General features: G+C 44.2%; 1 protein-coding gene across 1 annotated transcript; it reads right to left on the reverse strand.

Annotated features, from left to right (window-relative positions):
• Positions 1-20,131: 20,131 nt before the first annotated feature.
• LOC144127493 (uncharacterized) lies at positions 20,132-51,490 on the reverse strand. Its single transcript, XM_077660485.1, has 10 exons — positions 51,246-51,490; positions 43,537-43,600; positions 42,018-42,103; positions 39,431-39,523; positions 38,308-38,367; positions 34,345-34,428; positions 30,460-30,700; positions 25,040-25,217; positions 22,506-22,628; positions 20,132-22,237 (listed from the first exon to the last, which is right to left on the reverse strand). Exons 1-8 carry the CDS (start codon positions 51,318-51,320, stop codon positions 25,084-25,086), a joined length of 837 nt encoding a protein of 278 aa, XP_077516611.1. The 5' UTR covers positions 51,321-51,490; the 3' UTR covers positions 20,132-22,237; positions 22,506-22,628; positions 25,040-25,083.
• Between the last annotated feature and the right edge of the window lie 20,599 nt (positions 51,491-72,089).

Genomic DNA, 72,089 nt, shown 5'->3' on the forward strand with positions numbered 1-72,089 from the left:
TAGTCCCTTTCATCTTCGGGAGTGCAGTGGTAAGTGCGTTGGGCCTACGCAACTTTCTGACCGCTAAGCGCAAAAAGGCAGCTTGTTCGAGCTTAGAGCACCACTGACTTTGCGTAAGAGGATTTAAAAGTTCGCATCTGATTTACTGCCAACTGAAATTCAGGACAACGGAAGTCCCACTAATGGCTCACTGATGCCCATTACAAGCATAACAATATAGAGCGATTAAATTTGGTGCATATAAAAGCTAAGTTTCTCTACGTGGGCGAAAGCAGTGAAATCTTATCAGCATCTCTGCACAAGGTGCCTGAATCAATAAAACTGTTTATTTTCTGTCTGAAAATTCAGCAAATTTTCAGTCCAAAGTTGCAGGGAACCAACAAAGAAAGCCAGTACGAAAGTTAACACAAGCAAATGTTTCTCTGCCCCGCCCCCAAAACAAAACCAAACACCTAAAAGAAGCGAGAAAAACAAATTCTTGTTTCCCAACCGACTTTCAGGGTCCAGTTAAGCCCACCGCGGAGATCGCGAATATCGGTCCACGAATTATACCGCTAAGCTTTGCTGCAGCTTGATATTTATCGAGGGTTCTCAGAGCCGCCAGCTAGGGGCATTGAAAAGGTTTTTCAGGGTTCAGCTTCCCAACTTCAGGGTTCTCCAGTATAGCATAAACAGTATATGCTCTGTCTGAGCAGAGCTTCATAATTTTTTTTTTTTACCTCCCAAGTGGAATGGAATCTTTAGTCTCTTCGTTTAAGACTTCGGCCAGCGTGATCGCTTAACGGACCAAAGCCTCCTAACAATCACTAACTACTTCAACACATCCAGAGCAGTGAGAATTCAGCATGTGATTAGCATTAGTCACTTGTACAGCTTCAATTTTGGCGAGTAAGCTGTTAGAGCGTAACAGAGACACTGAAAGCGTTTGCTTAAAAAAAAAGAAAAGGATTTCTTGCACCCTTGCTAAACTGCGTTTAGAAGTTGCAGGGGCCGCATTTTATTAAAATTCTTTTCAGTATCTCTTTTTTCTGCGGTCCCTGCCACGGAGGCCGCATTTCGATGCAGGCGAAAAAAAAAAAAACACCCGCGTGCTGTGTAATATAAGTCCACGTTAAGGAACCGCAAGTCGTCTATATTAATCCGGAGCCCGTTTTTGATAGACCATGTATCACTTCGGGACGTTAAACTGCCAAATTTACAATTTACAATTTTTTAGTATGTTAGCTATTTGTAATCCACACTTTTCATACTAGAGCCGAGAGCTGGCAACGACTGCTTTAGGCATAAGGGCTGGCGTCACAGGCGCTAGTTTCCAACTGGTAGGATGGAGTTGGGGCTTAGCCGTATGGCACGAGCCACAACATACGATGGTTTCATTTAATTTCATTTTATTTCCTTAAAGACCTCTCATGATGGTATTACAGAAGGGGTGGAATACGCAAAAACGATGAGAAGTAACAATGCCTCGTGTGTTTTAAATATATAGAGTACATACAAAGAAAGACAACAGTCACCGTAACCAAGTAGCACAGTGGATAGACAGGAGGTTATTTAGATTTTAAGAGAACGATGATGAGCAGCGGATCTCCACTATATGCCGAGGTGATGACGCAAGCTGATGAAAGAGGGTGTGAGGCCCCAGGAGAGAGTTAAGTGACACTTCGTCTTCGTGCGAGCTATAAGTTCTTCAGTTGCGTTATTGCTCGCGTCTGAGAGTTACCAGGGACCGTATTTCGGATCAAATGATTTAGTTCCGATCTCATACTGTCTTGACGTCAGTCGTGGCGTCAGTCGTGACGACAGCAACATGGGAAAAGGAATCGAACAACCAACAACAGACATGTCCGGTGCGGTCGCGGCGCCCATCTCTATCCACCCAACACCCGCCGCATCAAGTCCGGCCACGCGAACCACATGATACTCCGCCAGTTCTGAGCACAGGCGACGCACTGTTTCTTTCCCGGGACAGAGTCAGCGCGTAAAAGGCTGGTGAGGCGTGCGGAACGAGTCGTTTTGTTCCGCTATTCATTGGCTTCGAGGTCGGTTCATCGTTGTGGCATAGGTGTGGGACGCGTTTAAGCAAGTATAATTGGCATCATGGGCTATTTCTGCCGCGACCAGCGTGACGTTTTCTCCCACGGCCTACGACACCGGGGCAGCGACTAAAATGAGAGGACCAAATTAATTTAGAACGAAATGAATCGTTACATATACCACGGCCTATGGGAGTACCCTTGGTTCCCAATATACACATTTGCCATCATGGGTGATGTCAAAGGTGTAGCTTACAGGTAGAACGGAGCTTGTTTGTCCGCAGTTGTCTGGAAGAACATCCACACGCTATTTTCTGCATGATACTGTTTTCAGTCTTCGTCTTTCATTCCATTTGCAAGCAGCTTTTGCAGCGTAGGCTGCCGTAAGCGACCTCCCCTATGAATAGAACGGCTTTGTTGTTAATGTTGTTGTTTTCGTCGTCGTCATCGGCGCCGTTGTTGTTGTTGTTGTTGTTGTTGTTGTTGTTGTTGTTGTTGTTGTTGTTGTTGTTGTTGTTGTTGTTGTTGTTGTTGTTGTTGTTGTTGTTGTTGTTGTTGTTGTTGTTGTTGTTGTTGTTGTTGTCGTCGTCGTCGTCGTCGCCGTCGTCGTCGTCGTCGTCGTCGTCGTCGTCGTCGTCGTTGTTGTTGTTGTTGTTGTTGTTGTTGTTGTTGTCGTCACTCTCATGCAATTCCAGATGCCCACATAGGGGGATTGGCCTTGGCTTATGGCTTATTCTCTCTGGTAAAAATTTAAACGTGTACTTTTATACGTGGTGATATTTTTGCAGGCGGCCTGTACAGAAAGGCGGACATTGAGTACGTGATGGAGCTCAATAATTAGACGATTAACTAAAATGATCTAATCAGCTTTCTATTTGGGCTTTTGGGAAACCGGATTATACTGCGGAATTGAAGGCCTTGATCATCGAAGGTGTGCAGAGTTTTCAAATTTCCTGAATTGGCAGTGCGGTTCGAAATATCGAGCGCAAAAAATACGCAACTGAAAGCTCGTTGATGATCATGATGAATTTTTATGGCGCAAAGGCATCTGCGGCCATAGAGCGCCATGGCACAAGGTATTTTTTTCTACTCAAGGTGGTGTAAAAGACCCCTTCCCCAAGCATTTCACCCTAAATAAGCTGAGAACCAGACCAGTAGAAAGCTTGTACCCATTGTATCACCGGTGGGTACTCGGCGGCACAGGGGATCGAACCTCGCACCTCCCGCATGCGAGGCGGATGCTCAGACCACTAGGCCACCGTGGCCGCCGCTCGTTAAGTTGGCATTGTCTCATTCCGTATTAATAAATAGTTCTTGTTCATAAAACACACACCCTCTTTCAGTATTTTATGATGTAGAGGAAGTGAAGTCGATTTCTGTGCCATCGTTTTTCAGGACACAACAACAGCGGTGACACCGTGCGCAGTGACGCCGTTTGATAAATATAATATGCTGGATTACCAACTTGATAGGCTTTAACGTGCGTATTTTCGACGGTTAATATTTCGAAGCAAATTGACATACAGCGTTAGTAATATTTAAACCTTGGCTCGCCCCCGATTTCGGTGACCTTAGATTTCGCAATATAACCTGTAATAAAAAATAAACAAGCTTTATTAGTAAATTATAGGTACTTAAACGTCTAATATAGAGTTCTGTCAACACGTTTGACCCCCTTGATATAGAATCGGCCTGTGCAGGCTGCTTTGACGTATCCCTCGCGCCGTAGCGCCCTTGACGGGATCTTCGCAGAAGAAGACCCCGCCGAATAGCCGCATAATTTCTGGCTGCGTTTGCATTTACCCAAATGACCATTGTGACATGCACGCGTTGTCGGTGCGTCATAAAAAATGAAGGCCAAAGAGAAGGAATGAAAAGATTAGGAAAAAACAAATACAAAAGAAACGATCTCCAACAGATTACGAGAACATTACGAGTTTCGCTTATTTCGGCAGAGCTTAGAGATTGTCAATCTAGTCACGAAAGAAAACTGAATATATTCATATCACTGATCTTCTCCTGGGCTTTTCTTTTTGGTCCATCCTTTCTTCTATTAAGGAGGAAGGGTATGTTTGCCAACAGGAACGACCAATCAGATAAAGCGGGACGTGTTGTGGACATTCCAGAGACCTTGACTTTACAGCTTGTCCTTGGGACGGCGTCAACAACCGGGCATAAAAGAGGCGTCGCCAGTGACTACAATGCGCAGCCTGCAGTCCGGCGCCTGCGTCGTAAATAAGCCGTATACTGCCGGCAGCGCATTCCTCACTGCACCGCTATTAGGTGGTCTCTGCTCAAGTGCTGCGGTTGGAACCGCAGTGAGAAAGGGCAGAGAGGAAGGAGCGGTGAAGCCTCTTCTTTCCCTTCTGCCTTTACTTTACATCGTCTGCTCAACTTGGTGTCTTCGAGCCCCCTCTTTGTGAATTACGGCACCGCACTTACCCTTCACGTCTCGCTGACGTCATTTGCTCCCTTCTGACGTCACTGTATGGCGGCATTTCAGTCCGACGTCACTGCTGTGCTGCATCTGAGCCGCCGCCCTTTGAGAAACGAGACTGTTGTCCTGCCTACACTTGAATGCGCTGTACTTCGTGCTGTACTCGGTATGCGTGTTCTTTAGTGGAGTGTTGTGTACACCATTTCAGACGTCAGCCAGCATTTCATACGTCATTATTTGTTTTACTTAAAGAGCCTCTAGACAGGAGCGTTGCAGGAAGGGCAAGTAATAAAACAACAAGCAATAGACGCTAGCCTGAGGCACTTGAAAGCTCTTCTTCATTAACCGAACGGAAGCGAGAGGAATTGATGACGGGAACGGTATGCGTGGGCAGGTTATACACGTGTTCTTCATTACGCGAGAAAAAGCGCTTTTTCTCGGATTTATGGGCACGAGGGGGATACACTACGTTATGATTGCTACATTGCAAAGCGCGATAAATAGATTTCGTCTTTTGGTTACGTAGTGCGTAGATTTGACAAAGCTCAGTTTTGTAACAGTTAAAGTATGCCGGTTTAGGACGGGAAGCCGAGAGAAGAATACTGACCTAAGTTTTTACTGCCGATATGCTAGTGCCTTGGCAGTAAGCAGATGAACGCAATTTAGTACAAAATGGAAATGTATTCAACAGCCTTAGATAGGCTAGATTATTAAAGGTTAAAGACAGGCGTCGCTGTGTTGTACCAGTACCCAAGGATAATAGAGACTATCTGCCTACTTGCAGCTGGCATGCTCTGCTTTATCTCAGTCATCTTATATGGGTCGAACTTTGTAGATGGCTTCACCTGCAGCAGTCACTTGCAAGCATGTCGCAAACATCACTCAAAAGAAAGAGACAGCGCAGAAAAGTTATATATCGCAGAGAAAATTTAATATCGCTACTCTATCAGTTCCAGCAGTTTGTCTTGGAGGTATTTATTGTATTAAGTGTGTGTTTTACCTTCCTCCTGGTGGTTTCTGATTATCGGAGTAGGTGCTATACGGCGCAGAGTACACACTCTAGGCAGCGTTCGGAGATTAGTGCTGTGAGCAAATATCCTGCTTGGAGAACAAGAAATTCTTGCAGAAACAATAGACGCTCATGGGAAATGCTATTTAACGCGCGGTTACTGTATTGGCAGGGAGAAGATGGAGGTAGAAAATTAGGAGGAGCCGTCGCATGGCAGTGATAAAGCATTACCACGAAAGCTAAAGGTAGATAAGGAAACAAGTCCCACACGCCCCATACCACCAAACACTGCATTCGCCTGTGAGTACAATGGCATAGCGACCTATACCTTAGGGATGGGTGGATGTCCTTCGCCAACAGCTTAAGTTCTAATATAACCATGCAAATACAGAACACGTACTGCATATTTGTACATATCGCACAGCTCTCGAACACCGGGTAATGGAAGAATAGAAGCAAAACGTTATAATATTGTGAAAAGTTCTAAAAAACGAAAAAATTCCATGGAACACCTTATTATAATATTTGCTTAAATGAGGATAGCATCAGAAGCTGTTGGTGTCTTTACCGGAAGTGACGCCACTGACCTCTAGCCAATAAAAATGCTCCGGCCTGGTGACGTCCCTTTCCTCTATCCAATCAAAGAATTTAGCTTACAACGACACATTCTATTCCCAGTGAAGCTTCTAATGCTGTCGCAAAAAAAAAAAAAACGATTGAACAAGACGAGCGCTTAAATAATGAGCTTGTGTTGTGATTTATTTTCCCTTCATGCCTGCTTTCCATCACATTATAGAGGTTCGCACGGACTTTTCTCCTGCCAAAACCAATATGCTGGCGGCTAAGCCACAGTGTTACTATTCTTTGATTGGTGAATGTAAAACGCAGACACAAAAAAGAAAACTTCCAAAGGCAGCTTCCAGACACCTTCCTTCTAGAAAAAAAAAGGGGGAGGTTGGACGAAAATAAAATGCAATAAGAGAGAAAAGAAGTGAAAAAAAAAAGACACAATAGGCAAAACACGTTTTAAGCAGTAGAAGCCCGCCAAAAAAAAAAAACACAATGACGTCAATAAGGAGACAGGCGCACACAAAAATAAAATTAAATAAATGCATAGCACGCAATAGAAACAGCAGATAAAAGTATGTATGTGTCAAAAAAGTACTAATTCCATAGCAGACGTAAAAAAAAAAAACATCCTCTAAACCTGCAAGGTTTCCTCTTTTGAGCACACGTGCTGAAAGATGAATAACGCGCTCCTATCTCCGGCAAATATTTTTCCAGACAGTCCGCGCGGGCAAATTTAATAGAGTCGCAATGAAATCCTCTGGCTGGGGCTCATGTTCTAGCTCTACTCGTACGTCCTATTGCCAGGAGATTACTTTCTCAACGAAAGCTAACACTGAGATTCGAATGCTTCGACACGTGTGTGCAAGTATTTCTTCTCGTTTAAGCACAATTTTATGGTAAGGGAAACAGGAAAAAAAATTAAATTCGCTCCTGCCATTTCCAAAGCACTTAGGCATGAGATCAGCGTTTAATTATTTCTATTGTTGAGAAATGAACAGGAACCGAACTGGCGAGGGAATTCTTTAGAAGCGGAGTACGAAGAGTTGTCGACGCTTCAAGTAAACCGAGCCAAGGATGGAGCTAGACAATTTTTCTTCCATATCTCTTCGCACTAAGAGATGGTGAATTTCTTCGTCAGTACACCCCAAAATACCAATGGGACACATGCTATGCTTCAAAATAGAGCGAAGATAACATCTGACTAAAACTACGGATTCAGTCTGCATGAACACATTAGAAGTGGTATAGTCTTTTCATTCATTATATACTATGATTTGCAAGGCAATATAAATACTGTGTGGTTCTTAATACCTGCTGTATTTAACAGGTTATGGCTTGGTATTCTGAAAAAAACAAGTTCACTTTCTCTGTATAGATGGACTTTGAAGAGCACACTAATGATAAAATTATTACATATTTATTTCTTAGAATAGATCTAAAGAGCGGTCGAACTAAAGACGTGATACCACCTGACGGGGCCTCGGCCCCTGCATAAAAATTTTACGCAAAAGATGAACGTAAAAAACTCGGCATGCGGCAGCTGCGGTTGAGAACGCAGACAATTATATGCAGAAATAAGGGGAACACAATAATAATGACCAGTACAGAGACTGTGCGCGCGACTGCTATATGCACGTAGGTCGTATTAAACGACCAGAAAACAGCAAGCGAGCAGCAAGCGCATAGAAAAAATATTTCGTTACACATAGGACAATACGCATCGCTAAAATAAACCATGCAGAGGGCTTGGCATACGTAAAAAGAAATAAAGAATATAACGTACGTAGTAGCATGTTATTTTCCTTTTCTCTATTATTTAGAGTAACTAACTTTCGGGCTAACAAATAACGTCCCCAGATTAGGAGGATGATAATGTTCTGCATTCCAAGATGAAATTAAGCGGTGAAGCTGACTGATAGTTCGTCATAAAGCGGACTAAAATTACATAAAGCGAAGAGCATTTTTGAAGTCGTTTTTGAAAACTGCAAAGACTTGTTTACATTGGACGTTTACGCCTGGTCTATTTATTATGTTCACTTTTTGAAAAACAGAGGTTCTGACATACATAGTTGGTTCCTGCAGTTGGTGAATCCATAGCATTAAATTGAAATAATGTCCCTTGTGGACCTTAGCGTGCCTATTGGAGGTGGTGTACATAAGTTGCTGATGCCTCTATGGCAGTTTTCATGCATGGCTAACATTCTATTTTGTAATAGCAACAGCCTACTATAAGTTAATTTTGTTATAGTTCTCCATACATGAACGCCGTGCATTGTCTGGATCATAATAATAGTATAAGTTCAAGTTTAGCCAGGTCGGCACTCAGTGATGTCTTTTAAATATGCTGCCAGCCACTCGAGACAGATCAGTGCTAAGCTTTTCAACAAGTCATGTCCATGAGAGATCCTCAGTGAACCAAATTCTCGGAAATTTTTGTTCACTTATTTCGCTCATCAAGATGACTTCAAAATATATTCTTACGGCGTAGGAATCAGTTTGATCGGTTATGCAAAAAAATTTCTTATTAAGTTTTGCCAGTATTTTATCCTGAACAATTAATTCGTATTCATGCAAATAGATTCAGAAAGTGGTGTGCAGTGCCGTGTTGTTTCTCCGTATCCATGTCGACCATCCTGTGAGTTTTATAAATAGTCGGAAATCGTCTTGTCTCCTATTTTAAGTTTGAAGTTCAGTCTGGAGTTGCTTGTACACTAGCGTGAGCTGCATTTGTAGACGACGCGGTCAAAACATGATGCAAACATCGATAAAGCTTGCTCTCATACTCGAAGCAACTAACCCCTTCGGCAAAGGCGTACACACACCGTATGTACCCGATTCTAACACGCACTTTTTTTCCACGAAAACAATGTATCGAAATAGCATGCTGGTTGCATTCCTACGCAAAACGAAAACCACGCTAAAAGCAGCGTAGCCTTTATTACCACCGTTTGTACGGTTGGCATTTTGGCGACGTTAAGTCAAAGTACATTTTCTTTTAGCGAAAGGACTACATAAAGTTGTGGTGTCGAATCGCGGAGCCAGTGCTCAGTTCCAGCCAGGATGCGTGGAACTCCGTGTGCAAAATTAATCGTACTTTCTTAAGCAAATAATTTTTGCCAATAAAAATTTAAACAGCGTTATTTCCCAACTCGCCCGTGGAGGCGGTCGTTTTCCGAGACGGGTGGTAGGTAGGACAAAAGAAAACTTCCAGTTAGTTATTTACTTCCAGTAACATCCGGAGCATGGGTCGCACCGGGGTCACAAAATAGAGTGCCTGTAAATATGCATTTACAGGAGAAATATGCATTTCTAGGAACCAAACAGAAACTACAGGACCGTTGGCAGTTTTTGTTTGCCATTTACAGGGCTAGTCAGCCGGTCAGCATGCAAATGTGGAAGGCGGGGAAGGTGCATTGTGCTATCGCAGTCGATCTCCATTTCCCTCCAGCTGTGCCGCCCTTGCGATTGCGTTGTTACCCGCCTGTTTCGTTGAGGTGCGCTCGCTCGCTGCGATTGCAGCAATAAGCCTTTCAATGAACGACGAGAAGTAAGGTGAATGCATGCATGAACGTGGCCACAAACTTCTGCCCAAATTCGCCTCTTTCCATTTTCAAAGCGGGAGCGTGTTAGGAGCTGGTAATTACGGTATGTGTGCGCATCTTGTTTTGCGTCGGCTTCGGTTTACGCAAGGATATGATGCACCGCGAATAGCTGGAGCTTATACGAAACCCTGCGACGAGTCGCGTAGAGATATTTTGAGCCAGGCTTGTGAAATGAATGAAGAACGAGCTCTTCGCGTTTCACATAAGAAACAGTGTGGCTCTGGAACGTAGTTATGTTGCTTGCTTTCTGCTTCTGGATGTCTCAGCACACTAAAAGGCCTAAATACGTTTTGTTTGGTTTAAAGGGGTTTAACGTCTCAAAGCGACTGAGGCTATGAGGGACGCCGCAGTGGAGGGCTTCGGGTACTTTCGACCACCTGGGCTTCTTTAACGTGCACTGACATCGCACAGTACACGGGCCTCTAGAATTTCGCCTCCACCGAAATGCGACCACCGCGGCTGGGATCCAACCCGCGTCTTTCGGGCCAGCAGCCGTGCACCATGACCACAGTGCCACAGGGGCGGCTTAAAACGCCTAAATAATGGGAATTTTTATAGGGCAATTGCTTCTGACGGAAATGACTCCTAAGAAGCATAAATGAAACCCTGAAAACACGGCAGAGTCACATTTGGAGGCAACAGGACCCAACAGAACTCTCGTAGTTATTCATCTTTTAGGGTGGAAATTTTAAGGGCGCAATCAGGCGTGTTGCTTAATGAAATGTGTAATCTTGAACATTATTTCTTCACAAAACTTGGTGCCTGAAGAGCATAAATTTAGCTTCGCGCTATAAAATGTCGTGTTTCTGCTGTTTTTTGATAACTCCAACAATAATTGCATTCATGATTCTTCAAATACTACCTAGATAAATAACATTTCCTCATTACCAAGAGAGCCAGGGGAGCTGAGTAGCGCCCATGCTAATAAATTAATTTTCAGCCTCAGTGGTGATTAAAAAGAGATTTAATGAGACAGGCTTGTTGAGATAGTTAACCTCGAGCTCAGATTATTCAGAAGGATACAGTTCATCATTAAGTGCTGTCGACGGTAAGTTTACCGCGGCCGGTGAGGAACGACCTGATTCTATCAACTCAGTGAGATATCTGCGAATATGTTCCCGTCAAGCTATAGCAAGGCCGTCTCTAGTGGCAGTCAGAAGAGGTGCGCAATGTTGTAATGCTTCACAGAAAAGCCCTACCAATAGGCGCCTGGGAAGAAAGTCGATTAGGCGCATCCGTCTGCCCCCTATTCAACCACCACAAATGCAAGCTTAAACTGTCACTATTTAGAGAAGTTTGATGAAGTTCAGACAAAGAAATAAGTCTCCACAGCTCTTTCCACAAAGTAGAATTGGTGTAGCCCTTTCTATTTTTATGCTTTTCTAGAGAAACCGCGTTCTGAAGATCTTTATCAGAAAACTTCATTCAAACTTTACTTCATGACTATTAACCTTGGTCAATCACCGTGGAGGTTGCGGGGGATACGAGAAGCATGCAGGCAGGAAATTAAGGAAATGTCTGAAACTTGTTGCGGACAAATGAAAATACAGGTCAAACGATAAAATAGAAAGCTGTTTATACTGCACAACGACATATACAGATGCCGTAATAAAGAAATAAAAGCATGCCTCAGAAAATTTCAAAACAGCCGAGGGTAGCTGGAATCCAACTCGTAAGAAATTTATTAGGCCATGAAAAATTGCGCAACCGCTTGGCCCTTTTTCCTTGGGTACCAGTACGCGACTGTTTCGAACCAGCCACGTCCTTTGCCAGAAGAGCACCTAGTACTACAGGGCCGACGCTATTTTACCCTAGAGAATTTGTTTTATAAGTATATGACTGTAAAAAGATAGACCGATGGGAATTTTATTTCCATGACTGCGCCCACTGACAGTAGAACGTCGAGAACGGTACAAACCGCTGGCAGGCCACTGTAAAACCAACCATGTAAAACTAAGAACTTTAAAGAGGTAACTTATGACTGACAACGCTCCACCTTGGACGCTGTTCAGCTGGTGACGTGTCTGCACCTGTTAAACTATGTTTAAGTTATTAGAGACGTAAGACAAAGTGGATCGATTTCATGCTGCTTTTCGCTTTGCTACTGTGGTGAAGGTTGCTAAGTATAAAACCGCAGCAATGTAGAATCCTCGTTATTATTAGATTATTAGAAACATTAATTGCTATCACTTTGTCATGAGCTTTACATCGCGTATTTCCACCCATTGCTACTTCAATAACCGTTTTTTAAAAATGAAAACTCAAGACTGAAATTCTGAACCCCTGCAAAGTATCCGTTCGATCTATTCGCATCTATTTTAGAGCACTCAGACTCCGTCACTCGTTACAAAGGCAGTCTATAAATGAGCTCCTCAAGTGTCTGGTCCTCAGTCCAAAAAGAAATTGCGCTTGAAAACTTTTTCTCTAGGCCTTGCCAACAAGCTACTGTGTTTTTTTTGCTCTTCCATGGCTGCTTGACTTCCCGGGAGATCGAGCGGCCGTGGCTCTTCGATTAACAGCCAGCCAAGCTAGCTTTTCGTACCATTTTTAAGGGAATCCCCCCAGGTGCAGTAGATTTGTAATAAGGGAATAATTACTTATTAGCATGCACACAAGCGCAGCCATGCGGCGGCACAGGAAATCTATAAGAAAAACTACACTGTACAGCTTTCCTTTGCCGCCGTATATTGGCGCTTGAGTGGATGCTAATGAGTAATTACTCTCTTGTGAAAAGCAAGCGCTCCTAGAGGCATTCCATTGCCATTAGCATTTCTGGTTGCTCTTCGCGTCGACACTCTTTGGCAGCACAGAAAGAGCATTTCCTTCATTACAATAGCAGCTCTGCCAGCCTTAAAAGAAGGCTGTAAGAAACATTCGTCTTGCAGTTTGCCTATCGCTCGCAGATAAATAAAACACCACAGACTATTTTTTGGTTCCTTAGTTTTTCAGCGCTCATTAAACCGGGTGTTGCCGCTAAGAATGTTGGAAACGCTAATGTTCACCTTTCGCTAATAAATCTCTGTCGTCCCGTGACACTTTGCTGTGCCGGGGAGGAGCTTCGTTAAGTAGGTGAATTTTGCGAGCTGTGCTGCTATGTATTTTTACCGGAGTAAAGTGGCAATTACGAGAGTTCAAGAGAGACATGAAAATAGGCTGAGTATCCAGGAAGAACCAGGCGCGGCAACATCAGCTAGTCTTTTTCTTTCATATAAATACAACAGCGCAGACCTTTTGCTTAGTTTTTCAATAACGTAATACTTTTTGGAGCATTTTTGCAAACTCATCTCGTTAATTATTTTTAACGCGTCCCTACGGTGGATAAGTGAAGGAGCCTGGCAGAAGTGACGGCAGGCGTAAAAAAATACACAAATCATCGTAAACGACAGCGTTAACATGGCATATAGGAGTCTTGAGTTTTTGACTTATGGGGCGATGATTTAATGGTGAGCCCGTAACTGGCTGCTTCATGTGCGTAGACACAAGTCTGCATGTGCTTACTTGCCTTCTATTTTATTTCAGTCTTTTAATTGCTTCGCATCTTCTGCAATTGGCAGTTGTGATACAAGTGTAATTTTATAGGCTTGGCATTAAACAACCATTCTTGCACGCTCATGAACTCAAGTCTATCTCATGAGCTCACACATTCACTGGCGCTCGCAATTAGCGAGTTTTTAAGTTGTTCAGTTGAATACAAATCTTTCATGCAGAGTTAATCAAAAAACATTTAGTTTTTGATTTTAGCAGTCATTATCTACGCATAAAGCAAGGCTTCCGCACAAATTGTTTCGGATAGAAAAAATTGTCATTTTACAGTACACAACTTTCCGCCGGCACTTTAGGCTCTCTCAGAAAGCCCGCAAGGCTTTTTGAATTCTGTGGTGCGCTCTATTTGCAACGCGGCGCGCCATTATTCTACAAATACTCCCAAGCATGCTGTAACATTCCTCAATTTTTCTTTAAAGTTTCGAGATTGTGCCGACTTGTGCTCAGTGAATGAGAAAAAAAATGCTTTACATAAAGAAGTTTTCTTATATTTCTACTATTCGACTCGTTTAAGCGCTTAGTGGCGCTGAAGTTCTTTCTCAGAAATAATGAAACGAGTTCCAAAGCACTGCATTTTTTATGCCTTGTGTTATTTGGACGCAATCTACTCACACATAAAACTGTGCACTGAAATCAGGCACGTGAGGGCACTTGTTTTCTTTTTATCCTGCCAGCATTTCTGAAAATAAGCTCCTAGCATCTCTTGTTACGAACGCACCAAAAGAAATCAATGTATTTCGTAGAAGTCACTCTTTGACGTACGGCGCAATTATATCAAGGGTACCTTTCGTCGAAACAGCTTGCTGCAGCTGAAAACAAAAACGGACGCATAATTTTCGGGACGCACAATTTTGTTTCTTCTGGATTGGAACTGATTTTCGCAACTGTTATAAATTCTTCGAGATTCCTTCAGTTGCTGGGCTCAAACATCATTTTTCTGAGACGCCCGTTTCGCATCGTTAAAAATCTCTGGCCATCACAATGTTATACACATACTTTCTAAGACACGCAGCCTATGCTTTCTGTGCCTCGAAGTTATGGCCAGAATTATTCCTGTATCGACTAAAAACGAAACCCATGCTCTAATGCATCACTTGTATGTATGGACACATCGTCTACTGCATGCAACGAAAAGGCATTGGCGTGCAGTCGAAGCAAATCTCTCTGCAAAACAACCGCTGACTTGCCGCGTTTCTTTTTCCGAGTGAATTGAGACTTAGGCTGCATTTGGTCGCTTAAGATATATCGGCTGTTCCGCTGTACGCAACTTTGACAATTAGTGATAGACCACATGTAAAAAAAATGAAGAAACAGAAAGAGAAGTCTCCATTTCAACCTCGAATTTACTTTTTGTTTGCGCAGATGCTCGAACGCAGCCAGAACTGGGTAGTCCCTTGCAGGGCTATATTAACGCTCTGGCAAAGAGGCTTTAAAAATTAAGTGGTGCGTGTAGCAACAAGACCAAAAATGTGGAACTGCTTAAAGCATAAACTATAATTCAGCTACCACTGAAAAGGCCTAAATGTAGAAATAGCTATTGTCGAACACTATTCATTCACCTAATATCCGCTTCTGGAATGAAATTCCCACTTTCTCCAAAAACATCTTTGTTATGGGTTAAAAGTTGCAATTTTTATCATAAATGTTTTCGAAGTGCAGGTGTGTGGCCAGCACACAGAACACTAATGTCAGAGTTAAAGTGTAAAATCATGCATGTCATCTTTCTACCCCTTTGTTTCCCTGGACATGCTACCGCTCTAACATTCCAGGTTAGAACACCATGTCCAAATAAAATGTGCAGTCGGGTCGAGTTTCGTTTAGGGTTTTTTCAAGCTTTTCTCATAAGAAAAGTCTATTCAACAACAACAACAAAAAAATACAGAATACCTACAATACCTTTTCAACTACAATACCTTTTCAGTACAGCTTCTCATTTTGGCTAAGGGCTCATCAAGTGTGTGTCTTTGATAATAGTGGTGGTAAGTGCAGAGAATTACCAGAGATGTAGGAGCGCCCGCAAGGTCACCATGGCAACATGGTGGCTCTGGACTTCGATACTGACATTGTGAGAAACAGGGCTCCAGGTTTCACGTTGGCGAGAGAGCGCAATACATGCCTGTTATTTATCATCGACAAGAAAGTTATTTTGTAAGATCTGCTGTAAACAACCCAAGGGACTCGCTTAATGTTTATGCGGCAAGAGAAGAATGGAGAACTTTGAAAGGCTGTGAAAAAAAAAAAAGGCTTCAAGTACTCAAATAATTTGGAGTTTAACGACTCGCAGTGACACATGAGCTATGACGAACGCCGTAGGGGAGAGCCCCGGAATAATTTAGACTACTGTAGTGTAGTTCCATTCAGTATACACACCAAGTTTTTGTTTGGGTGTTTTCTTTTTTCAAATGATGCGTCATGCATTAGCTAGTCCTAGTATGGAATACCCCTTCTATTCGCCTACTACCGCTGGATAATAAATAATATAATTTCTTTTTAAAGCCGCTTCGGTGTCGTTGTCATCAACCGAACGATGCTTGCAAAATTCACTTGATGTTAAGGTCACGCGAGAAACGAGAAAAACTATTGTAATCACTCATACGTAGTTTTAATACGCTACGACACTTAAGCTAGCCTGCTTCAAGAGTTGCAATGAGAACAAATGGCGTGTAAGATGCTATATTGTCTTTTTTTTCTTGCCTTAAGTGAACTTAACAAGTACACGTCACAGTCATCGTTTGGCTGATAATTCCGAAACCGAGAAATCTGAGACAAGAAATCCAATTATAGATTTTTTAGTGGTCAAAGACGAACAGCTCGCAGTGATCCATGTATTTTAAAGTTTAACGCATCATTTCAAACAAGTAAAAACGCAACTAATATTCGGTGTCTGTAGTTCTTTAACGTGCTCTGGCATGGCGCATTTTAGATGTTTTTGCATTTCGCTTCCATTAAAATGCGGCCGTAGTGGTTGCGATTCGTATCCGCGACCTTGGTATGAGCAGACGAACGCCAGAGACACTGAACCTCTGCGGAGGCTAAGTTCTCAGATAGGCTCCGTCAATTCGGATGGGCATCAATTAAACCTGTTCATCGCAACCCGCGATCACCTGATCATTTCTTTGGTTGCATAATGTACGACGTGTTTGATCACTGGCATAGCTGGGTCACGCTGGGACAGTGCCGCTAATCTATAATGGCCGATTTTCTAACTCTGAGCGCATCTCGCCTTGACCATATATTTGAACTAAGTAATTTTTGTATTAATTCTGCAGTGAATTCTGCGCATATGGCTTTTGCTGGCGTGGTGCACCGGACTTCATCAGAGCCATAATTGGGCAACTGGCACCGAAAAATATTTTTTTGTAATTTTTCCGCGCCTAGAAATTACCGATCTTATACACGCAGTAAAGAATTGTCTTTTTGTTTTGTGCAAATATCGCTGTAGAATGCACTCTTTTGCACAAAGTGATGTCTGTTTTGTTTCTAAATGGGCATCGATGAAAAATCATTGATGTTCTTAAAATATTCATACCGCAATCTTCTGTCGTTAATAAAAAATGCTTCCATTCCTGAATGAAGGGAAGATGAACGCCCTGTAAGCGCAGAAGATTTACTGCGATGATTAAATTGGCTGAGAGGAGACGGGCTGAAGTAAAATGTGACTGGGTCAGATGCATCTTTTTCATAATGGTTAACTGACGCTTGTGCGTGCAAAACAAAATATCAGCATTCCTAGAACCCTCGTCAAAGCTATACTTGAAACTGATGCAGGCGAATAACAAGCCCCACAAGTTTCGAATACATCACTAATTTCTATTAATTGCTGAAATATAGTCACGAATAAATGCCGTGAAGGAGTACTGCTACTAATAACAAGCAAGGAGGCATTAGCAAAAATCAACCAAGACAACTGAGTGCTCTTTTCAGATCCCAAAACAACCTATCGCTATCCTCAGATAAGTCCCTGCCTGTATTGCTACGTCCAGTCATAACTTCTAGCACTTCGGAGAGACCACAACAAAAATTATTGGTTCCTAAGTCAAGTAGGAGGTCATGCATAACGCGATCGTCTCTGCGCAGCCACCTCCCGAGCCGGGTCGACTACATGGTTGGATGAAAATAAAATACACCAGAAAAATAATTCGTGCGCAAAAAAAAAATCCTGCTCTAGAGCTTGTCTATACGCGCGAATAGAGATTTACCGCAACCTTGGTCTTATGAAGATTTGCACTGTCATTATTTTTGTGTATCCCCGCCAGCGGCTGATATTTGTCATTACGATATACGATCTTATCGACATCAATTATGATGCATGCCAAGTTTGATACTGACAATCATATTTGCCTCACCGCAAGGCTATGCAGAGGATAAATTAGCCTTCTTGCTTACAACGCCATTGCATGACTGCGCCCTGCCAGAAATGATCTGCCTAGCTCTCTATCGTCTCAATAAATCACGACACAGTGCTGTAGCAGAATCTTTCTTGATTAATGCGTTATGGCCAAGGGACGATCTATAAGCAAAACAACAATAAAGGAAGAAAAAATTAGGCGCAGTTTTGGACTCCCGCCGACACCGACTGCGATTGTTGCCCTCTGCGCCCTTTCGGCCGCTGGCAGTGGCCGTGAGACATTAGCGTAGAGCATCCAGGCGCTGGGCGCCTTTCATGAAGGAGGCATCGTTTCGTCATCGCATTATGAGCTGCAGTGTCCCTGGACGACTTCTGATCACGGCGCTGGTAAAATCAATCAGAGCACGTACGCACCCGGTTGTGTTATCCATCTCTCTTTTCTAGCGGAAGACGTGAGCCTGGGCACTCGCCATGGCGTCCGTCCCCAGTAATGTACGCAGTCGTACTCCGTTCTCTTTTGTCACCGTGACATTCCTCTAGTCGTAATGTCTCGCCCTCGCTCTGAGCCCATCGCTAGCACTCTTGCGACACTTGTTCTGCAGGTCTCGACGCAAGTGAACTTTTGTGATGTTGCAATCTTCTTTTCGGTTCAGGATGGCAGACTGTTGGACGGGTTAGAGAATGTTCTCGATTGAAAAAGTGCAAAGACGACAACAAACGAGACACCAGGTGCACCTTCGGCGAATTGGTGCAAGTTCTCTGAAGCTATACGCGGTGATCTAACGCTGTCTTTTTGTGATGCTCGCTCCATTGTGCGAACGAACGGAACTACTCTTTTACACTTGTTTTAATACTTGGTAGGTATAAATTTGAAAAACCCGTGAACACATCATGTAATTATGTGTAATTACATGATAGCACTATAAGTTGCTGATGCATTTACAGGAAGTGACGTCTATAGCGGTCTGGGGATGTCACTGTGACGTCAGACCTCCTGGAGTACTCAACTATTGTCATGACACATGACGTCGCTTTTTTTTTCTGTGGGGTATCTATTGCTGTCGCATTGAAGCCGGCCCTCGCCCTGGTATACGTGTTCTTTCATGGGTACACTTCTTTCTCGCGCAGTTAAAATCTAGCACCGCATTGAACCAGTTAGCCCGAGAAGTTTTAATACTACTGTTTGGGGTCATTGGCGCCCAAGCATCTTTTTATGGCCAGAGAAGAGGACATCAATCCAAGGGGGTACCTCCTAGGCGCTAAATTACCTGCAGATGTAAGTTTTTCGGGACACAAATAGTATTGAGCCCCAGCCTTATGACGCATCTCGAACCTTCCACGTCTGGCTTGTTAAACGCAGAGATATGAAAATTCGTTCTCACCTCTCAAATGGTCATCTTCGGAGCAAAGAATACAAAACCGTAACAAGGTATTACGCGAGTGGCATTGAATATATAAAGTAGGCATTTTCGAGGATATAATGCATCTCCGCGAAGTACTAAACAGGAACACTGACTGCACTGTGAACTGTCGCTCCCTATCATATCGTCACAGACTAGGAATACGAAGAAGTCGACATACGCTCGGGCTGAACGTTGGGCTAAGTCCGCAATTATTAAATCAAATGTTTTTTTTTTGCTTTATTCAACACACCTTGGTCAAGCCCTCTCCGTAGGTATGTGCCATATTTGAAGAGGACAACCATAAGAGCAGCAATAATAAGTGACAACATTGCCATCGGTCACCACGTCTGATGCTTCGGCTTGCCTCCATGTGACATTTGGCGGAGGCGTTGAAGGTCACAATCATCATGGCCCTAGAGCTTCGGAAACTGTTACACTGGAGTCTAGGGTACCAAGCCCTTTGTTCGCGCCTCCGGGCACTGCCTCAGCCTGTGATATCCTACCCGATCTGACGACACGCTGGCTCCGGCCCCACGGATATAAGACCACCACCACCTGACCTAAGTCTCCACTGACCACTCACACGTGAGAACGCAGAGCCCTACCCCTGCCGTTGGGTGCATTCATGGACCTCGTCCGTTGGCTTCTGGCGAGTGGTGGCTCTGCAGTATTCATGAATCAGGCTTCATCTGCCGTCACCTCCTTCATCATGGCGCAAGCCCTTCACCATCTTCTGTTCTCAGTACAGCCAACCTGTCAAGCTCATCATCATGCCCCGCGTCTCACTGACTGTGTCATTCTTTCTACTTCGTCATTGGGACGACCATGTGGTGTCTTCTGGTCGTGTCATGGACTAGGAAGCTGAAGAAGAGGGCAGATCCACGGGTGGAAAAATTTGGCTAGGCCACCAGATATAAATCATATCATTGCTTCTGTCATCATGTATCGTTCTTTGGCTTCTTACCTAGAAATATAAGAGGGGCTCACTTCAAATGTTTAATTAATAGGTTGATTAATTCATTTATCAGCTGTCCCCACAGAACAATCATTCAAATTATGCGCACCATGCATCAATGGCAGGTTTTAAGACTCCCTCACTGGCCAGTGATAGGAGGCTTATTGCAAGGAATTAATTTTCAGGCTTGTTTCTAAGCATAGCGCACTAAAATGAATCGGACACTTGCGCACGTGCTACAAAAACGTTTATTTACCAAGATTTCATCGAAGGATGCCACAACACTTGTTTGAACAGGCTGCGATCGTTGGGTCGCACATATCGATGTGGTTTACTGCACCCGTGACGTAACTGAAATTGCAATCTCTATTTTTTCAGGGTCAAAAAATAGGTTCAGCGAATAATTCCTGAAATTGTGTTCTCAAGAATGGTGTAATACGAGCAAGGCAAAAATCATCTGAGAATTGATATGTAGAATGATATCTGTTTGGCACGCCCTTTTCGCTATGTAGAACAAGCTGTTTTTTTTTCATTTGAACGGACCCGAGTAGCTTCAGTAGCTGCAGCTGGAAACATGATCTCCTTGGTTGGAAATCGGCGGCGCTGCAGGAGGCTTCACATCGTACGTTCTTCAATTCATATCTGCGTTGCGCTGAAAATGTATTAATGTTCGTACCAAGAAGACAACGAGGTCTCTCGTAGCGCTTATGCAACACGCCTCAGTGGGGTGCACGGTTCTTGGTGGGAGGGACTAGCAAAAATATAGGGACCCATGCTAAATTCTCACTCTCTCGTCCGTTGATTATAACGTAAAACTGCCACCGCAGGATTCACTGGGAAACCACTCGCGTCTGTAGGCTCAGTCGGCATGTGAAGGAAAACGTCAGAGCCGTCCAGACATCCACAGGTAAATAGGTGCACAGGCTACAAAACTCCCGGGGCAGAGAGCGCAAAAAAATATACTTGAAGGAGCACTTAAGCTCCACCTTATGGGCATGATGGGATAGCGCTAATGGATCCGTCTAGTGGCGTGGGGTCCTCTTTACGTATTATTTCGCAGACATGGACACTGTTCTTTCTATCACTATCACATAAGAGTATAATGCGTTATCATTAAAGATCCCTCTCCACGAGTACACCTCCTCTATCGCATAGGATCTGCCTACATGCCCGTATATGCGCAATTGGCCTTTTTCTGCTTTATATTCATTCATCACGGGCAATCCTTATTCTTGGAGCAACAGTGCAGCAACTGTTAAGCGATGCATCACTGCCCCGGCAGGTGCTTGTTTCAAACACATCCACCGGTGGGGCTTGTGAGACCCAGGTTGCTCGTCCTGAGCGACCTCTCGTAGCCAATAATTAATTTAACTGGCACCTGCCACGGTCTGCAGTAGGCTCACAACCCGATGGGCAGGTTTCCATCTACTATGGTGGACAAGTTTTGATGACATCGCAAGGTCACACGACCTAGGTGGCAAGTGGGCTACCTGCTTTTCTCGATACAACGCTGCCAACGCCAGGGTTGTCGTTGAACGGTACCTACAACGGTATCGCGTTAAAACATAATAACGTCTCATACCTAGGACGTACAACTAGACTGCGCTCTGTGTGTATACGTGTTTTTCTTGTCTTTTACCCTGTTTTTCGCGCAGTTTAATCATGAACGAGAAGCACCAGCTAGCCCTCCATAAAACCTTTCTTGAGTTTAGACAGCCAACACACCGATAAGATGGTATTCAGAAACCACGCTATCCCCCGTTATCACTCTTCCCACGAAAAGGGGGGACAGGGCAGAATTGAAGCTTGCCAAAAAGACAGTTAACTCTCACATTACATTCTGTTGCGCACCGATATGGTGTAAGAAGGAATGCACTCGAAGTACATAGAAAGTCTAAAAAAATTTAGCGGACATTCTCAATGCTGCTACTTTTTTCCTGATGAGTGTCGCAAGCTCGCCAAAATCTGCGAAATATATTAGTAGGCACTTATAATGGGAAGCCGACTCGTGGTTATTCGGGGAACGCAGTTATTGTTGAAAGTTTTCAAATACGTCGCAACCGATATTCCATATACACATCCTGGAACGATGAAAGACCTCTAAATCTTCGGTGCACTGCTAACGGCGTATATGATGCGTCTGCCTTTGTTCCTTGGCCCACCACGTACGCGCATGATGCCGGGTGATCCACACGCTTATGAGTCTGTAGTCAGTCTATTTGTCAACCATGCCGTTGACAAGGATCGGAACCTTGAAAAATATTACACTTGCACAATCGTTCACACAACACTTTCTTCTTCGTGGAACTTCCCGGGGTGTCTCACTGAAGGCCAGATCTGTGACATGCGAAGGAAAAGAAAGAAAAACAAATTTTTACGCTATTTACTAAAGATATTTGAAGACTTTTTTTGTCTTTTTCTTTTAAGAAAGCGATGGTAGGGATAGTGCAATTAGACATCAAGCTTTATGGCAAATGTTTAGTTGTATACGGTATTGAAGCACTCAGCCTTTCTTCATTGCTTTTATTACAAAAGGGAGGAAAACTCAATATATATAGTATCGCAAAAGTGTCGCAAAATTTTTAATTGATATTAAGAGGCTGACCTTTGCTTTTCAGTCATTTCATCCTGCCCCGAAGAATCCAAAGCAGAGCTTTTGGTGGCCGCGAGACTATGGACATAGAAATGGTGACAATTCTTTCTTCATATGTGGTAAAAGAGTCTGTACCTGAAAGGTATGAAAAATCACAAAATAAGCAACAAATTTCAAAGCGGCCAGATGTCATCTAAAATAGCATCCCTATAAGAGTGCATAGACCGAAATATGTGCAAGGCGTGTATAATGGAAACAGAAAGGTGTAAATGTTTTTTCTATATATTTGGTTTTTATTTTACCTGTAATCTTTTTTATATATCATTATAGATCCAAAGCTACGTTCCAATTTTCTTGTTTCGAAAACGTTAGGAGAAAAGATTTGTTTAGTTCTGATTTCTTATATCTCAATATGACATAAAGTATACTGTTGAATAAATGGCCGAGTGACGGAACAATTCATAATAATAATAATTGGCTTTTTGGGGGAAGGAAATGGCGCAGTATCTGTCTCATATATCGTTGGACACCTGAACCGCGCCGTAAAGGAAGGGATAAAGGAGGGAGTGAAAGAAGAAAGGAAGAGATAGGTGTCGTAGTGGAGGGCTCCGGAATAACTGAACTCGCACAGAACTGACATCGCACAGCATACGGGCGCCTTAGCGTTTTTCCTCCATAAAAGCACAGCCGCCGCAGTCGGGTTCGAACCCGGGAACTCCGGATCAGTAGTCGAGCGCCCTAACCACTGAGCCACCGCGGCGGGTCAGGGAACAATTCATACATTCACATTTTGGCGAGCATTGCGCCACTGTCCTCAGGCTCGCACTGGGGAATTTATTGTAATGCGCACTTATGTGTTCAATTCAGAAATTTAAAAAATGCATCAAACAAAATAAAGAGAAAATGTAGTCGTAGAAAGAAAAACACTAAATCTTTGCCTCGATTGAAAAACAACAGACTCAATGTCATCCATTTTTGCGCCATACGCAGCTTCAAAAGGGAAGAATATTTCCTCGTTTATTTTTTTTTCAGGTAATGTGAACACCACAGTGGTGAATTCCGATGTCTTGCTCTGTTCCGGCCCATATATAACTTACAGGAATTATTTCAGCTTATTATTTTCTTCCCTCTCACTTTTTTTCTTTCGAGGGGAAATATGTAAATGCTAGAAATTGGCAACAAGAACATGCATTGAAAGAATCCGGAGAGAGGACATTCCGTTTGCGTAAGGCTACTAATTTCAAAAAATTTGGGCAAACGCAATAAATATAAGGTGGAGATCGGAGCACATTCAAGCGGGGGGAAAATTTGAATTTGTCTGTCGTTTTGCGCAGTCAGGGAAGCTATGGGTTTTCGGGCAACGAAATTGCATCCGGTCGCCCCGCAACCAAGATTAAGCCGCGCTTCGTTTCGCGGCCGGGTGACGCGCCGCGCAATCAGCATATGCTGATGGCACTGCCACCACGTCCGGCCAGCCTTTCGCGCGCGCGCAGCGAATGTTCGCGACGTGACGTCCAGAGCAACCGTGATCAATACCAACCCAGCCGCACGTGCTTTGGGGAATTGGTCTGCGGCGCGAGGGAGCAGCAAATGATTTAATTAAAGCCCGGTACCACTCGTGTCTCCTCTCGTGTCGCTAGAGACTCGCGCAGCAGATATCATAATACGTGGATTCGGCGAGGTATGCGAGATATCCAAGCCTCTGCTTGAGCGAACGAATAATATCTGCACGTGGACTATCCGCTTGTTTTTTTTCTTTTGTCCAAATTTATCTTCGGAACTGCTTACTAGAAAAAGGAAAGTGTATGGATCAGCACAAGTTGCTTCAGATAGCCCTATAAAGTGCACTTTTTGCTCCCACCTAATTCTTGCCTGCATCGCTTTTTTTGTAATGGTGTTCGTGGTGCTCTAGTGAAGATCTTGGGAATGAATATAAAAGCCAGTAAGCCAATATACCGGGTGTTTAATTATTCTTAGGAATGAAAGCCTTCGAAAAATGCTATAGCGGCTAGAGAGAAACGCTTCTGAGTTGAGCTTTCTGGGGAGCCGGATTTTTCGTGGGCACATTTTTTACCTCTTGAATTACTTAACAAGCCGAAATTTATTATTACCAGTTCTAATAAAACTTTTGTAAATCAGGTGAAAACTATGCGAAAACCGCCTATAGGCGTCCATGAAAAAACGTCATGTCGAGCCATGTCCTTCTATAGCCTTTTATGATCGTTAGTACGGACCCAAAGTGGTGCTTATTTTCAGATGTTGAAAAATCTATGCCATTAGAGCTATAGCTTCGGGACCATACAAATGTTTTTTTCAGCGGTCTATGGAATAGTATATCCACTTGAAACACTAGCTATAGATGGCCACAGGAAAGATTTATAAATATTTGGGCCAATTACCTATAGACGACAATAGGAAATTTTTGTACACCCCATATACATAAAGCAGCCAGGTTAACAGAATTTTCTGCTTCGTTATAAACATATAATCCAGGAGGTTTGAATAAGAGGCAAACATTTTCCTCTCGCTACTCCGTCGCGTCTCACCAGTTCTCGGAGCATTCCGGCCTCTCGACGTCCACGGCTGAAGATTAGAGCGACGCCTCCGCTGTGGAGAGGCGAATTCCACTGGAGGTGTCTTCCACATGGTAGGCCACCGCGCAGGGGCATACAGGTGCCGATGAGCTTTCCTGAACAATCTGGCTCACGCCGTTCGTAGTCTTGCCTAAAGCACAACGAAAATGAATATTAACAAGAGAAATAAAAAAACTGTTAGTAGATAGGAAAGGCAGCATGAAATAATTTGCGTTTTCTGCTGAGCTTGAAAGTCATATTTGTTATCGATTTACCGATAGGCAAGAAAACAGACTGTTTTAAATCTACGAGAGGAGTACATTTCTTGCCAGTGAGGCTAAAGTTTCCAACAGTTTATTTATTTTGACCACGTGGGGTTAGTAGCGTGTTCCAGGCGATCAACTCCAGGATGGGTTCTCGCAATATTGGCTCTTCTGATCATGGTGTAAACTAATCATTGTTCAGTAGAAGTGCCGCTAAGATCAACTTGATATCTATTTATTTCAACATGACCGTACAGTGTACCACCAACGGGAACAGAGAAGACACAAAGAGACAACACATACGCTGTCCTCATTTCTTTTTGTAATGACGTGCGTGGTTTAGGCGTCTCTAGCAAGTATGTCACGTAGATTTGTGTCAAACAATTTTTTGTGCCAGAATCAAATAAGCACTCACTGCCACAAATTGCTGCGAAAAATCAATGAGGTACATATGCGGCGAACCGAAATTCCCTCCCAGACTCTCCACTTTGCCCTGGGACGAATAAACAACCACGATAATCTTGGCAATCGGCCTCCCTTAAGCCACAACCAATGCAAGCGCCCGCTTAGTTACCTACGTATGCCAGCCCATCGGCATAACCGTTACAAGAATGGTCTACAGAGGAAGGACTAATGAAAATATGGGACAATAAGTCTACAGGCTGTCTATAGACTGTTTATAGATTTGCCTACAGGCAGTTTACAGACTGTCCAAAGAAATTTATATAAAAGCATATGACAGATGACTTTACAATCTTGAGAGCTCCTGCTCTCAGTTGCGCTAGCAGATAGTATCCCCATAGGCCGACAGGTAAACGCAGGATTTTCATATAAAACTTACTACACCATTTATTGCCTAAAATATCCAATACGAAACTATGAGCCGCTGCGGAGGATCAGTGGTTATGGCCGTCGGCTGCTGACCCGGAAAATAATTGTTCGATCCGGACCGTAGCAGTCCCATTTCGATGACTGCGAAATGCTGGAGACCTTTGTGCTGTGCGATGCCATAAGAAGCCCAAGTATTCGAAATTATCCGGGGCCCTCCACTACGGCGTCAATCATATCCTCAGTTGATTCGGGACGTTAAAACGCATAAAGCCGAACCAAACTATATGAAATATCACCGTATGTTCACATGTTCATAGAAGCGAAACCACCCGGTTGAAGCTTACTTATTATACTTTATATGCTGCGTCCCCGCCCTTCGTCATCCGTCAACCATTCATTCCATTATTATTCTGCCGGGAAGTGAATCGCACCAAAACCTAAAGGTGCAAAGCACTAACAACTTGCTGACGTGCGAAAAAAAAAGAAACCGAAACAATCTCGGTGCATTACAGGGCGTGTCGATGTAAGATCCTAAGCAGGAAAAAGGAAACGAAGCATGGGAGAAAGGAGCAAGGGCTTGCATGTGGCGTCGTTATCATTCAGGCGAAGCAAGACGGATGATTCTTAACGGTCACCCAAATTGCAGGCTTCGAGAGCCGCGTCCACAGATCCCCCGGTTGCCCCGTATCGCGCATACGAAATGAGCCAAAGAATAAAAGTTCCCCCGCACTGACGCCGTTCTGATAAATGTGCTCGCTCATCCGGAACTGCCACAGTGGAGAGAAATAACGCGCGAAACACGACATTTACGTCGGTATTTGTCGCGCGGAGGGAGGGACATAAAAACTGACGGAGTGTCGATTTTCGCTGCGATGTAATTAGTTTACCCAGGCTGGCGAAGCACTTTGATTATGATGCTCGAATGCGCACAAACGAGGTTTACTTCAATCTTTCCATTTCTTTTCTTCCTCGGTAACGTATACCTGCAACGATGTAATTCTGTAAACAAATCTTAAATGCGGTCTTATTTGTGTTGTGCACTGTGGCCGCTCGAACAGAGCCTGAACATTAGCGCGCGAGCGGCGCGAACTTGATTGCTCTTTATATTTTGTAAATAGTGTACCAAGCTCTCCCCTGTCCTTTCTTGCTATCGCTTCCCCTCTATGCTTTTCCTCGCTATCCTCTCTCTTTCCCTTTCACCTCCGCCGGCTGCAGCTCGGGTGGTGAGGATGTTCGCAATTGCCCCGGTCGGCAACATTCTTTTCTTCCACTTTTTTTTTTTTAAAATAAACCACCACCACCACCACCGGGATTATTTGTTCACCTCTTCTTTACTCTCCAGGAACTCCTCATTAATCATAATTCTGGCTTTACTTACTTTTCAGCCTTTGATACAGGTATTAATTACGAGGTGTCATTAGGATTATTTTCTTTCGTCGTTAATGCGCAGCAAATGCGTCAGCTTTGCCCCGTCATGCTGCGGCAGAAATAATCCGCTTGGATTAACGATTTTCTTCCGATATTTACGGCTCAGAGATCCTCGCAGCAGGGGCGTATATTAATTTGCTTACATTCAAAGTTTTTCTCCCCTTGTTTGCGTGTTCCCGATTGTTATTAGGGCAGGAAAATGCGGGCTGTTTCAATGCCAACCACGGCGCTTAGTGGGACATTTCGCTGACATGCAAGAGACAGCCAAGAGCAGCTGAAGCTGACCACACGAAAATACACGGCTCGGAGAAAGGCACACCTCGTGGCAGAGTTGCCAGTGATTCTAGAAGGCGACCTAACGAGCCTTGCGGGATACCCGAGGTCGCTGCCCACTCGATTCTCCCATTCAAGCGGCTGTCTAACGAGCTGACATCAGGAACAAGTCGGAGGAACTGTCAGACTCTTCCAAATTGCGGCTGAGTTCCCTCGGGTTCTTGTCAGAGCTCGTCAGTCGGAGTTCAAGTTGAGTTCAGCTCCTTCCCGTCAATAGAGAGAGAGAGAAGCAGCAATTAGCGAGTGTGCGCAAACTTTCTGAGCGTTTGCCAGAGCCGCAAACCCGAGGATGAGTCTGTGTACAGACCCGCAATTTTAGCTTCTTTCTTCAGCTTTTCGTCTGCGAGGTTTTTTCCACTAACTTAAGCATGGTGTGAATTTTGTTTTTTGCATTACGTGTGTTCGTGGTTATGATTCTTGGTTCACTGAATTTGTTTACAAATGGTATTGCTAACTTTTTCTCTAAACCTTCAATGTGGAGGCGATATCAAGCGGGAAACCTTCTTTATCGAGTGCCTTGTAAATATAATTTGATTGTAATATCCTGGCATTGGTCACGGCTGCCTTGACAGATGCTAGTTTAGAGAAGTACAGTAAGGAAGGAAAGCTAATGAAATCTTCTCGATAGCCGAAGAATCCCCACAGATATGAGGCGCTGTGTTTTTAGCGTTTCGACGAACGTGCGTTGCATTCAGTATGTCGCCAACTAACATTCCTGTGCCTGAAAACAAAAATGTATCCCATGCTACGAATGCAAATGCCCAGTATCCTCATGCTACTGCGAGCGCACACTTCGTGCGCCTTCAGGAAACACAATGCGAGCTACATTGTCTAACGGCGCAAAACCGATGTCATTGACAGATTACAGCACATGGTTCTGTAACTGAATTATTCACCTTGGCTGGGATAGAGTACGTTGAACCCTAACTATCTGATAAGGTGAAATCGTTCCGTACAATCCATTTTTTTCGATGATATAGAAAATTAAAGAACATTTATGAAGGAGGGAATAAGTGGCACTAGGGTAAACCTTAGCACAGAAACATGCTTACAAATGCTCTAACCATTGAATGGCGCTTAAACAGATGTGAACATGAATATACTGGGAGCGTTCTTGCTCTTAACTAAAAAGAAATAACAAACCTAGTTAGTTACTTCAATTAATGTTTCTCAAAGCACAAAATGTCGCGTTCTTGTTGAAGGTAACAGGACAGGAGTAGGAATAAATGAAATGTTTGGAAAAAATCTGCCGTGAAGAACCTCAGTGGTAGCCTACCTAAACAAAATTAAAGCTGTGCTGGTAAAGGTTTCCCGTAGGCGAGGAAGAGTACTCTTACACGGTGATAACGCCAGAGACCAATATCTTTAGTACATTTTAGGCTTCAGAAGGATATAAAAGGCTTTCATTCTGAAACTTATAGGCGTTAGAGGAGATTTCTATTAGCGCAGTATCGAAAAAACTGCAACCTGTGAAAAGCGGTGGCTCGGGCTGGCTGACAGTGACTCTGTATGGCTTTGCCTCTGCAACTCCCAGCACGAAATCCTGCCTTGAATTTTACACATTTCAAGCACATTCTTTTGGTCAGCAAGGGACACATTGGTAGAGAAGCTACAATTTCAAAATTGACCGCCTCCTTACAGTGAGACAGCGTGACTCACAAAGTTTGCACTTACTGATTTTGCTTTTGCAATTTTTTGAAATCAATTTTACGGTTACTTAAAATGAAAAGCCAGCAATTACACTGAATTTTTTTTTATACCTCATGTGGCTGAATAGCTATTCAGCCACATAGCTATTCAGTCTTTCGAGTGTTGAAACCGAGTATGAAACACATTGGGGACCAAATTCAATTTTAAATTATTTGCTAGAAGTAGGAAAATTTTAAATCGTGATTAGTGTATACCAGAAGGTGCTAGGCACCATTCCAAACAGCAAAATACGCACGCAAAAAAATTGGCAGTGGCTTAAATTAGCTAACCCTGGAATTCAGCGAAAAACAAGGACGTTTGCTAAGCGTCTGAGGCTCGACCATGGCAGCTCCGCTATACGCTCGTGACAGCCGTTCTATATACCCTCACGACCACGTGGCTATGACGTGGTATCACATTGTCTTACGAACCCTCATCGGATGTCATCACGTGGCTTCACATCACCCCATCGTATGTTCTTAAGGTCACGGGTAAACCCAAAGGTCATCCATTGCCAAATGTCAACTAAAGGTGATGGGTCAAGGTCAGGGGTCAAGGATTCGGCACCATAACTGTACCACATATGGTCAATCACGGCTAACGTGGTTGGGCTGAAGGTCGTTCAAGGTAATTTTCCGGACTACGCGACGACTGCTTTACCTAACGTGGTGAAGCTTTTCACTTAAAAATTTGGCGTGTCAGGTCATTGAACTTAACGCCTTCCCGTTAGCAGGCCCTGACAAGCGGAGTCTTGCTCCTGTCATTAGCAACTCTGAGCGGGTTTCTTGACACGTGAAGTTTCCTCAGTGAGAAGGCCACAAGTTGGCGAAAAGAAAGAAGCAAGATTACCCGTAGCCGTGGTTGTCACCGTGACGGCGGGGATGGCCAGAGACACGAAGCTGCAGGGCGAGACGCGTGCCCCATTCTGTGCGAAGGGCGCCGCCTTGCGTCCGATCCTGCGGCCGGGCCATGAGGCGATGCGGCTGAACGTGCAACGGCTGCTGCTGTGGTTGCTGATGCCACTGGCGATGCGAGGGAGGCCGGCGAGCTTTGGACCATCGCGTTGTATCACCGGCGCCGGGTCCTTGGGCTTGGTGAGAACAAGGAAAAACAAAACAGCAGATCGGAGATGAAACCGTTGCCTTGGGCCGTTTTCCAGAACGACCTTTTGCCCGATCCATTTTTTTGTACTGCCTAATACTTGTACGCACAGTCTTTTGTAGAGAAGTCAGCCAATCACATTCATTGTAAGATTCTTAAAGGGCTCTTCGTTTTCGGGTGTTATTTTTTCCAAAATTCGGGAGGTGAAAATCGGGCGATATTTTTTAGTTCAAATTCGGATACAAATCGGGTAGTTCACAAAACAAACTTCCTTAATTTGGGTTTTTTCCGGACCTTTTCTGCAGCAATAGACGGTTGACTATAAGCTCTCGTTTTTGGGCGGGGACACAAAATGCCCTGTTTTTTGCTCGATATTTCACAACCAACAGATAAATTACAGTTGGCGCAGGAAGAACTGCTCGCCAATTTTTTTTATCTATTACAATTATTTTGTCACGTAAACTGGCAGTCTCCTGCGCAGCACCTCCAGTCCATGCAATACTTGTCCGCCTTTTACACTGCGAAAACAGCCATTAAACATCAGAGAGGTTTTTAAAAGGGCAAGTACCTTGAAGAAGGAGATCGTTAGCGTAGATAGTGTTTATTACATGACGATTCAATGCCTGTTCAGTATCCGTGTTATGGAGTCTCGCTTTTATAAGTTACTTTTCGAACATATCCTCAAATTAAGTCGCGTCATGAATAACAAGCTTAACCTTTAGAGAGGTTTAAAATCACCAGTAGGACGAACATTATTCTAGAATATGCACAGAGTATACCTCAATTTTCGTGCGGTGTCTTCAGCTTTGTTCACGAAGCGTACGTTCTCTATGCCTGTTCACATAGTATACGTACCTCTGAACGAGCCCCTCATTCCCTTGCCCTTGTATGTTCTCTAGAAGGGTCAATTTTGGGGAGAAATAGAGTTTTCCCGAAAACGAAGGCTTTTAGATTAAAACTCTTACATCACGTTCAGCCTCTCCCCATTCCTAATGAATCTACATCGCTTTTTTTTTCAAGAACGTTTGATCACGAGAAAAAAAAACTGGCTCTGATTGGGGACGGAGCTGCACGCGGTAATGTTTCATTCAGAGGGTTTTCTCTTTTTCAGCGAAATTGAGTGGAAAAATTTATAATAATAATAGTAATTGGTTTTTGGGGAAAGGAAATGACGCAGTATCTGTCTCATATATCGCTGGACACCTGAACCGCGCCGTAAGGTAAGGGATAAAGGAGGGAGTGAAAGAAGAAAGGAAGAAAGAGGTGCCGTAGTGGAGGGCTCCGGAATAATTTCGACCACCTGGGGATATTTAGCGTGCACTGACATCGCACAGCACGCGGGCGGCTTACCATCTTTCTTCCATAAAAACGCAGCCGCCGCGGTCGGGCTCGAACCCGGGAACTTGACGAAAGCAGAATTTGTACAGAGTTTCAAAAAATTTTCAGGGTAGAAATTACCTCACTTCTTTCTAACTACGGAGTTTTCGAGAAATTTTTTCACTCTGCAAGAGGGAATTTTCTGTTAGATAATGCAACGTCACTGGCTACACAGGTTTGCCTGTTGCGCATTCGAGAAGCCGGAGAAGAACACTGGCAGCACGTCTTCCCTGCAGCGCTTCTTTGTTTCTGAGAAACCAATCGCTTAGAAAAAAAAAAATCACGGGAGGAGCTGGGCGGGAAAGGAAGGGTATGAAAGCTAAGTTAAAAATTGATATAATCACTGCGTTTTATGCGAAAGGTCCAGAGAAAGCCCAAATGTAACCGAAAGTCACCTTTCTGACGGTGATCAAAAACTTCTGCTGAAGTAAGATTAGAAATGAGCGGCAAGAATTGTACGTTGGTTGCCGAGCAACGGCACACTACAATCTATCTCACGCCTGTTTTGCACGAGGCAAGTAAAGCCCAGCACCAGCTCAGAATGAATGTTGTTTCTGGAGGGAGCGCGCTACAAAGACTGGAGGCCGCGCAAAGAGCGCCTTCAAGGCTTCCAAAGCAAGGAAACTGATGCTTTTACGCCGGTGTTTAAAGCGGCTGAAGTAGCAGACACTGCAGTCTTCATAAGAAAACAATTCAGCTGCTTGAAAAAAGCAGCATGCAATGAACTTATTCCCACTGATTGCATTCTGCGGAAAGGGAAGGTTACGAGCATGTTAGCTTAAGAGTTTTTTTCATGCTGGAAGGCTATATTATACTACAGAAGTATGTTTCCCAACCCATAGGTGATGTTGTAATGATTTCCCCAATGAAAGAGCACCTTCATTTGGAGTATGAAGACTTAAGTGTGCCGCAAGAAGCTGTCTATTCACTTAACATTAGCGAGTGGACATTAGCGCAAATTTTTCTATGGCCAGCAAATCGGCAGTGACGCCTCTGAGTGATTAGAATTCATCGCTTTGAGCTGTCAGTAGCCAGTGGCAATCTGTCTGTCAGTAGCCAATGGCAGGTTGCAACCTGCCCACCGGGCTAAGACCAAACTTAGTACACTATCTATAAGAACTTAGCATACTACATTGGGTATAACGAAGCTTTGTAGCCACTTCGGATATAATGAACTTTCGCGCGTTAACCTTGGATAAAAGGCACTTTCCTGTGCTAAGCTCGGGTATAATGAACGTTAATGGGTTATGTCGGAGATAATGAACCTAAGTGTAAATGAGAAGACGCTTGAAATCTACAGCACAAATATAACCTAAAAAGCATGCGGCGTACATCACGGCCGCAGCCAGGTCACTGCAATGTTGCCAGACAGACAGCTCGGAACACTAGAGGCACAGTGCCACGCTTTAGGAAGCGGAACTAGAGTCGTAGTTGGTAACATAAAAGAAATACTAAATATTCGCATTCTTTCCGCATCGATGAAAATAAGCAAACGCTTAAAAAATATGAATGCTTGCAGCGCTTCCAGTCGGTAACGAGAACGTATTTTTTAACGCTGGTACTCCGTGTCCTCCTCGCTTAACTACTATCAGCAACAAATGAAACGCGAACAAGACATCTGAAACAAGGAGAACAAACTCTGAAGATCTTAGTCGGCGGGAGCGCAATATTAGCGCCGGTTAATATCACTGCGAAGGCGCGGAGACTCTCCTTTAGTAGTTTTAAACAACCTTGCTTCTATTCATTGCCAGGAGCAATTTGTGTTTTTCTTAGCATTTCATTTCTCTTGTATGTATTTCCTTTGTTGCTGATTGTATAAGCGGTGTCTAGTAAAAAAAAATACGGTCCCGAAATGTAAATTTTTGAAGCGTCGCGTTATGCTGTTATGCCGATATGTTGTGCCAACGAGTGAATATTCAAGTGTGCCAATTGTGCGCAAATATGCTTCGTCCCAGAATTCCAGGTACCTTGGAAGCCAGCACAAATATATCCCGGAACAGTGTCATCCAGTTTACTTTTGACACTTGTCGTATAGGGCCACTCCAGTCGTTATTCTGAGGGAGATTTTAAAGGCGCTGATGCACTTACCTGGGACTCGAAACATCAACTGTTGAAAGCTAATGGAATATTCGTCCTATCTAAACATTAAACACCCTGTGAAGTGCACACGTGGGAGCGATGCCGTCGAACACTTAGGCGATGTGGCGTACAGATATCGGAGTTTGTATGTCTCGGTAACGTATCCCAGAGACTCACCGGTGCGCTGCTTGCGTGGCCTATGGTGCGCCTTTCCCGCGCATACTGTTGGTACTGGGAAAGCACGCAGAGGATGCAGTATATCTGTGGCAGAAAAGACAACCATTAGACCTACGGTAGCCAGCATTTCCCGGAAATCCCCACTCTGAGTCTTTTAATACGCTCAGTTCTCGTCATCACTATTACTTATTTTTCCCTTAAGGGCTTCGCGAGAGGTATCAGATATCGATATGGCATAAAATGGAATGAATATCAGAAAATAGGCGGGTGGAAGGATACAATTTCGTAAGGAAAACCCCATTCTAAACCATAACTCACCCTAAAACGCTCGAACATGTAGTTACGCTCAGTGGACAGAAACTAACTTATAAATTTTCTGATGGTTAGGCTCGTTAATGATAAATTCTGAGAGATTGTCCAGTCGACAGTGGTGAAATGTAGAAACGCTATTTTAGCAGCGTTTGCTGCGCCTCGGAAGCGCTGTAAGCTGAGATCGCTTGAAAACCCATGTAATGGGTAGGACCAAGGTTGCTGCTGCTGAAGATGATGGTGTTGATGATGATGACGTTGATGAATTTTAGTGGCGCAGAGGCAGCTTTCGGCAAAGAACGCCAAGAAGCAAGGCATTTTCTTTTCACAAGATTGGGTCGATCAAAGATTCATTTTCCAAGCATTTTAGCCGAGAAAATCCGAGCACCAGGCGAGGGGAAGCTTGTACACTAAGTCCAGCTTTCTCGCAGAGCAATTTTGAAAATTGGAAAATTGTAAGACACTGTTCTAGAAGTATTGAAGGTAATGGTGCATTATTTTTACATGTAGCAAAATATTTCTTTTAAAGTGTTTCCAGCGATCGCATTGAACAGTTAAGACTGCCGTAGAAAACCATTGGGGAAAGCTTTTGACGATAGCAAAAACGTGAATAGAAAACCAATATACAAGACTGCCGTCAGGTGATCTGCGGATATTGTGGTTGTCATAGTGAAATCTTACATTACATTAAAAATTTCGTTCATAAACTGTTTCCTGCTCAAAATTGCTTTTGTCCAGAATTGCTGGGTATCTATCACCGGTAGACACCAGGCCGCGATGGGAATCGAACGCTACACCACGGTGGAAGATAATTCTTTGATCGTGCTCCGCACCGCCCACATACGGCTAGTTGGAGGCATGAATGTGGAATTGACGGTGTAATTTTCGCTGATGTTTCTTACTTGTATTTTTCTGCATTTTTCTTACGCAACAAACGAGCTCGACTCTGACATAGCTTAGTGCTTTTCGCCTATAGGCAGACATCTATCGGTTTACTTGAAAAACAGCGCTTTAAGTATGCCAGCCTTTCAGGCATTTTTTTTAAAGTTCCCGTCGAGGCAACGCCGGATCTTCCTAGGTTTATTTTGAGCACATTAAGGCTCTGATCAAGCAGTTGCTTGGTCATATTTTGTAACGATTCACTTTCTGCTTCATTCTCTCACTACTTTCTCAGTGGAGCTGATGCCTGTGTGGTCAAAAATAACCGCCATTTATTTCCCGCCGGCGCTGAAATCGAAGGCATAGCCGGCCAAGCGCAAAGCCGCAGAAAAATACTGCGAAAAAAAAATTTACAAACGATGGCATGTGCCTTTATTTACTTCTGAGAGCAATATTCTGAGAAAAAATCAGGCGGATTGTTTCTTTTAAAATAAATTACTATTCAAGTGACTTAGAGGAGCGCAAACAATGTTTCTTTTTTAAGCGTATTTTATTTCTACATATATCTTCAAGACCCTTTCCTACTGTGGCAAAAATTTATATAACACCAAGGGAAGGCGTTAAAATGCGTCACAGAATGCGTAGCACGACCCGCACTATGGCCGCATGATGAAAAGAATAAAGCAGCCTGCCTCGCTCTATCTTTCCTCCGAAAATGTCCAAAGTAGCTGCACGCATGGTTTTAAAAGATTGCAACTCTCAGCACCATTTATGATCTAATTTCTGTGCTCAGTTCTCGAAGGAATAAAACCTGCGAGTAAAACTAAAAATAAAAATAACGATCAGTCTTGAAGGAATAAGCATCCGAACGTATTAAGCCTTCGATAGTGTAATTATTAAAAGTTAACGCAGCTGTTCAATTTATACACCGTTGAGGCCATGGTAACACCCACCCCACAACACGAATGGACGTCGTTTACGCGTATAGCAACCTGCGAAGGAGACACCGTCTAGAAATACCTTAGATTCGTATTGATGTTTTTTGCTCTCCTACGAATAATCAATGCGAATTAAGTTTCGGACATCGATACTAATAAGACGAAAGTTTCGCATCGATCTGGATCGGCAAAGGGTCCCCGATATTTCTGCATTTTTGGAAGACAGAAACTTTACGAGATAAGTGAAAACTGCTTGCGCAATTGCCCGTAGGAAAAAAAAAGACATTGAGTTGTGATAGCGGCTGCTGCTCCCGTGTCCGCATCGGTCGAAGAAAGGGGGCGAGTGGAGTGAAATGCCAAAACGTCGGTACCAGGGACCGAACATGTTTTATCCCCCGACTTTTACCGCCTATGCGGCACCGCGCATCGACTAAACGCTCAAGTTTGGCACACAGAAACTTCGATGACTGTCTTTTTTATTGCAGCCATGCCTTCGGGATTTCGACGTCAAGCCGCATTTCTTTCTTGTTTTGCGTCATTTCAGATGCTTTGAATTCCAGTGCACGTTTTATGGTTTCAGACCGCGAAGACTGCCTTGTGTGATTCCGAAATAAAATAAAGTGAATTTGAATTCGGGTAGCCATATTAAGAGAAACAAAAAAGGCTTTCTGATGCAACGTCTTACGAGCTGCATACGTGTATACGCCTTTAAAAAGCCGCTTCCAAATGCGTTTGGCATAACGGTTTTACATACGTTGCACTATGAAAAGCAATGCATTTTTTGTCGTTCTTGTGGTTTCCTTCCGTCGGAGCAGCGCTCCGTGCAAAGTGCTTGTTTTCGCCAGCTTTCAAATTTTTATTTATTATTTCTATTGGGTAGGGGCAAGTGGCATAGCAATCGTAACTCCACTCATTTTTAAACTGCGCAAAATAACGAGGCCAAAGTAGGAGGCCACACACACGCACGCACACATGGCGCAGGTTAAAAATGAACGATATGCACCAACTAACCCGCTAGAAGAAAATTTAGTAACTCTATGCTCGAAAAATGTCCTCTAAATTCATCCTGGTATCCTTTCTCAAAACAGTATTACACAAACTATCCGCTTTCTCTTCCCCTGTGGTGGGAATGTGGGGGAACCGGATTGCGACTTCATGCAAAGCTGTAAAGCATAAAAGAGCACTTTATGTAGAGCGACATCCCCTGAGACTGGGCTCATTTCCATAATGAAAAACAGCGCAAGGAACGACACGAAAACACGAAGGAAGAAGACACAGACACGGGCCCGTGTCTGTGTCTTCTTCCTTCGTGTTTTCGTGTCGTTCCTTGCGCTGTTTTTTCATCATGGATTACCAACTAGCCCGGCATCTTGCACTTCTGAACTTCATTTCCATAGCTTTCTTTTGACAGAACACCAGCGCCAAAAAATATAAAAAAGGAAACTCCCGCGCTCACTGACATTCCCAGAATCCCACTGTCATTCTTCGTTTTTAATGCATGCTCAAGTATTTTTTCTTGAAATTAGGACACAACCGTGGATTTCAAACGCTCCTGGTTTCCTCCATGCATCTAAATTAATGCCGTTATTGTTGTCAGTCAATTACAAAAACGATGAACAAAAAAAACGAGTGCCTCATGAACAGCTAGTCATACCCGTTTGCTAAAAAAATCAGAGTATACCCACAGCTTGAAAACCAAGCTGCTGTGCTTAAAAAAATAAAAATATCTGCTGAGCAGTCTGCCAAGTTTACATTTTTACTTAGGGATCGTAATTTCCCTTCTACAGAGCCTAACGAAAGCGATATAATCTCACGACAGAAAACCGTACAAACTTACGTTGATTGAACACAAGGTGTAGTCAATGATGTACATGACGACCACGAAGCTGTCAAGTTTCTGAAAAACGATTCAGAGTTCAAAACACAGTCAATGTTAAGGAGAAAGACCGCGGTATATTAGTCTAAAAGAAAACATGGAAACACCGGGGGACGTTGCAAAACGTTTACATGGCGTCAATCATTGCCATCTTGTTCTGTTACGCTAACACCAGTGAACCAGCCTGCTACGTATGCTGGCTTACTCATAAAGACAAAATTTTCTTTTAGCTAAGACATTCAATGTGGGGGAGTTGAAATTTGTCATGCGGGATGTCCTGTGATGGAACATTTTGCCTGTGCCTAGTTAAGACATTGTGGCTTTCAAAAGCTCGCTCCCCTCCTATATTTTCAATAACATACACTTGCCAGGCGCGCATCATCATGAATTTACCAAAGACATGAATTTTGAAGCTCTCGCATTCAAAGCGAATAAATATTAGAACAAGCTTTCAATGAATATTTTGTTTGCAAACTTGTCCAAGCTATTTACATCGGTGTTTTATTTCAAGCAGCGCTACACCATAATTAATAAACCACGTGGGCGCGGAGTATATGACACACCTTGCCTGTGGGCTTTTGGACGCCAGTTGTTATTCAGAGGACAGCAAACCGAACGAATGCCAAAGGTTGAATAAGCCATTAAATGTGTGTGCCCTTTTTGAACCCGCACACTGTTGGCTTAGCGTTGATTACACACCAGAGTAAAAAATGGCCGCCATTTTGTTCCCGCTTTGACCGCCACTATGAAATATCCTTAGCAGGTTGGCTTTCCTTATTCTTCGCTAATATGGCATGCGTAGTAGTAATTACGCAAGACGGATTGGCAAACAGGCACTTAGAGGAAAGAGGATTACATTTTAGTTAAGTGGATGGCGAAGCAACGGCCATGTGAGTCGTGAGGGCGACGTCTCCGCTGAGTGTGAGAGAGTAGTAAGGGAAGGGGGGGGGGGGGGCGACACTAAGACGGGCCTCCCGATAAACTTCCAAACAGCACTGAGAAAAAAGGATGACGGCACCGAATTTGCAGATAACGCGCAACGAAGGAGAAGATTGCAAACAGGAAGAGAGGGCGCAGGGCTTACGAAGTCTCTGATGAAATAGAGCGATAGTGCGACGTCAAGAAGCGTAGTCATGGACACGAAGGTCAGCCAAGGAAGTAGCAGGAGACGGTTATCCTGCAAAAGCGAATGCAGAAGAGTCTGTAGTGCTGAACGTAAATTCGTACTAGCAATGTTCAACAAATGCCAATTATACTACTAAAAAAAGATAAAGAGTAAGAAAAGGCTGTACCTGAAAGCAGAAAAATTGAGCAAAAAGTAAGATGACCAATGCTATACACAGTGTCCTCAGGAAAAACTGATGTACGTGTCGCACATGCGACTCGAACGGTAGTGTTATCTGTCGCCTGTAAATTAGTATCTTTTGTTGAAGCTAACGTAAATGCCATTCAAAATTCTACACCAAAATCTTAACCGCTGAAAGAAGGCAAATAATTTTTAATCGCAGACATATTTTAGCCTTAAAAATTTCTGAACAAATGCAGACTTCATTAAAACTTCTCTTTTTGGGGAGTTAGTGCATATATATTTTAGTTATAGTGCAAACAGACACAGACCACAAGAAAGACGACGATTACAAAATGTAAAAGAAAACTCACGAAAATCTCTTTTATTGTGCTGCGCCCCCTGCTTCCCTGCGGACGCGTTCTGCTTTTTTGGCTCTGTCATGTCCACTTGTCCATCTTTTCCACCTTTTTCACACAGCACTTAGGCCTACTTAAGTTATGATCTTCCACCAATGAAGACAGTTGTCGATTAGCACTTGTGTTTGTGCGTGTCGTCTTTTTCGCGGTCTTTGTATGTCCGCGCTAAAGCTTTCTATTAGAACAAAGACGAACTTTTTCTACATATTGATTTATTTCGAGCTTATTTCAGTTGTGAAGGAATCACGCGAAGCGTTGAGTGAACAGGACTTGTCGGGCTAGTTGGTTGATCATAATGCATAATGCGTTGATTGAAGGCAGGAACGCGGCTGTGAGTTTTTTACATTTTACTTGCGTGATCTTTTCAGCACAAATCTTTTGTGGGCCTCTTAAGGGTGCCACTATTACGCTGCCCCTTTCTGTGTACTACACAATCAAATGTTTATGGGATGTGTGTGTGTGGAAAAAGCTTTTTGGCCCAATCATGCAATCTAGTCACCTGAATTGTGTCAAGATATGAGGACACGTGCATAATCTATCCGCTGGTAACAATATCGCGTGACTGAGGCACGAGCTAGAGGTGTAATTAACTTTTTTCTGAGATTACGCGTCCCATAATATTTTGATCGCGATAGTACATGCTCCTACCACAACAACTTCAGGTTTCGGCAACTTTCTCTAAATTCTGAAAAAAGATTTCGACCTTTAACTTGTAATGAGAGCAACATTTGTGCAAGGTTTTTCCGAAACTCTTTTGAGTTTCAAGCACTTGAAGAAGTGACGCAACTTAGTCCAGCATCCCAACAGAGAAACTTCACATGACCCGAATATTCAAGGGAAGTATTCATTGCCAGTCAAATTTATTTTGGGTCGATTATGGCTTCCCAAGAAGAATTTGAGTGGCAGCGCCTGTGTGCTTTTTTGTGTTTGTGTATGCTTGTGCATAGGTTCAAAGCATGATAAATGAATTTGTCAGAGAGAGGTGAACAGTCTGCCTAAAAATGAACATGCATAAAAACAAAGTAATGTTCAATAATCTCGCAAGGAAACAGCCGTTAACAATTGGTAGCGAGTTGATGGACGTGCTGGAAACAACGTCAACTAAGGGCCGGTAGTAACCGCTGATCGGGATCGTGAGAGTGAAATAACTAGAAGGATAAGAATGAGGTAGAGCGCATATGGCAGGTTCTGTCAGATCATGAATGACAGTTTACCAATTTCCCTCAAGAGAAAAGTGTACAACAGCTGTATCTTACCGGTACTCACCTACGGGGCAGAAACGTGGAGGCTAACGAAAAGAGTTCAGCTTAAGTTAAGGACACACAGCGAGCCACGGAAAGGAAAATGTTAGGTGTAACGTTAAGCGACCGGAAGCGGGCAGAGTGGGTGAGGGAACAAAGGCGTGTTAATGACATCGTAGTCGAAATCAAGAGGAAGAAATGGGCTCGGGCAGGGCATGTAATGCGAAGGCAAGATAAGCGCTGGTCCTTAAGGGTGACGGAGTGGATTCTAAGAGAAGGCAAGTGTTGCAGGGGGCGGTAAAAAGCCCGGCGGGCGGATGAGATTAAGAAGTTTGCGGAGATAGGTGGCCGCACCTCGCAGAGGACAAGGTTAAGGGAGAAACATCGGAGAGGCTTTCGCCCTGCAGTGGGCGTAGTCAGGCTGATGATGATGGTGCTTGTGTGTTTGCCTACGTGAGTGGGTGCATGTATATGTCTTTGTGCGTATTAGGTGCAATTCTTCATTAAAACGTTAATCTTTTTCAACACTTCATCAGCAGCAGTGACGTAGGCTGCTGTCTAATTTGGCAAAGTCATTTTCTCTTAAACACCATCAGTGTGAGTAGATGGAATTTCCAACTTTTGGTCGCTGTGTTTTGATGCTGCAAATGAAGTTGCGAAAGCTCAAACACCGTTGAGAAAAGCACAGAATAAAAAAAACATGTCGGAGTTGATATTAATACTTACAAAAACAAGTCCCAGGAGAAGAACAACTGAGAAGACGACGCACAGACCGGACAAAGTCAGAAGTAGGAGCACCAGCGAGAAGCCCACTGGGAAAGAAATAGGAAGATTCACTATTAGCCCTAGCTTCATCTAAAAACGCAAAATGCCATGTTTCACGTTTTCAGTATGAAATGTATCTATTACGCTGTGAGTTGCTGTCAGCATAAATATGTTGATTGCTACCATACCGAGGTGTACACGGGAGATCTGCTGCGTTACCCTTTTAAAAATGGTATATAGACAGTCTATAGACCTCTTATACTCTATTGCCTTCCTATACACATTTCTTTTTGTCTATTCATAGTCAATAGATTGTCTATAGAAAAAAGTCTACTAAAAGTGTATGGCCATAAATCTATAGATTATTCATAGACGGTTATCTAAGATTTGTCTATAGGAGGTCTATAGAATTTACAGACAGAAGTCCATAGACAGTCTACAGACTGTCTAAAAAAGATTGTGTAAGTGTTATTTTCACGTTACAGCCACCTCGCTTCGTCGTGTAAATTTTATTCGCATTTTCATCTCTCATTTTCAACAATATGTGCCTGTTACTACTGTTTGCTTCTCACATAAACCCAGTTACCAACACTTCTGCATTTGACTTTTCATATAAAATCATGGATGAAGAGGGATTCCCTTAGAATGCACGGCTGAAAAACTTGTTTACAGCTCTTTCCATGTTTCATTTGGGGTCACTGTTTTTGAAGAGCCTTGCGCATGAATAACTTATTCTTTATCGAGCTCCTTCCCCTTGATGCTCTTCCATTGTCTTGCCACTTCTTACTTGGTAGTTTTCTGAATCTCCATCTTCCAGGATCAAGCTTCATCAGCTTTTTTTCTATTTATTCATCGTCATTTCGAACTGCATGTCGAAAAGATCCCGATTCCGATTAGTGGTTCAGAAAATTGTCGAGAAAACAAGACAATCAATTGATCGACAATCGCACTTCGGAAGAGACGAAGCGTAAAAACACCCGTGTACTGAAATTCCTGTACGTTTTAAAGAATACCACTGGATCGGAATTAATCCGGAGCACTCATTGCGCCGTTATGCAAGACTCGCAGTGTTCGTTTAGCATGTAAAAAGACATAACCCACTGCCTTACTGTTGGATAATTGTTTGCTCTTGGCAGTGTGCTCAAATGTACTTTTTTTTTTAACAGTGCTACGTAAAACTTTACATATTTTTTAGGCATTACTATAGATCTTAGTACCCTCGACAGCCCCATAAATTATTGCTGTGCTCTTATCCACCCACTGCCAATTAAGGTCGCAGGCCATGGAATTCTCAGGTGGAAAGCTACCTTCTGTCCCAACCCTGCACTTTCTCAGGACGATTGCATATTTCACCTTCTATGGGACTGAAAGAAAAAATTGCAAACTTAGGACGCTTTCCAATTGTCTACTGGCGGGTTCGGATCCTGCGTGGGCGAAGAACAATTATTTGTCGCTTCCTACAAAAGCTTCGTTTACTCACCCGGCGAGTGAGGTACAGAGCTGAGGTGCGATCCGCCCGTTGCAACCAACATGGTGTAGAAGATCTGAAAATTTCAATGCAAAAGCTAGTTACATATACAGTTTGTAGAGAAAAATAAAGGTCACAAATCATAATCAAGCCGTTAAATACTCGTAAAGACCCGGAACTAGTATTCTCTGTTATATTTCACAGCTCTTACTTTAGCTGCGTGCTTCGCAGTGCCCAAGCCTTCGCTTTGGATATTCATTGTCATTGCCAGATTTTGTCAGAAATATTGAGCTCCCCGCAAGATTTATTTGATGACTATTTTAGGGGCTCTTGTAATTTTTCCAGAACTTTTCCGGTCTGGATAAGTGAGGACAGCTATATTCCTCTTCAAGATATTAGGAGCGATGCAGAAGGGACCACGTTGCATAGACGAGAAGCATACGGGGTGGCATTCTTGTTTACGACAAATACTTCATGTGCATTCCTGAAAGGTCAAGTTCTCATATTTTCCTTTCACTCCTGGGAGCACAACTTCTGTACAGCAGGCACTGTTGTGTGGCTGGGTACTTTTGCAACGCCCGGCGGCGTTTTTGCGAGGAAAGAGCACCTGAGATCAAACGAGCCGAAGAAACGCCTAGAGGTAAAACGGTGCCCTGCTCCGCTGTTCTGACGGTGAGTGCTGCCTGAAAGTGGCACGCTTTATAATGTCTCACATGGTACGCGCACCACTTTTGCTGCCGACAGTACGTTGCGCCTTGACCAGCCTGAGCCGGAAGTGGATATTTTACTTTTTTTTTTCGTAGGCGGTTTATGTAAAGCCTTTCTTCAGGCACATCTCTAGGAGAAAGATCGTCTCTTTGATGCAGGCATTGACATTAATAAATGCAGCAATGCATACCTCCGGGCGTTCTTTCACTAAATAATTCTCTTTTTTATGGTTTGTGGTTCTTACGTATACGGTAGAAATATGCAGGCTCGTTGAATGCTTATCGTAAACCCGTCAGCACGCCAATATCACCCTGTCTTCATTCATGTATGTTGAAAATTGTTCTTTTATGCGTTGTCAATGTGTTCACTGCTGTGAAATTAAGTGCTATAATCTCTGCGCATATAGAATGTTTAAATAATGCTTTCAGTGCATGCTTTGAATTTTATATATTACTTGTTCTTTATGTTATATTGCGCGCTTAGTTTGTGTTTCCGCTGTTCATTCACAGATTGTGAATCATGCCTTAGGTTGATGTATGCCTTTCTTGTTTGCACGTGACCAATGGCACCACTGTTGCTGGATGTTGTGGGCCTCGGGAGCTTGTCAAGCTATGGCTTTTTTTCCCGGGGCCCACTGCTCTCTGTAGCAAGAAATAAATATACTGAAACTGAAAAGCTTCATACGGTGCGTTCGCATACCACAACTTTGTGAAACCCGGTGCTTTCACAACTGCTTTTTTCTTTGCACCAAACTACAGGAACGTGATCCACGCCGAAACTTCCTGAACGTGCATGACGTCGTTTTTTTTTTCCCTACTATCTTGCTTAACAAAGGCAGACTAAGCTTGCTCCTAGAAAGTGTATAATCGCGGCGTGCAGGAAAGAATGAACATTATTTGAATTCGTTTCAGCGTGGAACACGCAAGTGTTAGATAGAAAATACTTCCGCGCTTAGAGGCGCAGAAGCGCCGCACATACAAGTCAGAGGTAACGAAACCTGCCCCAAAGTCTTTTTTGAGAAACCGTTCAAAAGACTCTAGTTCACGATTTCGCCTCATGATATTGGTCTTAAAGACCCGCGGAAGCAATTATTAGCGCAAGTCCGCCACACTGTAAAACCGCAGCAGTTAGCTGGTAATGACTGCACCCAAGTACATTTCCACAACAGCCATGACATGCATCCACAAAAGCGAAGCCCGCAGGTACTTGTCCACTCTTTCGCAAGCCGCAAATAGGTGCTGCGTGGCAAAACATGAATGGTAACAATTTGCTTCCACGCAGGACCCGCAGCTTCCTCTTCTTTATAAAACATGGACTACTACGTAATTGACCAGACAGCGTAGACAGCACTGGTACCGGAGGAATAAGAATATATGGTTTACATACATATCTGAAGAGCAAACACAAGTTTCATTGGAATGGGATTTTCTCATATAGACTGGTTGGGACTGGACTGTGCATACCGAAAACTGCGAGACGACCTTGCTAGTAATATAGCTAGAAAAAGATGTTAGTGGCCCTTTGCTTGGTAGTAATCTCTCTGACGATCATGGTTCCTGCTCCAAGATCTATTCTTAATACTAGCAAAATGTTTTGTATCGGGGCAGAATTGTCACTCACGTCGTGTTCTTACGTAAAGAAGACACGAATCTAAAGTTGTCGATAGAAAAAATGAAAAGGCAGTGGAAAATTCATCCTTCGGTGTTTTTACGATCTACACTATGTTATGACACACCATTCGAGTCCGTATTTACCTTCAGCTTACGTATGTACCAGATGTGACACATTTCATAAAGTGTTTCTTCCTTTTGCGCACACTTATTTTTTTCGTCTCCATTACTGTCGCCAGCTATCAGAGACTATAATAAGTTACGTGAAAAACCTTTTACTCCTTACTCTTACTGGTCTTCTTGGATGCTCTATTTTTTCTCTAATGCTTGTCACCCGCACGTTCCTCACGACGTCTTGCCCTGCGTTTCTTTTGTGGTGTTTTTTATCGCCATTTATTTGTAACGAAATATACCCGTGTTATGCAATTCCCTCTTTCCCATCAGTTACTTGTGTGCCTTTTAGGATGCAATTAGTTATCATGTTTTTTTCCCCTTTCGTCCGTAGCAGAAAAAAGGAATCGTCTGCGCAACAACCAGGCAACCATGAAATGGCCCCCTTCTTTCTGTCTGTGTTTGCTTGTGCGCTGTCATTTCATTAAGATGCAAAACCAACTATCCCAGTCTGCCGATTTACTGAACCAAGTAACCACCAACTTCTCCCAGCATATTTACCTAAATGAAGAAAATGCTGACCGAGAGACGCAAGCACTATGCAGGCTGTCAAACGAGTTGAGCAACGTTCACGACGGCGCAGTATAACGACGACATACGCGAGAGACACGCTTTACAGTCCCCACATGTCATGCTCCGCTAGTTCCATGTCAGGTTTGGTCTCCAGTGAAAGCCCTGCTGATTGATAAGTAAAGCAGCAGTTCTAAGAGCGAGAGGTACTGGTGTGGATAAAAGTAAACGGAGCACGTAAAGCTGTAATAGCTCCTTTCCTATAACAAATGAACAGACTTTTTTTTTCTGCATGAAAAGCGCACTAGCGTCTACTACCAGCGTGCATATACCATAGCTAGCAATCTAAATGAGGCAATGCCTGAAAAATGCTTGAAGGTCAAAACGCGCCATTTACTTTTATCCCCACTTGTACCAGCACCAGCTAACTTTGAGTAAGTTTGCGTTTCAGCTTATCTGCATGTGGCAGCTCGATGAATGGGAATGAATATGTACACCGGGGCCCGCTGTAAATGCGCGGCATTGCAACCCGTTGCTGCAACAATTTCAGTAGAAATTTAATATCACGTTGCGAACGTGGCTTTGAAGGTATAGTTGATTACGTGAAAACAAGGCGAGGTTTTGTAGCGATAGCTACATTACGGTAGCATTTCGAGGCTTCATCGTGGCGGCGCCGCCCCCCTGTGGCTGCGCTGCCACCCTATGGCTGCGCCCCCAAGCTGTCACGTGGTTGGTCACGTGGTGCGGAGCATCTGCCGGCGGCAAGTCACCGTGGCTGATCACGTGGTTCGTCACGTGGTTGGTCACCTGACCAAATTGCACGCGGCCAGCTGTAGCTATCGCGTCACTCCAGGTTTAAGCAGAGCTAAACCACCACCAATTTCTTACAACGATAGCTGTTAGGCGGCCGTCTCTGGCTTGCGCGTAGTCGCCGTCTGCATCGTCGCCGTAACCGGGGGGCCATTAACGCTCTCACCTTTTGTCACGGTCAACCTGGGTCGCATAAGCCTATGGGTGGCTCTGTTTGGAACAGCCGCCTGCCAGTGCAGGAGTGCATCACGTGACCACTACACCAGTGCGATATGAGGTCACTGTATCTTTTCTGCCTCATAATACCCCCAAAACTAAACGCCTGAACAGCTATCGCTGAATCTCGCGTTACATTGTCGTAACTGTTCTGTGAGTTTTGAAGCAAAAGCTTCACTACGCTAGGTTTTCAAGAGGGCAGCGTCAGTGCAGTCACGTGACAGGTGTCACGTGGTGTCACGTTGCAGTTCATGTGACCTACTGACGTCATCAAAATCTGCCCACCGTGGCAGGCGGCAACTGGCCCATCGGGCATTTTATCGACGCTTTACAGACAATCCGTTCGGCAGTGTGTGTGGCGTCTGGGAGCGTAGCCATGCAAAGGAAGCTTGCGCTTCTCACCAGGGTTAACCAAAGTTTAAATCACAGCTAATTTTTTTGTAGACGTTTTGCATCACGGCACTGGTTAGACAAACGCTTTTTACTGCACGTTCTCAAAGGGGTAACCGAAGCCTTCTTTCATCGTGCTTTCGCCATTCCGTAATTGCGCTCGTCCCCTCATTGACGAGAGCAATAGAGGGCGCTGCCGCGACCGGTCGCACAGTAATTTTGAAATACAATCTGGAAGCGAGGCACGGTGCGAATTTCATCCGGACAGCGTCAGCACGAGTGCCGCTTTGCACGGGAACGCACTCAGAGGCAGTGTCAGAACCCAGAACTGGTTCAGAAAATAGGACGAACGAATGCTAATTTTATCAAAATCAATGTTGCAGCCGGGAAGACCTGATGCCACTTGGCGTCGCATCGCAATCTGGACTCACGACGAACTTCGTGCAGAGAATTGATTTGGTTCCCCAAAACAACTACGCAATCTCTAAAACAATCATGAATTGCGGGCTACCCTGCCGAACTGTTGTGAAGCCAACTAAGAAGCTGAGCAATTTTATTCGATTACGCTGCGCTTGGGAGCAGCGCAAATAAGACCACCCAAAAGGGAACGAAAAATGCGACTCATTCGTTGGGTTGAAGCCGCGATTGAAGCTACGGAGGTAAAAGATGCACGCAGAAAAAATGAGCGGAAGGAAAATGTGAGTAACAGAACGAAACAAAAATTGCACCACTGAAAAAGGGGGCGGTCGGTACTGAAGCATCCAGAAGATGGCATTATTCCGTTAAGAATGCCAATGACCTTTCAGTCGCGCTGACACACTTCAAGCGTGTCGCTGCCACGATGGTGAAAAATAGCGTCTGTCTTGCAAAAGGAAGCCCTCGAACGCATTCATCAGTTGTACTTGACTAGGCCATCAAAGGGTGAGCACACTGCAGATATGAAAAAAAATTGTGTGTTTTACTCGAGCTTCGGTTAAACTGCATCGATGCGCCGCTTTCTGGAAGCGACTCCTGTCGATACAGGCAGGGAGGTGACAGTTTTTATCCATAAGCATGTCAGTTTGCTCGTTTCTATCCATGACGTTCCTGCTTGGCGCAAATGCAGAAAGGCGTTGCAAGGGCTGCGAGCCACGCAGCAGCGCTAAGCATGCCCGTATTTGCTTTACTGCCGACAGGCATGTCACGGACAAAAGGCTTTCACAATCCGAGGGGAGAAAAATGTTACTGGAATGCCACGCTAGTCAATCAGCTGGAAGTCCCTCCCCCGGATGAAGCATGGATGTCTCCCCGTGCTCCTAGTTTTTGCAACGCGCTGTTTTGCTTGACAGAGGCGTAAACGCTTTTGTTTCAGGATACCACATCTCGTAAACTTTTGTCAATCACAGTGGGCAGTAAGTTATTTCCATTAGGACTGAAGGGCAAGAGATCAAAGACATTTCTGCTCCAAATGTGAGCCCAGCGTTATAATCAAAGTTTAAAAGTCGCTCCCGATTACAATGTAAACATATACCTGCCTTTCTCAAAGAACTCCAGTCCATGCAAATGTGTAAGTTAAGTCATAATTATTTTGCCTATAATGAAACGCGAACAGACATTCAAATTTGTGTAAGCGATCGTGTGCCCTCCTAGAATTCGTCCAGCGATGCGTTAAACACTACGGTGTCTGAAATACCCAGCACAAACTGAAGTGGGGAGACACAACTCTCTATGCATCACCAAGCATGGAAATTGTCGGGTCTGAAATGTGGAAGCCGCCTTTGCACAGCTAGCAGCTTCTTTTTATTTTGTTTTTCATCTCATAGCAAGGGGTAAAGACATCTAAAAAATGTAAAAAAGGCACGGACGGAGCTGTGACTTCTGATCACTATGATCTCACTCCTCGTATGCAAGAAGGAGCCTCGTGGTTGTGCACTGCGCCAGTCTCTAGCGATGACATAGTGCACAGATTTCTCTCATTTACACAAGAATGCGAGTTTAGTGCGCGGGTACCAGTTTACTCGGCTCAAAATGTACAGGAGCAAAAATACTCTCATCTTGAGGAGTTTTGTTCTTGTAACATGAATTTTGGTTCACAAGAATGAGAAGTGGCTATTGAATATCCGTTAACCATCTTGTCAGTGAAAAACAATAAAATATGAAAACACTCGGATATTTATTATCTTAGCCATGACACGAAGCACTGCGGCACAGCTGACAGTGCAGCCTGTCAACACAAAAAGATAGACAGAACATAAAGAATAGGGGAAACTGCAGACATGAGAGCGCTAAGCGTCCAAATTGACAGTTATAATTAGGTAATTTTTAGCCACACGTGTGTTATCACTTTCTTTATTTTTCTGTTTCTTCTAACTACGGGGCTGAAGAGAACAGAGCAACGCATGTTCAGATTGACAAAACGAAAACGAACTTAGGCAGAGTCGCTAAAATTCGGCAAGATAGAGCGCACTGCTTTTGGCTGTCCACGAAGATGAAGCATATTTTGCACCAACCTGTTATACCAAAGTTCATATTATCCCGCCAAGAGCAAAAAATGTTGAGCTTCACACGTAACGAAACAAGCTATCAGCAGGCTGCTTTACTGTTGAAATTTCACACAAAGCATTTTTCTTGCGATGAACCAATTGTGGTCTATCGCCAACACTATATCGAAGACGCACCGACAAGCCTGCCAGTCTCTAGCTGGGATACCTGTAATTGAGGGCATAAATTATCGACATGTTTGCACACTAAATCTGAGAGGAATGAGATATAAACACGCATGAGAGTTGCCTTTGCTGCAAGCCTGGCGTTCTGATATTTGTGCAGCGGGCTTTCGAGAGTGCTTGCTTGGAACAGCTGATGTCAGTAAGTAGAAGCCTAACAATATGAACTCATTTCACACATTGCAGCACTGCCACTCTTTGTACCCAAAGAAAAGTACGAATATGGGGAACTTGTCCTTTCTTTTCTCGCCCATGAGATGTCGATCAAGTTTCGGTTGTGGGAAATGAGACTTAAATGACTGCGCTTAATTTCAGTAGCCATTCGCATTTGCTCACGTCCACAATTTCCATAACCGCCCTACATCACCTCAACATGTGGGGCTAAAGCCTGCAAGTGCTTAAGCTTCTGACCTCTCGTAAGACCTGTGCCAAAAACGTTACTCCCGAAAGTTAGGTGTCAAGTGCTTAATTTAAATCTTAATTCTCACTTTTGTGCATTCGATATCGCACTAATCCCTTGGCAACTCAAGAACTCGTGCAGACTAACGCCTGCAAATGTTTCAGTCTCAGGTCTTTCAGGAACCGTGCGAGAATCGCCACTCACGAGAGTGTAGACGCCGCAGGCGAAGCTGCCTTTCCGCAGAGAGAGCCAGCAGCAGCAGGATCTGAGGAGTGCCATTGCTCGCTTAAAAGGTGCCAGGAATTCCGGTTGTCACGACACTCTTCGCGGGGCATGACGCCCGGAGGCTCACACACAGGCGCGCGCGCCACGCGGGAGACAGCGCTCCAAAGGACGATCCGGAGTTGCCGGCGAGCGCGCGCCGCTCAGTGCTGCCGCTCCCCTCGCCTAGGGAGAACTCCCCAAGTGTGCCGATGTGCGTTGGCCGACCGGATAGCGTCGCGCCGGTCGCGCTGCAACCGCAGCGTGTCTCTCCTTCCCTTCTTCCCCATTCTTCTCCTTCGTGCTCCTCGCCCTGTCGCCTCGCGCTGAAAAGGGGGCGTCACGTCCACGACTGAGTTCCGGCTGGCTCGCGTAAATGCTTAGTAGCCCCTCACACGCCTACGCTTCGCAAGCTGCGCAGCCTATGCGAAGAGCCTTTTGTGCTTTCACAAGTGTGATGTGAATTCGTAGGAGTTGTCTACATTGCAACAGGAAAGGCAATAAAATTCTCGTAGTAGGAAGTCTCAGAGAGGAGTACAGTTTTCAATGGCGTGCACGTCATATTTGTGAGAAGGCTCCAAAGAAGGAGCACTTGAAAATATCATCATCATCATCATCAGCCTGACTACGCCCACTGCAGGGCAAAGGCCTCTACCGTGTCTCTCCAATTAACCTTGTCCTTTGCCAGCTGAGGCCACCGTTGCTTCGCAGCCGCTGGGGTCTGAGGGCCGAGTGTAATTTGGTTTGTTCATAGAAGGTTGTGGCCATGTACTACACCAGGGTGGTCGAATCCTGTTCTGGTGAGGGAGTGCGTTGTCGGTTCTCGTCACCGAGATGGGGCCGCACCCCAGGCCCGGATATGCAATTGCATCGACACACGGAGTTTTCGATGGAATTGCACATAATGGAACGAAAAATTTACACATTCAATACCTAGCCTCCTCTACATCCGAGCATACATTTTGTTTTCGTGAAGTCATTTGCTTATTTCGGTTAGAACAGAAACATTAACCGGGATGCCTGCGGTAGCACTTCCAGGTTTCTGTGAACCTTTCAGGGGACAATAGATGCCGTTCACTAGCAGGAAAAGGAGTTACAGATTTTTCTTTTTTTTTCCGCACGCAACGCAAGCCAAGCAATTGGTGGCACCACAACTGCGAAGCTAATACCAAGAGCAGCTTAACACCACCACTAACCGTACCACTAGAATAGTAAAGCCACTGTGACATTATCAGCATGCAATATGGTGACCCGTCATGTTATGCTTATCAACAATTTAATGGATGTAAATTCTGTACAATTCTTTGGAGTTTTTCATATCCGATTTGCATACACACCAGCTGCTACTGAGTCATTTAGCATATAAATGAATGCTGCCTACGCAAGGTGGTACCTCCCACGTGGGAAGATTCTCGTTGGTCTTGCAGGGTGACGCAGAACTTGTCCTCGATGAAGGCATTCGAATAAGTGAGGCGAATATCTCGCCCGTGGAAGAATTATGCGTGCACTTGTGGTTTTCAATTGTTCCGAACAAAACGAGAAGCTCCTTCACCTTATTTATCCCAAACGTGACATTCGCCTGCACACGTACACTTGGACCAGTAAAACAAATTTGATAAGCATCATGAGTACGCTGAGGAGGCTTCGCAAATCAGTTCATCTTTAATATTCAGACACATATAGAGTGAGCTTTTTTCATAGGTCGACGTCCGCAAAAACGAATAAGTTTGATATTCAGGCAGTCGCAGCTTTCAATATGGCGTTGTGCTTACGCCCACCGTCCGCACAATAAGGCGTAAAATGCCATTGGTCGCTGGGCGTACGGCGCCAGCGGAGTCCTTTATATTAGAAAGAGTCGATTTAATTTGGATGGGGAAGCATCTTAATCTGCCTTCGCTTGTGTGCTTAGGCTGCCTTATTTACGATTCCTTCCAATTCCGTTCTTCGCTCAACTTCGAATATCAAGCTGGGGTATACTATGCTGAGTGGTATGTTTGGCTCTTATCTGAGGCGCACTCTCCGCTGGTCTGTGGGAAATTGTGATTGATGTTATGTGTAGAAAACGCAGTTGTGCCGTAACTTTAAGTAGTGTTGGAGGTCAACACTTGCTATTGCATTTAAAATAGCATGAGTCGACCTGGATGCATAGACACCCCTGTATCGGCTTGTAATTATAGAAACTGTGTTTGATATGGCATTTAGGTGTTCATTGTACTCTAATAACACACAGCTTAGACGATCATGGTGCTGAACCCATGGCGCTCACATGTTGTTATTGGATTGTAAAGGTCTGCGATATAATAGTGAGATTTCCACGTGCATAATTACAAACCAGTGTCGAGCGCAGTCATGCGACAATTGAGTGACCCCACACATCATTTGCCACACCAGCCCATCTGATATATGGAGTTTTTTAGCGAACATTTTTAAAGATTTCAAAAAATTGCTTGGTCGAAGCAGACATAAAATTCGCCAGGAGTGCACTGTCAGCCTTTGTCATCGTCGGTACTTTTGAGAAACATTAAAAATCATAACCTAATTAATAAGAATTTGCTAAATATGTTTTAATATGGACCAGTCGGGGGCTACGGTGAATAGTAAGTTCGAAGCCATAGACAAGCCGATGAAATACCTGTTTTTGAAGCGAAGAAAGAGTGTTATGCTAATGCCCCTGAGAACAAGAAATGCTGGGGGTTTTTTTCAGCACCAAACTGAAACAGAGCACATGAGGTAGGATCATTGAAAACAAAAAGCCCACTAGTGAGTTGTTGCAGTGCGTACGTGGCATGATTCGAACCAGCCGGAGGTACTGTACGGTGGGCAGGTAATTAGCCATGGATATTGCTCATAGTTTATGGGTCTTTAACGTCCCAAAGTGACTCAGGCTATTAGAGACGCCGTAGTGAAGGACTCCGGAAACTTCGACCACCTGGGGTTTTTTAACGTGCACTGACGTCGCACAGCACACGTGCCCCTAGAATTTCGCCCCCATCGAAATTCGACCACCGTGGCCGGGATCGAACCCGTGTCTTTCGGGCCAGCAGCCGAGCGCTGTAACCACGCAGCCACCGCGGCGGCTTGGATATTGTTTATCGTGTATAAAGCGGCGAAGCAAATTAAGGTACATATAGAGGTACTATACAGCGGGCAATTCAAAATTCTAATTGGACCCCGTAGGCACTGAAAACGTCCCCAATGGCCGCTGCATTTGCTGTGCCTTTTCTACACACCGTGAGCGCCCCATTTCGTCTCAAAGACAAGCTTTCAATCTCCTGCCTACTTCTGGGAGTTAGACAAATACTTTTGCTCAAAAATATTGTATCGGATCATCTTGTCCATAGCTACGAACTCACCATTGTTCTTTACAACCGTAAAGTGATAATTAAGAACACTACACATGCTTCTTCGCGTGATCATTTACATGTTTCCAAAATTTCACTTGGCAGTAGTACATAATTTTCTTCTATTTGCGCGAATTTTTTCAGATCTCTCCAATCGATTGGCCCTTGGACACATTTTTCCCGTTTTTCTTGCTTTTTTAAGGCACGTGGATCATCGCAAAAAAAGAGAGAAAAATTTCTGGCAGTGAAACAGTGTCAATAAAGTCACAATTGGGTGTTTTTGTGGGAAGTCATGATATTTCAGGTTTTCCCTTTACCCGTACATTTGCTTCTAGCCATTGTCAGAGCCAAAGATGAAAAGACGCTCTCTGCGCCATTATCTACAGCGGACCTAATCATGGGAGAGTACCACGGGGATTTTTATTTATCTATTGTGTGCTCGCCGTCATAATAAACCTCTTTCCCACCGGTCAGGACAAAGAATTTTTTTTTGCCCAATCGACATACACAACGAGCCCGATAGGTGCAATACCTTCTCCTATCTATCGATTACACTGATGGGTGCAAAGTTAAGCCATAGCGCCAATTACAGCTGAGGCAGGTACGTCCAAGTTTAGCCAGGTATATTGTCAGGCAGCGCTAGCGGCAAAAGGTACTAATTCCGGATAGAGGAGCTGTTTTTTTTTTTTTAGAGCGAGAGCTGTACTTCCCGGGGTGCAACTTTTGATGAGACAATGACCTTCAATGCCTCACAAGGTCAAACCGAACTTAACTGCGTGGTGGTATGGCACATGCTATGCTAGCATTACCACGTGATCATATGATTATGACAATTCGGTACCCAACCTTGACCACTGACCATTGACCTTGACCTCGACATTTGATTTGAGACAGTGGAGGAGACCATGCTTGGCACAGATTTTGCTCGTATAATTAGGTTCAAGCCACTTTGAACCCCAGCCACTTTTTTTCTCCTCCTTGAAACACTGAACCACGTTCTAACATTCTAACCACCTTGGACGAAGAAGTACCACGGTTCGCAGCTGGGCGAGCACTCGGCCCGCGAGGTGCGGAGCGGGGTTTGCGGAGCTTCTCCCAAGCGAACACCCCTAAAGAAAGCCGGGCGCCAGGCCGGGGGCCGCTTGTACCCATTTTTACCGGTGGGTGTCTGGCGGTGGGTTTCGAACCAACCACCTCCCGCAGCCGTGACGGGCGCCCAACAAACTAGGCCACGACTGCCGATGATTGCTTATCGTTATCTCAATATTTTAGACATAAACCAGGCTTTGTGTGTAACTTCAAAAAAATCGTAGTTGGAGGTGTTTAAAGCGGCGCTGAGGAAAACTGTGTGCAATAACTGTTCCTAAAAATTAATTCTAGGGCTCTTTCTCTCTGGGTTGAGATTTGTCGAGCAGAAATACGCATTTGTGACAGAGAAAATGGAGTTTCAAAATCTTCCCCCGACAGTCTGTTCGAAGTCGTGGCGTCTTAGCGAAATGGACGATTTACCACCGATTTGAAATCAATGTGGGGGGAGGGGGGAGGAGGTGTGGCGTACGTAGCCTCTGGGATTTGCTCCTCATAATTAGTGTTGGCACACGCATTTTACTTCCCGAATCACCCGATGACGGCGACACCTACATTTCTGTTTTCCTTTTTAACGCGACCGCGTTAAGGAGCTCGCGTCGCAAAAAGCCGGTGTCGCCGGCGTCAGCCGTGAGCGAAAAATTCCTCCTCTCCCCGTGAGCGAAAAATCCTTCTCCTCGCACTCCTTCTCCTCCTCGCAATGTACGCCACTGCCTCAACAGAAGGCGCGCGACTGCAGCACCGGCCGCTCGTCTTGTTCGGGCGCAGTGGGCCGTGCGGGGACGCATGAATCACGCGGTGAGCGGCGAACAACGCAGCGCAGATTCAAGGCGCGTTCACCACGAAGCTTGCGGCTTGCTGCCCGTTCGTTCGGCGCGGAAGACATGCTGGCGTTCGTGGCATCGGGTTTGTCGAGAACGATGTGCCGACGAACTACGACTCCAACTCGAGTCCCGCGCGTTTCGGCAAGGCGCCTGGCAGCGTTTCTACGTGGTTTGCCCCTCCGCGCGTCTGTTTCACCGTACGTAGCAGAGCGATTTGTCTAACGGGCAAGGCGTCGCGCCGAACGGGCGAAGGCGTTCCGTGGACTCCCTGGCAGTGCTGCAACACGCTGTCGCCTTGCACTCTTAAAGGCGAAGCTCAAGCGTCCTCCAATTTTTTTTTCTAGGTTACGGAAGCTTCGTTTTTTATTACAGTTGTCTCTTTGTGCTTAGAACGCGGCGACCAGTCGATTCCAGGCAACTTCAGTTCGTCCTCAATCTCCCCTATAATGATTATGGGTAACTCATGCGTTACGAGACTTCTTTGGTCGTTTCATTGCCTTTAAGCAAAGAAATCATGCCAGAACAAGTTACCCCACCCGCAGCAGTGGCTAAGTGGTATTCGACACATTTAGCATACTGTTGCAGAAGTACTTGCTGTTGAACCAGTTGGTTCATCATAAAGTTAGCATACCGTGTACAGTGTTGCCTTTACCGTTACCGGAGTACCGGGAGCCCGCCAACCACCGCTTAACACATGCTGATTGGTCCCGATGCTGCAGGCGCGCGCATCTGTCCGGTACCTAACGTATCTGGCGCTGCCAAGGCGATTTGCGCATGCGCACTGGCTGCGCGCGGGCACCCTGTACTCCGGTACAGGAGTACAGCACACGGTATGCGCTGAAGGTGTCTATTAGTGTTCTGCTGCTGACCGCAAGGTCGCTGTTTCGACCCCGAGCAGCGATGGTCACAATTTGATGAAGACTAATTGCAAAATGCTCTTCTACTGCGCGATGCCACCGCCCATTGAGGAACCCCAGGTGGTCTAAATCAGTCCAGTACCCGCCACTACGGCGCGCCTCATAAGCCTCATGTGTAACTTCGGGATGTTGAATTCTGCGATTTAGAATCTAAAAACACATTACGTAATTATACACTCTTCGTAGAATTCAAACACCCTTATTTCATGACGACAAACTGGGATAATAGGCTCCCAAAATCCCTTTTTAACCAGAGTGCGATCAGTGTAGACAGAGTGGTCGAGAACGCACGAAAAAGACACAGTTCCAGAGCATTGCGTTCTGTTGTTGTCTCTTTGCGTTCGCCCTCCTTCATTACATCCACACTGAGCGCATAGTGGTAACAAACAAATCCTTTCGTTACACCTTCCCTGCACATACCTTCGGGCAACAATTGGACCCCTTATGCCCCAACTGCCTTGCTCGCTAATCCCGTCTGGAGCCCTGTCTGTTCTCCTGTCCTCTCACAATATCTACTTCTTTCAAACCCTTCCCTTCGCCCCCCTCTTCTGATTGGCCCGACAGTGATCGGCGTAGCTTGCAGGTCAGCTCACCCTGTCGACCAGATGCAGCACCTACTGAAAGCTTGGCTTGCGCTGTTTAGTAGTGCGACCCTTTCCTCTCTCGCTCTGTCAGGCTTTAGATTCTGCGAAAGAGTCAGGCACTTGAGCACATATAGGGCCCCCGATGTTCGTCGGTCCACCTTCCTGCAGCCGCCTGCTCGTTGCATAACCTCGGTATAGGACAACACTCACACCTCTGCAGGCGCAATTTCCGTCGAAGCGAACACATGAGGGCCGGAAATTGGACGTTCCTGTTTGCGAGGCCCATACTCAATTATACGTAGGCACGAGAGCTTCAGATCGTTCTCAAACAGACACCTCCGGTACCAACAAGGACGCCGCCTTTGGTGCACATTGAAGCGCCATCAATTTCGAAGCAAGCGCCATCTCGTTTCTGAGCTTGACCGGCCGGGCTGTGCTCGGAAAAATGCCGTCATCAAAATGATGTCTGTGCAGAATTATGTGATCACCTTTGTACGCAAGGATAAAGTCTCTTAGTGGATTTACGACAGCATAACACAAAATTATTCTTTCCCATGCTCTCAGCTCTAAAAGCAAAAGATTACGAGGAGATGACGTCAAAAACTTTTCTCGCATCCTTTCTTATTCGAAATATAAACACATGCATGCATTATTACCTTGAATGTAAGTCTCAGTGAGGCGCCAGTTTTCTTTCCCTTTATGTTCGCCATGCCCAAGCTCAACTAACCTTGACGTAACCGGTTTCGCAAGGCAGCGGTTTTGGTATGAGTGTTCAAAGCTAACCAGTCAGGACTACTGACAAAAGTGCTGAATTTTGCAATAGCATTTTCGACTAATCTGAAATGTAGGATCACTGCCGTCCTTGGCTTTGAAGTCTCCGTTGAAATAGTCTGTGTTTTCGCAATATGTCAGCAGCCCGTGAATCCGAAGCACGTCGGCGGCTTCTATTGAGCAATCGTTATGTAGGAAAGAATCCTTTGTGCGGGTGAAAACGACAAAAAAAATATTATTAAAGATGAAGACGCATACGCAGACAAAAGAAAAAGCCGCGGGGAGATTTTTTCATTCTTTTTTCTTTAAGAACGGGGATATTTTTCTGTCTTTTTTTTACATTTAGATTACGTTTCCACGTGTTGCAGTGGCCCGTTGACTTGGGTTTCTTTCAGAGGGCTGTGTGTTATGAAGAAAGTTTCAGAGAGCTAAAAAAAAAAAAGCAGGATTGAATAAATTTCTATGGCAACATGCGCTCGCTGAAAGTCGGCTGCCGGTGACTGACTCCAAGCCTTCATATCTTTTCGTGCCAGAACTCACACTATGAACCAAGCTGCTGTCAGACGTGCTTGACACATATTTGCTCACGCGTCGCCTGTTATCGACTTCAGACTTCATGGAATCCGGTGGACGCATTTAACTGAACAAGATTGTCATTCCGATTCGGAGCCGGGCCTTGAATAAAGCCATAAAAATAAGCAAGGTGTGAGAAAAAGTTCATGACAGTTCAGTTTAAAGGATTTGAAGTGGAGTTTAATGCATTTGTTTGCACCGTTTCGTTTTTTTTATTGGTCTACAGGATAGGTTTTCACCTTATAAGATAAGAAAACTTTTAAATAACAACAGATTTTCGTTTGCTGCAGTTCATCTCCATACCGAATGAAACATATACGTGCCTGGATATTGTCACATAGAATTTTATGACCTTTGCTATAGAGCTCAAAGAAATTCACATCTCGCTTTTTTTATAGTCCACAAAATGAAATTTACTTTTTGCCCTGGCACCAATTAGCGAAGAGAATTCGTTTGCGTGAGCCCAAAATTTCGTGAAAGGCGTTCAGCGGTTGTGCGCATATCGGCGCTTCTTAATGCCGAAAGGCATTAAATGCTGCCAAGCACTGCCTTTCGATTTTTATTCCTTTTTGAGCCGCTTCATGCATGAACAGTAAACTATACACTTTATTCTCATTTTATATTTTCAGCATTGTCCTCAGCAACGACTTCCGCCTAAAATCATTACGAATTCATATTCAGTATGCTGCAAGAGAAAGAGAAAAAAGAAGGTCGCCACCGTCTGGAAGACGTTGAAATAAGGAGCGTTAGCTGTTTGGATTACTAGATGCACAACGCGAAGAAGAACGCACCGCTCGTTTCGAGAAACGGAATGTAATACCCTTTGAAACGGGATGGAATTACCATCATGCTCGGCTACGCGTGCACGCACGCCGCCTAGTGGAACGAGCGCCACCTAGCGCCATCTATCAGAGAAATTACGGTGAACGTCTACCCATTGTCGAGTGGCACCCCCTCAAGATAAGTCCCAAACGGAATTTGCTTCATTTTGGGGGTCAAGGTGGGCCTAGAATTCGGCTTGTGGTGCGATATGGTAAAGCTTCAATTAGTAATTGCATGTATACAGTGCTTACCTATTATATAATTGTGGTTCTATTTTTATACCACAGCCCATAGGGTTTTATTTACCAACCAAATTCGGTATACAACTGTCTCCGCATAGGTGCCGTTGTTGTCGGAGTATATATAGCCGAACGAATGTATACATGTACAGCAGTCCCGCAACGTGACAGTTTTGTTATCCGTTTTAGTTTATTTTTGGTGAGGGGGGGGGGAGATGTGAGAGGGCACAAATAATTTTATTGGCCGCCATCTTGGATTCGAGGAACCGAAACTATGCCGCCATTTCGTCCTTTAACGTCATACTCACATAGTTCTACCTCTATCCACCATATTGCACCGTGACGTTATCATTGGAAAGCGGCAGATGGTTATTTTTACAATGCTGTTGTAGATGGCGCTACAAGTCTCAATTTGAGATGCGCTGCTTTCTAGTTGCAGCCACAAATGGCGCTTTGATCTCGGGGTGCCAAAGAAAATATCTATGATAACTGTAGAGGAAGCTCTTTGCTGTTTGAGGCCAGGACGGGAGTTTTGCGGACTAAGACATATAGAGTCAGGTACCATCCATCAGGTACGTTGTGCGTTGCGTGCGGCGAAGGAGGAGGAAACGACTGAACACTTGATACTTTTCTGTAAGGACCTTCACCCTACAGTGTAAAGCAGCGGGGCTGATTTATTCAAGGCATTGGGGTTCAAGGACAGTGAAGGGAAAGGAGATTTTAAGCGGGTAGAAGTAACCAAGCGAAGGCTACATGATTGGTGGCTAAAATCAAGACAAAAGTAAAATTTCATAAGTCATGGCTAGATGGCTTGAGCCACCGACTGATTTAAAGGGTTCAGCCTTATCCATACATCCATTCTTCGGTAGGAGACCTCGCGAAATCTCGAAGCGTGGTGAGTAGTTGCTGCCACAGACGGCGCTGTGATCAAGGTCTGTAGCAGACCACACAAAATCTCGAAATGTGATTAGTAAGAGCTAACGCTCTTAATACGTGGCCCAAATTTTCTCGCATGCCCAGTTTTATTCTTTTTCGCGCTTTTTTTCGCCTTCTGCATTAATTCTCGCTTCGAAACAGCACCTGAGGAATTTTTGTCAAAGCTCATGCACGCGTCACGAAGGCACCATGGCCTGCCCTTTGAGCTAAGCCTTCGATGGTGAAAGTTGAAGGTATGTGAGTAAATATTATGTACCGACAATCCAGTGCATAGAAAGGTAGGGCATTCAAGTGGCACCACTAGCGCGATTTCTGATACATGAAATACTTTCAGCATTTTTCTTCAACTTATTTCAACTACGCCCTGCTGGATACCACATATTCTAAGAAAAAATGGCGGTCGATTTGCGTAGCTAGGCCAAATCCGAATTAGGTGCTCTGGCGCTTTATGGTCATTGTTTTGCATTGTTAATCGCCACCTGCTACATTGGTCACGTGATCTTGTGCCATAATCACAGCCTGCCAAATCCAGGTGGGCAGCCTGTCACAAAGCACGCTTCAGTCAAACAAACAAGCACAATGGCTAAATTCGTGGAAGGGCCACTATAGGTGTTAGCGCACTAAAAAACTATGGGGACACATGCTTATACTACGTGTGGTGAGTACGCGAGCATTAGAATCAACAAATTTTATGAAAGACCACAGCGCCGGGTGTTTTCCTTCATGGGGACTATGTTTGCGGGATGCAGGCGCACAGAGTGAAGAAAGAGGTGGCCGGTGACATGACACGTGGCCTGACGACGTCATCACTGTCTAGACCAATCAGCGAATTTTGTGTCAGATCAAAAACTGTGCCCGGCTTTCTAAGTGATGAGGCTTCAGTTTGCGGGAGTGCAGGTTGAAGGAGAAAGGAAGGTGGCAGGTGGTACGTCACGTGAACTGATGACGTCACAAATATATCGCCCAATCAGCGACTTTTATAACAAAGACAGACCGGGTTTTTGCCGTGATGAGGTTTTTTAATGGTGTCGCAATAAAAAGGTCATGAGTCTAGTGCAAACAAGCCCAGGTTGTGGGTTTTCGATTTCAGAGAAAAACGGCTGTTCGAACCAGAATTAACAGGCGAGATGTTTTCGTAGAATGTTTGAGGTAGGATTTGATAGAAATATTAGAATACTGTGTAAACTGGGGAAATTTGCGAAAGTGTAAATTGCTGTGAGAAGCGTCTGCTTTCTAATCGCGACGCAGCTGTACACTCGCAAATATGAACTCTGCTCGGCGATGAAAGAACTCTTCATTTTCATCGCAATAATTTTCCATTAATTCTAGAAAGACATAACTGCCAAGCTCGACGGCTTGCATAAATTGTCGCGGTTATGAAACGCACTTAACGTTTTTGAGGTCCCTGCTTTCTCTTTGTGCCTAGAATGGAGGAAATGTCCCAGCCCTAAAAGCATTGCGATTAACACCGTGAAATGAGGTTACTGGCTCGGGTTCCTCAGAGGAGATTTCATTGCAGTAATACTGTTCACACACAGCGCCATCGTCATATGAAAGGACTGAGCACAAATATTATGTAAGATATGCTGAAATCACGAACCAAAGTGCCTAGATTTCCTAGCACTGCCTATGGATTAGAATGATCTCAGGTAGGGCGCTTTCGTAATTTGCTTATCTAAGCGTTAAAAGGATTCAAGCTAACAAAACACCTGCGTTTTTATATAAATTATTCCGCGATCTTTATTTCCTACTGATTATACCCATCATAATGACAGTGACATTTTAAGGTTGCAACTTTGTTTTACACTTCATCGTCGTCGTATACATTCCTCTGGCCCTCTCAGCGGTATTCCTCCTCTTTCGGCAATACTAGCTTAAGCAGAATTAAAGTATATAACCAGACTTTTCTCCACCCCCCTCGAGATGTGCCTCCAACTGGCTTGGCTGCGTTTGGCCACCCAATAACGCGCGCTATAGCTGGGGTAGTTTTTGGCCTTTGTAAGCGAATAGCCTGATCCCACATCTTATGAAAGCTCCCACATTTTTCAGTAGCTCCGCCTGCAAAATGACATTTCTGAGTACCACCATCCCTTTATCTTAAAATATTTTGGAAAATTAACATCTTTCTGGGAGCATTTATTGCATTGTCTATTAAAACGTTTCTCTCTCTCACTCCTCAGCATGAAAGTAGTCGACAAACCACTAATCACCAACTTTCATTCAGGACTGCTTCGGCTGACGCTGCGCGCAAGCACGTGCTGTCCGAACGGTAAGATTCCTTTTTATTTGGTGCCGCGACGGAGGAAGACTATAAGGAGTGGAAACTCCACCGTCTGCGGCGACCAGAAAAGGTCACAAGCCCGCGGCGCCACTATCCTGCTGGCGGCGCCTGGCGGCCTGGAAAGAAACTACTGAAATGCAACGTCACGGCGTGCCCGCTGAAGCAAACACCCATGTCGTCTGCTTTGAGCGCGCGCCTCCGGAGCCGCCTGCCCGGGCTCTGCATTTTTTTTCCTGCTGCTTCTACGAGGCGCCCCAAGGCGCCGCCACTGCATGCGCCCCCGTCGGCGCATACAATTATTGTGACTATCTGGTCGCCTGCGCTCGCTCGCGCAGACGCGAGTTTCACCTCCTGTATAGTCTTGCTCCGTGGGTGCGGCACGTTAACTGACACTTGACCCACTTGTCGGTCACAGCAGTGGAGTCTTGTGCTGCCGTCTGGCACCTGATATGCATATGAAGACTTCGGTCATATCCTGTTCGTGCATTACATGAATCAGAACAACCTGTGTTTCGATTGCACCAAGCTAGTCAGAAAATATCCAATAATTCTGTGCTGTATTTTGGACACTTGCAGATGCATGGAAAGTATGCTCCAAAGGGAAAAATTGATGGCCGGAAAGCTGGGCGAGTTGGTAACGGCGCACTTCGGGTGGAACAGCCCGAACGTACGAAAGACACGAAAGGAACAAGGAACACACATACGAGTGCGAACTCACAACTACGTTTTTTATTCAGAAAAACCTCATTATTACTGCTACAACCACAAGACCCAGAAACTTTTGCGCACATGTGCAGCGTAAAGTCAAAAGCACCTCATGTATTGTTTGTCTCAGGTATTGAAGTCTGCTTTCCACTTTACAGTTCAATTGCTATCAAGTCCTTGAGGCACTTAGTTGCATTTTATTGGTGTAAGACTTCGAAGGAATACATTTGTCAGCGGAGCATACAGTTATACTAAGGTCTATTATTTTTTTCAGCTGCTTGATTATTAATGCCCATAAAGTAGGAGTGTGCAAGCATTTATTTCCGTTTTACGACTAGATATCATTAAATGCTGTGTTGCTGCAGAAGGCGTTCTCTATTTGTGATATCAAATCGCCATTCACCATTATTTCTTCATTTTTTCAGTGCTGTCCACTACTCCATATATGGGTGAGCCGTACGCAGCCAGAGGCGGCAGCAAATCAAATGAAAACCATTATGAGCCTTGGCGCCCAGCTTAAGTTCAGCCTGTGCAAAATAGGGAAGAATACCATCATGACTATCAGACTGTGCAGAGCGGCAAACGTTGATTTCTTTTTAATTGTTGCCGCGTGTAGATATCTGCCTTTCCTTGCAAAATGAGACATATAGAAAAAGACAAGCAGTTGTACTTGAGGCCTCACAATACAAGCAAGTCTTTAGATACCTTTTTTTTAGGATGGACAACCTCGCTGTACAACGTCGGTGTTAATTTTTGTTTATAGACTTTATTCTGCAAACACTAGGGCAGTGAGTGGCCACTTTACGCTTGCACTCGCTTTCAAACTTGCGCGACGTTGTTTACTATTTATTCATCGTAAGAGTAAAAACAACTGCCATCCGTAAACAGTGGACCCGAACATCAGAACCGAAGCGAAAACCGAACTGCTAGCGCACCTAATTGGTATTTGACCTAACTGCGCAAATCGACCACCATTTTTTTCTTCTGCTTTTCTTATCAATTATCTCTAAATAATTACCCTATTATTCTCCTAATTACCAACACCACAAATTTTAAAAATCTTCCCGTCTGCTCCTTGGTTTCGTTGACTCTTTCCTTCTTTCTTGTCTGTCATAACGAGCCCCTCTTTTTCCTTCCCTTGTCGTTCCTAAACAGACAGACAAACACACAACGGCTAAAAGCGAGGAATTGCCACTAGAAGTGTTATGCACTATCCGCCTATGAATGCACTTTACCCTAACGAGCGATATTTCCGCGTGAATGAGATGTATATAAATATGCTTCTGCCCATGCAAGCATCTGCGCTCCTTGCATCCACCAGACTGACCTCACCTGTAACGTGTGACACATTTACAAAGTAAATGAAATTCAAATCAAATGCTTGTGCCAAGACGCCGAAAACAGGCGATGATCCTAAGCAGACAGGTCGCCTCCGCCACTTCGTCGCTTGGTGCTTCCAATTGCGTAAGGATATAAAAGTATAAAGGTCTGTTTAGTGGAAACATTCCTTGCGTTGTTCCTTTTATACGCATAAAATGAAAACATTGAATACCACGCATGCATTCCTGCTGTAGTGTAATCTAAGCCTTATCACGGATTTGGCCGCTAACTTTAAACTTTCCGCCGATACAAAACAAGTCTCCCAAACTGAAGCTCTCTCTAACCTTCGTGTCGATCGCTTCCACAGCCTTGGCGAAACCGCGCACAAACCAACAAGTCGAAAGCAACACTGTGTTTGCAGAAACTGGAGCCATTTCCTCTTCACACTCCTCGAGATTCCGTGTAAATCATTTTTTTTGCAAATTCAGTTTCTTGTCTCTAGTTCTCATAAGTCGCCACTTTTTAGTCAACGAAGAGAGCTCCTATTTCGCTTCGCCATCTTTCATAACTGCGAATAACGCCTCGGAGATTCCTTTTAACGTTTATCCGATGGTTACTGCAAAAGTTTTGTCGTTAGAAACGCGGCGCGCTGTTCAAGAAAAGCGCGACATTCTATTGATTCTGCGCTCGTCTCTCGGGGTAGGCGAAATTACTCGCGGAAGATATATATGCAAATATTTTCGCACGCGTGTTCCCCAACGGAAAGAAAAGAGTGTCACCTGAGTTAACCATTTCCGCAAGTTGCTCTATGCATCGTTTCTTGTTTATTTTTCCTTCCATTGGAAGCAGAAACAGAGGCAACTCACGAGCCAATGATTGTGCAACGAAAACAGCTCGTTAGCTTGGCAGGAGCAAAAAAAAATTCTTCCCAGGTGTTTGCTCTGCTTGAATATACGGATGTGCACTGTTACGCAAGGAGTCATCTCAACGATAACAGAACAGACCAATAGACAGCTTAGGAGCAAAAAAAAATTATTCCCAGGTGTTTGCTCCACTTGAATATACAGATGTGCACTGTTTCGCAAGCAGTCATCTCAACGGTAGCAGACAAATAGACAGCTTTTCTTATGTCAGGGTTCCCCCGCTTTCGGTAATCAGGCCTCGTTGTTCAGCAGATGTGCACTTTGCGTCACTGCGACTTCCGCGAATAGTGGATTGCTTTTGTGGACAGTTGGTGTTTGACTTCCCCGTCGTCAGTACGAGATTGCTTCTACGTTGGTTGCTGCTTGCGTGAGTCGCGTCTTGAGTGATTTTCGGTGCAATACTTGCAAGCGGCACATAGGAATCACCAGGCGTCTTTCCTTGCCACATGATAGAGCGGACATGTTTAAATGGGGGATATGATACCACGAGTCCTGCTCTTTATTCATCATTAACGAAAGGAAGCTTCTCTTTAAACGTACTATCTCTGCAGTGCTTGAAACTTGGCGGTAATGTTAAATAGGGTATATTGGTGCGTATGTCGCTCGAAGAGTGACATACAGAATGCAAAAGCTTTGAAAATAGCAAAACGCAGAAACAGAAACTTGCTCTAATGTTGCCCTCCTTGTTTATCACTTTCAATAACTCAAGGTCTTAACATCCTAAAATTTTGGACCCCGATCAATCCCACCTCATCATCATCATCACCATCATCATTATTATAATCATAATCAGCCAGACTACACCGACTGCAGAAGAGCCAACGCCTCTCCCATACCTCTCCAATTAATTCTGTTCTGTGTGAGCTGCGGCCACCCTATCCCCGTCAACTTCTTAACTTCATCCGCGCCCCTAACTTTCCACAGACCCCCAAGCTGCTACGCCTGCCTCCTCTTGGAATCAAGTTCGTTACCCTTAACGACAATCGCTTATCTTGATTTGATTTGCTTTGGTTTATAGGGGTTTAACGTCCCAAAGCAACTCAGGCTATGAAGGGCGCCGTAGTGAAGGGCTGCGGAAATTTCAACCACCTGGGGTTCTTTAACGTGCACTGACATCGCACAGTACACGGGCCTCTAGAATTTCGTCTCCATCGAAACTCGACCGCCGCGGCCGGGATCGAACCCGCGTCTTCCAGGCCGGCAGCCGAGCGCCATCACCACTCAGCCACCACGGCGGCTATCTTGATTTCGCATTATATGCCCTGCCCGAGTATTTCTTCTTGAGTTCAACAAGGACGTGATTAGCCTTTGCTTTTCCCCTGATCCACTTTATTGTCTTGCTGTCTATAAACGTTACACCTATCTTTTTTCTTTCCATAGCTCGCTGCGTGGTGACCAATTTAAGTTTATCCCTTTTCGTTAATCTCCTCGTTTCTGCCCTATAGCTGAGTACCGGTAAGATACGCTGTTATATACTTTTCTCTTCAGAGATATTGGCAACTGCCATTCATGATCTGATAGCACCTGCCATATGGTCTCCACCCCCAATATTATCCTTCCAGCTTATCTGTAATCAATACCTGCCCGAAGTAGACGTATTCGTAAGCTGAATTCATCACTTAAATAGAATTCTTGCTGATCCGGGCGTTTCGAGTTATGTTCTCCGAATACTCAAGCTTTAGTAGTGTCAAAGATCAAGAAAGAACACAGAGTTGTACAACTTATCACATCATTTTAAATGCTCACCCGACAAGACGAATTTTTTACTAAGCACACTATCTTAACAGAATGCCAGCATGGTTTCCGTAAGGGTAGGTCAACGGAGTCTGCCCTTCTGTTCCAAAAAGAAATTATCATTACAAACATTAAAGCTCATAGATTTACCCTGGGAATCTATATAGACTTCAGTAAAGCATTTGATTCGATATGTCACATAACCCTCCTTAATAAGTTAGATCATTACGGTGCCCGTGGGTTAACAAATACTCTTTTGCAATCGTACCTAACCGGCCGATCCCAATGTGTTGACATTAATGGTTACTATTCCACCTTCCAACAGATTTCACCCGGTGTCCCACAGGGCAGTATTCTTGGGCCGTTTTTATTTAATGTTTACGTAATTGATCTTATCTATACTGATGATAATGCTGTGTTCCTATTATATGCCGATAATTCAAGCTTGTTCTTTAGTTCCACTAATGAAGTCGATTTGTTCAGTATGGCGAATAGTGCTTTGTCATGACTACTGAAATGGACCGAAACAAACAGCTTAAAAATGAATGAAAAAAAGACGAAAGCAATTTTATTTGCGCCTAAAAACAAACGTGTGGCCTCTAGTCATGAACTAAAACTAGGACCTTATAAAATAGATGTCGTGAAACAGCATAAAATACTAGGTGTCATATTCTCCAGTCAGATGACATGAAACAGTCATGTTGAACAGCTAGCCAAAAAACTCTCATCTGCCGTAGGTGCCTTATTTCGGACGCGTGACATATTTCCGATTTCCGTTAGATTACAAGTATACCACGCCCTCTTCCGTTCACACCTTACTACTGTACACTAGTATGGAGGACGACTACTAAAAAGAACGTCAATACACTTCTTCGTCTATAAAAAAAAAGCCACACGTTGCTTAAACAATGTATCATATTTACATCCCTCAGCAGAGCTATTTCGTCTGCATCATATAATCAATATTCCCTGCCTTTATAATTACCGTCTCCTCCACCAGTTTCACTTTGCTAATGAAAAGTATAGACAATTCTTATTTGTACTTTCAGGTGCAACGCTACGCTGCAATATTTCTAACACACGGGCGCCTGCAAAATGGGTGATTCCACACCGCCGAACAAATTACCTTCTACAGTCATTAAGCTATACAATGCCAATGTTACTAAATAATCTCAATGTGCCCAGTTTTATTAACCCTCTAATAACTCGCAAAGTTTTGCGTTCAGTATTTCTAGAGTGACCTGTGCTTGCATCCTATAAACACAGTAATGTTAGCTTTATGTGTAACTTGAGTGCAATGATTGTCTTTGTTGTAATCTCGTGTGCATGTATACGGTAGTCCTTGTATAACGCTTTGATGTATTTTACTCTTACTGCTGCTCTTATATCTGTAAATTTATGATAAAATGTGTCTTTTTCGAAATAACAGTACATGTATAACATTTTTTTTTACTGCTGTCACTGTTGCCTGCCGCCGGCTTTCAGGCCTCGTCAAGCTGTCCCCACAGCTTTTTGCCTGGAAGACCGTCAACATTGCGAAATGTTGAAAATAAAATAAAGGTAAAGGTGAATAAAGGTATCAAGCAGTACATACGACCACCAAGTTCTGCAGCTTCCAGAGAGTCCAAAATAGCTTGATGAGTGACGTTATCATACGCCCCTTTAACATCCAGAAACAACGCCGCGGTCAAGCGCTTCAGACTCTTCTGATGTTGGACTGATTACACTAGGTCAATCACGCTATCAATAGACGAACGTCCCCGTCACTGCTTTTACATATGAAGAAAACTGTGGGGGCAGAAGTTTCTGGTGGTATTTCTAAGTCACCGCCATTCTTTAGAGGCCTTTCTTTTTCATCTCTGTCATAGCGTTCAGTTTGAGCCCGCAAACATGGAGGTGTTTTGCATTTTAAGTATTTACATCGCTGAAGCCGAAGTGGGAAGCGGAAGATAAGACAGTCGTGAAATGCTTGAACACGGACGGATATAGCCCACCACTAGCTTGCAAAACATTTTCGATTTTATCCCGTATAAAGGCAAACTAAATCCCAGCCCTGAATGAGCACAGCACAGTGGAGTGAAGGGCTTGCGTTTCAGTATTTCAACTTCATTTTACCTTCAGTGCCATTTCCGTGATTACGACGGAGCCCACTGAAACGTTATACTAATTTAAGGAAGAGCTTGATTTTAGCGAAGCGCAAAGTTATTGAACTTGTTTTATCCGTTGTGGGAGATGGGTGTAGGAGCATGACTGAGATATTTTTGACCGTTTCCATGGGACCCGCATTTCCGCCTTTTTGGCTTTCATATCGAGGCATACCCACGTGCACGCTGCAATTGACCAGAGAGGAGCTCCAGAAATACTCCGTTTCGATCGTATGCAAAAACAACCAGCAATTTCACGTAAAACTTTCGTCATGCTGCTGATCTACTCTAGGCTCGGCTGCCTCATTATTGCGTTACAACATAAATACAACGGTATTCAAAATCTCCTGAATTGCCTTTTTTTTCAGGCTGAAAGGGAGGGTGTATTTGATGTTACGTGTTAGTTTTTTTTTTTTTTTCGTGACCTCGGGCAATCTCACAAGCGAATGGGCAAACCATTTCCTTTCAACATAATAAGAAAAGTGGCAAATTTTAATATTAAAATGCGGTCCTTTTTGAAATAGAGACTTAAATGGGTTTCATGGTCGTTAGCGAGGCGTAAAATCTTCATCAATTTTATCTTCAAGAACATGGTTTTTCTGAAATAAAAAACCACGAGGGTAGGACGCTAAGCAACCTCCTTATCCAAAGGTGTCTCAAATTCTAGCCCATTCGCAATGATAAATGTGAGGGAAAAAAGTTGATGTAAAATTACTTCGCGTAAAATGACATTTTAATTAGCTGGTGAAAAAGATACGGCGACTGGTTTCTCGACAGGGCTTAATAAACAGGAGGCGAGACTGTCCTTAATAGAAGTGAATATCGCGCCTTGGTCACGATAAGAAAGGACAATTTGAGACCGTTAATCTTTATTTGTTCACTCTATTTACTGTTCCCCGCTTTCGCAAATAGCCAGATTTGATTAAAAACTGTAACGTACGTGACCCTGAAGAACTATGCCTTTTTTCCGAAAAGCATCATCTTGAACATCTACAAGCACCGGAACACCAGTCGGACTCTCTTGAACCTGCACAGGTTCCATTGAAAGTAGTACTCTCATATGTGCGCAGCTTCAAACTGGTGCGGCGTTTAATAACTCTAACTCTAATAGCACCTTATTAAGCATGATTTTTAATGCAGATGAAGAGCATTAAAGTTGCAACATAAATAGCTCTGCTTGGAGCTGTCACTCTTTATTATAAATTTACTGTGCGGCATCCAAATTGAACTACATAAAAATATATACAAAGGGTATTTTCCAAGAAATTAGGTAACCCATATTAGTAGGTTAATTGACTAATTTAGGAAAATCTCCGTATGGGCAAATTGAAGCATAAATGTTAGCAAAAAGGCTTTCCAACGTACCTTATCTTTTTTTAACGTTATTGCACTATAAACAGTAAACCGGTATGAAGTCGTTCCCCAAAACTCTGCACTAAAGAGGACAGAATTGAACCAATCACTGTTAGTCTATTTTTCTGGCAGGAAATATAGACACTCCTCGAAAAATTAAGATTCGAGTAGTAGAAAGCTTCTTTCGTAGAGTTGCCCTTTAAGCACTCAATTTTTTTTGGGAGCACTAGGCTT

The sequence above is a fragment of the Amblyomma americanum genome, chromosome 4, assembly GCF_052857255.1.
Source record: "Amblyomma americanum isolate KBUSLIRL-KWMA chromosome 4, ASM5285725v1, whole genome shotgun sequence".
Taxonomy (NCBI): Eukaryota; Metazoa; Arthropoda; class Arachnida; order Ixodida; family Ixodidae; genus Amblyomma; species Amblyomma americanum.

Bases quoted from the DNA above. Each gene is read 5' to 3' on its own strand.
- LOC144127493 (XM_077660485.1), bottom strand. From the start codon at position 51,320: ATGGCACTCCTCAGATCCTGCTGCTGCTGGCTCTCTCTGCGGAAAGGC. The intron at 39,524-42,017 runs GTAAGTATTAAT...TCGCTTTTGCAG, and splicing joins TTCTCCTGGGACTTGTTTTT to GATAACCGTCTCCTGCTACT. The intron at 38,368-39,430 runs GTAAGCCCTGCG...ATCGTTTTTCAG, and splicing joins TCTATTTCATCAGAGACTTC to AAACTTGACAGCTTCGTGGT.